The sequence below is a fragment of the Aegilops tauschii genome, chromosome 6 (genome assembly GCF_002575655.3).
Source record: "Aegilops tauschii subsp. strangulata cultivar AL8/78 chromosome 6, Aet v6.0, whole genome shotgun sequence".
NCBI classification, from domain to species: domain Eukaryota; kingdom Viridiplantae; phylum Streptophyta; class Magnoliopsida; order Poales; family Poaceae; genus Aegilops; species Aegilops tauschii.
In genome coordinates this window covers 30,895,631-30,967,719 of record NC_053040.3, presented here as the reverse complement: position 1 = coordinate 30,967,719, position 72,089 = coordinate 30,895,631, and the positions used below count along the sequence as shown (strand labels likewise).

At 45.9% G+C, this 72,089-nt stretch overlaps 1 long non-coding RNA gene across 1 annotated transcript; it reads right to left on the bottom strand.

Moving 5' to 3' along the window:
- Window positions 1-26,084: 26,084 nt before the first annotated feature.
- On the bottom strand, window positions 26,085-28,094 carry LOC120966100 (uncharacterized). The gene is made up of 3 exons (XR_006665802.2): window positions 27,828-28,094; window positions 27,564-27,687; window positions 26,085-26,165 (listed from the first exon to the last, which is right to left on the bottom strand). It is a non-coding gene; the product is annotated as an uncharacterized lncRNA (long non-coding RNA).
- Window positions 28,095-72,089: the final 43,995 nt, after the last annotated feature.

Here is a 72,089-nt window from a genome sequence, read left to right as displayed (position 1 = left end):
AGCCTCCCCGTCTCAAGGTTTTTCTTGAACGTTGCCGAGGGTGATTCCTGGCATCGGAATGTTGAATGGGTGTGTACTAGTTAGATGTGTTTCTCCTAAAACACCGTAAACGGAACTAGTCCTTGTGACTACTGAAATCCGTTGGCTGTGGTTAAAGTACAAACTCTACAGAGTCAAATCCTTCCGAGTCATCGTGTCCGTGATCAAGGACCATGGCCAGTATATCCATATCTATGTCAGTCCTCGTGGTAAATCCCCGGTGAACAAGCTTAAGTGTATACCCGTTTGAATTGTTATTTCTGTGGATGGACTAACCTTTATTTTATGTCGTACTAGAATGTTCCCGTGAAATGAATTAAATTCGTGAGCTACTGAATTATTAAGTTGTGAAATATAAGCCCTTTATGTGATGTCGCTCAGACGTCCGACTGTGGCACTCTTGTTATTTACTTTTGATATAAGCCCTTTATGTGATGTCGCTCAGACGAACGACTGTGGCACTCCTGTCATTTACTTTCAATATAAGCCCTTTATGTGATGTCGCTCAGACGTCCGACTGTGGCATGTCCGTTATTTACTTTCGATATAAGCCCTTTATGTGATGTCGCTCAGACGTCCGACTGTGGCACTCTTGTCATTTACTTTCAATATAAGCCCTGTATGTGATGTCGCTTCAGACGTCCGACTATGGCACGCACTGTCATTTATTTTCCTTTATAAGCCCTTTATGTGGTGTCGCCTTGACGCCCGACTGCGGCATTGTTATTTCATTTTTGCCCTTTTGAGGAGTCTTTCAGACACTCAATTGGCCTTCAGTATTACTTTGGGATTTCGGGAGGACTACCGCCCGACTTCCCTTTTATTTCCCATGCATTGCCATCTCGTTGTTTGAGTGCGCTCTATTAATCTGTTCATATGCATCATGTTTACATTTGTTATATCTTATGTCCGAACTGTCTTGCGAGTACTTTCATAGTACTCACCTGGCTTGTTGATTTGGCCAGATGTTGACGAAGGCGATCTCATGGATGAAGAGTTTGATAGTGAGTCCGACGCCTAGAGGAGTCCCAGTCAGTCCCGTGCGATCCTGGATTTTGGTCACTTGTATTATATTCGCTTCCGCCACCCACAATAACTATCCTCGAGCCTCACTCCGACGCTCGAAGAGCTGTTAGTTTCAGGAGTCATGTCACCCACTTCACTGTGTTTTATCCACCACCGCTTGTTATTGTGAGTTAGTAGTTATGCCACCCTATCCGCCTTTAAGTATTATTGGCGTGCTTGTAATAAATTATTGAGCAGTCTCCGCTCAACCTTGTATTATATTTAGTACTCCTGGTTTCTCTTCTGTGATCAAGATATTGTCTGCCAGTGAGAAGGATTCTTCTCTATTGGTCCGTAAAAGGGATCGGTCTCAATAAATATTTTTATTGGAAAACCGGTCGTGACAATATGTTAATATTCAATTGACATTTAATTGGTTTGACCTGATCAGCAGGTTTAACTTGCTTTAACATGCATGAAACCAGTATCAATGGATAGATTGGATTTTTCTCATAATATTTCATATATAACTTATTTCATTTGGAGTTACGGTTTAATTTCTATGATTTTTCAAAGTTTTGAACATTTTCTGAAAATAAATAAATCATTTAGATTTATTCAAATTCCAGAAAAGACTTTATGACGTTAGAGTGACATCACCACTATGTCAGCAGGTCAAAGGCGCCAGCCCAGGTCAAACCTGACGGTTAGGACCCACATGTTAGTGGTTGTGGCTAATCCTAATATAAATTAAACCTAACCTAGTTTAATTAGTCGGGCGGGGCCCACATGTCAGTGAAACAGTGGCTTAACTAAAATTAGTTACTAATTTAACCAAAAGTTAGTAGGGGCCGGGCCCACACGTCAGTGACCCTCTGGGGGTCAAACGGTGGTCAAACCCAGGTCAACTGGGTCAAAACCTACCGGCGACTCGATGCCGGCGAGGCTAGATGCGGCGGAGAGCTGCGGGTTTCGCGCTCCGGCGACCAAAACAGCGGCCGAGGGCATCTACGCGTAGCTGGTGTGTGCGCGCATCGAACCATGGCATCAGTTCGTGCTGGGGAGGCCGGACTTGGCGATGGTGGCGCGCGAGGCGGCGGCCGGAGCTCAGCTTCGTGCGAGCGTGGTGCTAGAGCAAGCAGGTGAGCCCGTATAGGGGCTAGGCGGTCTCCTGGAGGCACCAGGAGCGCGGTGCGGTGCAAGGGCGCAGGTGGTTTGAGCTCAGGCCACAACGGCGACAAAGCCGGGCGGCGGTGAGCTCCGGTCACGGCGGGAACGGCGCTACGGCATGCAAACGACAACGGGAGCAGGGGTGGAAGGGGGAGTGGCTCACGGCGCTTGCAACGGAAGGCTCGGCATGGTCAGGGCAGCTCTAGGGGCGGTGCATCGACGACGGCGATCTCCGGCGATCCGAGGACGAAGACGACGATGTGAAGGCGATGTAGAGCTTCCGGCGAAGCGTGGCTCGGTGAGGATGAAGACGGGAATGAGGCGGTCCTTCTGGACACGACGGTGAGCCGGGGCAGTGGCTTTGTCCGTGGCGAACGGCGTTGGTGGCGGTGGGCACGCTCGGCCATGGGAAGAGAAAGCGAGGGGGAGGTGACCGGGCGAGAGAGGGTCGAGGCGGTTCCACGGTGGGTGAGTGGTGCTTGGGGCCGTCTCCAGCTGCGGTAAGCAGGTAGGAGGTGGCCGGGTGCGTGCTCGCACGCGTCGGCCACGCGCGGTGTCCGACTGGCGCGGGGAGGAAGACGATAGAGGGAGAAGCGGTGGTAGGCTGGGCACTTCTGCCAGGTAAGGACCAGGTGACGTTTCTCTCCGCTCTGTCTTTTCCTATTTCTGTTTTGTTTTCTAATTTGTTCTGTTTTGTTTTCTAATTTGTTCTGTTTGTTTTCATTTAGTTCCAGAACTAAATCATTTTCTTTACTTCTAGAAATTCTTGTGGGTGTAAGATGAAATAATCCAAAGCCCCACATTATTTTTCAGAATTATTGGAGTTATAGATATATTTATAGGAATTTATAACCCCAATTCAAATATTTAGCAGTTAACTCAAAGTCCACAAATGTCATGGAAAAATGTACAATATTTCTGGAGGAGCTTTTAATCACTTCCCATAATCATGAACATTTTTGAAGGGCACTTTGGAATCATTGAGAATTATTTTAGGTTGATCTTGTTTGAATTAAATTGGTGCTAGGGTTTGGTCATCCCCATTTCAAGTTTCTGTGACGAATACCATGATGCATGATGCGTCTAATGCAACTATTAGCAAGCAAATTCTAGGGTTGTGACAATTACTCTTTAAAAGTGATAATGGCAAATTTATTTATGTCATCTTTGATCTTACCATGTCATAAATGGTTTGGTTACATCTTCACAGACATTCCACTCATATTGGTGTTCCGGGAGTTGTAAATTGTGAAACTCTTTTCACAACTCATCAGACATTCGCTAAACTTGTAACTCACATATTCCTTTCTGCAATCAAATTGCAGAAACATAATTTTCTTGTTACAATAACTTCTACTTCATTTTTGAAAACCTTTCGAATGCTTTCAAAAGATGCAGACTTACGTCTCATCAATCAAATATCATATATCTGCTTGATTCATTTCTGAAGATAGATAAATCCACTACTTGCAACAACATTTATTGAACTACACACATCAAAATGTATGATCACCAATAAGTTTGTTGCTCATTCCTTATGGCCTGTGAACGGTATTTCAGTCACTTCACTTTTCGGAGGAAAGTTGCAAGTGTCAGATGATTCAAAATCAAACGACTTCAAAATTCCATCATAATGGAATTTTCCATGCGGGTTTCTCCAATGTGACCAAATGCAGTGCCACACTTGTGTGGTATTCTTTTAGTCTTGCGACATTTAGCGTTAGTGTTATGGATGTATCATATAACCATCAATATTCATAATATACATCCCATCTTCGATGGAAGCATGGTCCTTCATGTTTTTTTTAATACTGAACAACAATTGTTCTTTTATGAACAACTTCCTTGCAAAACTTTATGCAAGGGGCTAGAGTGTAAAACTCTAAAATGAATTATGAAAGTAAATATAGAGGTAATGTACTAATATCATTATTCATAACATACATCTCATTCATAATGAAAGTATGGCCTTATGTTATTCATAACACCGAACATCAAAAGTTCTCTTATGGTTAACCTTCTTGCAAGATACCTTATGCAAAGGGCTAGAGTGTGAAACTCTAAAATGAATTATGAAAGTAAATACATAGGGAATGCACCGATGGAGGGTATAGTAATATTTACTATGTTCCCTGCATGTATCTAAACCTCATTCCTGGCTAGCCTTTTAGGCCATAGTAGTTCTTACATCGAGTTGCAAAAGAATGCAATGGAGCGGGTACCTTTGTGATTGACTCACAATACCCAAGAATTAGTGATTAACATGTTTAACCATAATCCCCAAGAACTATATCTTTGACCAGCCTTCTATACATAAAAAACTTGTATGACATTCATACATGAGCTGGATATTCCCGTCTTCTTCTCTTCTGCCTTTATACTTCTAACAGTTTAACTTTCAGTATTTCTCCTACTCTAAGAAGAAGCACCCAACTTAAGAGTGGCGTTAGCCCCGGACTTCCTAGGAGTGAAAGTATCATTAACACCCTTCGGACACTTCCTTTCTCTTTAAGTTGTTGTTTTATTCACCTTCATATCATAATAGTCAAATGCATAGTAAACACTTTTACTAATAGTTTGCAAACAAGAAAATGATTTTCAGTTCCATGAATATGACATAACTATCCCAAACTTTTGAAGTTTGGCTCTCATGGAAGCAAACATATTGCATTTGACCGTAACAGAATTCTAGATTTTGGATCGAAGGACGAGAGTCACATCATCCATAGCATTTGCGGGAGGATACCGAAAGTATACGATAGGACAAAGTCCTTCTCGACACTCTTGAGGACAATCCCACATTACGTTACCAACCGTAAAGATTTAACCAGATATTTAACAGCTAATTCAATTTTAATAGGGAGGGTGGAAACGCGAGCCATTATTCTACAACTATTTTGCAAATCACACTTAGACAGTGTTCATATTTAGTTGCACCAAGAATTAAAAAATTGAATTCTATAGTGCGCTCCCACTCAAATCAATATCTCTCATAATTGATTTTGAGTGATACAAGATCCAGACTTCAATTCATCGCCATAGGATCATCATCTCATAAAGGGAATTTTAACCGGTAGGCCAACTTGCCGATCACATCTCTATGTGACTCTTGCTCATCTTTCGATGCGTGTGTTCCGAGCTCAGGACGATCCTGCCATGAATGTCAAGACAACCAAGTGATCTTGCTGCGAGGTCTGACCTCACCCGCCTCACACTTCTCTAATCGTTCGTACCCAGTCATCCATGGCGCACCCCGAAAAGATAGGTTCCGTGATGGTGCTACACTTGGGAGAACACTAACTACTTGATATTTTAGTGAGAGATCACCCTAATAAATAGCGACTACTGCGCAATCGCAAAGGGTGCACCAAAAGGGATAAACATCTCAGGTAATTCATAATAGTACGATATGGTATATATAGCCCTTTTTGACGGAGAAGTCTTGTATTTCTTCGTCTCCGGCATTTGCGTCAGTGTTAACCTTCGCGAAGATTGCCACCACCTTGTCGATGCACCAGATAATATTGCTATCTCTATAGCTAATAAAGTAAGTGCATTACTTAAGGTTGACACGCAAGTCATTAAAGTGATAATCATATGGCTCCAGCCATCATGCCGAATCATGACACGCAGGTTATGTTAATCAAATTACATCATATAGTCATCTCATACATAATCGAATTAACATGAGCAATGCTATACCACATTACATGCACATGCAAAACCCTCCTGCAAAACCAAGTTAGACGCCTCTAATCGGTTCATGCAAAGACTTGTTTTTCGTGGCTTCTAAGGTTTCAAAACAAACCGAAGCTACCAACGTCCATCATCAAGTATGATAATTCAAGTCGCTTGATTAACTTTGCGGGGTGTATGAAGCACGAGATAATAAAATCTCGAACCCCATACTAAACTTCGTCATACGTATGTCCCCCGTGAAGATCATATCTGCATTGCCCTTTCGTCTACGAAACATCCATCTTTCTTTAACTATGGTGGAACCCAAAGAACTGTTAGCACTTTGTTGATCTGTGAATTAGCATACTAAGGAGCAGCATGAAAGGATTGCGGATTGTCAGAACTTTGTGAGATTCCACCATGACGTCAAGATCAGGATTATGCAAATTCAGGGGAAGCAACAAGAACATCGGGTAATAGATTTCATCTGCTACCCGCACAAATAATTTTTAGTAATAGAACTTGCTACCTCGTGAGCACTGCGTTGGTTTTCCCTTGAAGAGGAAAGGGTGATGCAGTAAAGTAGCATAAGTATTTCCCTCAGTTTTTGAGAACCAAGGTATCGATCCAGTAGGAGGCCACGCCCAAGTCGCTCGCACCTACACAAACAAATATAAACCTCGCAACCAACGCAATAAAGGGGTTGTCAATCCCTTCACGGTCACTTACGAAAGTGAGATCTGATAGATATGATAAGATAATATTTTTGGTATTTTTATGATAAAGACTAAAAGTAAAGAAAGCAAAATAAACGGCGCCAGAAATCGGGAGATTAATATGATGGAAACTAGACCCGGGGCCCATAGGTTTCACTAGTGGCTTCTCTCAAGAGCATAAGTATTACGGTGGGTGAACAAATTACTGTTGAGCAATTGACAGAATTGAGCATAGTTATGAGAATATCTAGGTATGATCATGTATATAGGCATCACGTCCGCGACCAGTAGACCGACTCCTGCCTGCATCTACTACTATTACCCCACACATCGACCGCTATCCAGCATGCATCTAGAGTATTAAGTTCATAAGAACATAGTAATGCTTTAAGCAAGATGACATGATGTAGAGGGATAAACTCATGCAATATGATATAAACCCCATCTTGTTATCCTCGATGGCAACAATACAATACGTGCCTTGCTGCCCCTACTGTCACTGGGAAAGGATACCGCAAGATTGAACCCAAAGCTAAGCTCTTCTGCCATTGCAAGAAAGATCAATCTAGTAGGCCAAACCAAACTAATAATTCGAAGAGACTTGCAAAGATAACCAATCATACATAAAAGAATTCAGAGAAGATTCAAATATTGTTCATAGATAAACTTGATCATAAACCCACAATTCATCGGTCTCAACAAACACTCTGCAAAAGAAGATTACATCGAATAGATCTCCACGAGAATCATGGAGAACTTTGTATTGAGATCCAAAGAGAGAGAAGAAGCCATCTAGCTAATAACTATGGACCCGAAGGTCTGAGGTAAACTACTCACACGTGATCGGAGAGGCTATGGTGTTGATGTAGAAGCCCTCCATGATCAATGCCCCCTCCGCCAGGACACCGGAAAAGGCCCCAAGATGGGATCTCACGGGTACAGAAGGTTGCGGCGGTGGAATTAGGTTTTCGTGCATGCCTTTGTTGGTTTGGGGGTACGTAGGTATATATAGGAGGAAGAAGTACGTCGGTGGAGCAACGTGGGCCCCACGAGGGTGGAGGGCGCGCCCCCTACCTCGTGCCCTTCTGGTTGCTTTCTTGACGTAGGGTCGAAGTCCTCTGGATCACGTTCGTTCCAAAAATCACGTTCCCGAAGGTTTCATTCCGTTTGGACTCCGTTTGATATTCTTTTTCTGCGAAACTCTGAAATAGGCAAAAACAACAATTCTGGGTTGGGCCTCCGGTTAATAGGTTAGTCCCAAAAATAATATAAAAGTGTATAATAAAGCCCGTTAAACATCCAAAACAGAATATAATATAGCATGAAGCAATCAAAAATTATAGATACGTTGGAGACGTGTCAGAACTCATCTATTACCTAATCATATTGTGCAACACCCATCAGTCTCTATGTATTCTAGATCACAACCTGCATCTACGCATAGCACGGCTCATGATGCCACTGTAGGGTAACGCAGAAGAAAACAAAAAAATCCCGACTTACGCACCAGCCGAGGACCACTATGGAGACTGCATACAAGGTTTGATCTTTTCGTTACCGACTCGTAGCGCAGCGGAAGTAGAGTCGATGACGATCGGCGGTGCAGATCCCCGCAGCTAGGATTTACAACCTCACAACCGCGAGGATGTATACCCTCATCTGCCCCTCGGACAGCCCTCCGGGAGGTGGTCGGATAGTCCCCCGGACGGTGTCGCAGACAGCCCTTCGGGAGGACCTTCGAAACTCGGACAGTCCTTCGGGAGGACCCTCGAAACTCAGACGGTCACACGGACAGGCCTTCGGGAGGCACTCTTGAACTAAGACCGAAACTACAATCTCTCTACAGAGTTGCACACATACTCTGTCATCTATTCGGCAGGGCTTCGCCGTCCAGAACAAGTTCGGACTGGAACCCAGACAGCCTTTCGGCTCTACGAAACATTTTCACGGGGAGGGAGGGAGAAGCAAGATCATTGCAATGGCACTAGTATGTGAGAAAGAGTGAGTGTGGAGAGTGCCTCTCCACCACTGTTTCTAGGAAAACCCAAGGGGTAGGGGCACATGAAAAACCCAAAATGCCCACACTTTATGTCACACATAAAGGGCATAAAGGGCACAAAGGGATGACAAGTGGAGCCCCATGGAGGAGCTGCACCCTCTAACGTCCCACCTTCATGGGGGCCCCCCAAAGGGGGTTCCTTGATCCCCAAGTCCTTCTAGAAGCCTTTTGGGAAAAGCCCCAAAAGGTGGCTTTCCATAAATATCCCAAAAAGCACTTTCACTACTCAGGACGACATTTTTCAGCGTCCGTTCAAACTAAAAATATTTATGTGGCTTAGAACATTTCAAGTACCCACTAAAATAATTTTCAACGCATTCCGAAACAATTCCGAATTAGTGATTTTCATCTGCGAAAAGCATCTGAAGTGGTTCCCGTAGCTCCGAAGCATTTCCAGCTTTTATCCCGGTAAATTCCAGAAAGTTTCTAGAACGACTCTGGCACCCTCCAAGAATTATCAGGAATGTGCCGAAACGAATTTGACTTAATAGTATATCCCGAAACCGATGACCTCTCTCTGCGGAACTTTTCCGCTGTCCGAAACTTTTCCAGTGTCAGAAACTTTTTTTGGTGATTTTCTCTCAGACTCCCTGTCTAATATTCAGCAGATAGATGACCCTTAAGCGTGTGACCCTATAGGTTCGGTGAAGTAAAGACATGACCCGGAACCCCGTCCGATCAATGATCAACATCGGAGCCGTGGACACCCATATTGACCCGTATACCCACACGAATAAATATTCGAGTGAACATCCAGTTGTAGTGAGCTATTCATGTTGCTTCGCGATATGTCACAAACACCCGAGGTGAGATTTATTGCATCCCCGTGGACGAATAATTTGTCCACCATGCAAGTTACGTCGTTACCGGTTTTTTTCTCTTTTTCCGTTTCCGTGTTCCGGCATCCCAGTGATCAAATCACAAGGTGTCTGGCTAGAGGATTATGGATACCGTAACACCGAGAGGGCCCGAGAATATCTCTCCAACGTCGGAGGAGCAAATCCCAATCTTGAGCTATCTTGTTACTTGCCATACTTTTCCATGAACCCGTAAGCCGCCGTAATAGCCACCCAGTTACGGATGACGTTTAACAAACCCAAAGTTCACGAAGCAAGCACGAAGGAACTCGATACTCTCATGGTCTAAGGAATTGTGCAAACATTAACTATCTCTGTGATATTAACCATAAACTTGTGACGAAAAGAATCTCATAGCATAACATCAATTTGGGTCGATTCAACACAAGTGTTCTACCAACATCGTGCCCTCAAAATTGCCAGCATAGACATGCCCATGATCAGGAAAACAGGATCGTCATGCAATACATGAGCCAGTCTTAGAGGCAAGACTAGGAATACATTTTACCGTTTAGTATACCAAACGTGCACATGAGTTTCCCTCCGAGCCTCAGGGATATTGCAGACTCGTGAATCATTGCAGTTATAGCATGGAACATAAACATAATTATGAACTTGGAGATAAATAATATCATTTATTATTGCCTCTCAGGCATATCTCCTACAGATGGTATCCCCCATGCTCGAATATGTGCTTTGTTCTTGTGATTTGTACCTTTTCCCCTTTGATGTATCCATATTTATTTAGTTGATTTGTTAGTCACTATCTAGTTAGGAAGCTATGTAGCTATCTCTTTTCTTCTTCTTTTTCTAGCTAGAGATCTTTGGATTTCTCATATTCATTTGTCCTGTGAGTAAATCCACAAATCTGCCTCTTTCTCATGTGAATTGGACCCAATTCTAGTTGTTTGGCCCTAAATCTGTAAGATTGTTGTCGTGGTAGTCAGTATTTATATCTTTAAATGTTAAATCTTTTGGTTTTCCGGTGTAAACCTGATGAGACCCGACTAGACGGCGAGTCGCTCGTTGGCCCAATCTTTCACGGTACACGAAAAACAGCGACAAACCACGACGATTCTCGTAATAGCAGCAAACAGACGAAGAAATAGACAAACGGCTCTTTGGATCAAGCAGAACGCTAGAAGACCAAAGTGCACAAAAACCAGCGTATAATCCATCACAGATCAATTCCATGCCAAGCAACTCTCAGATCCCTCGTGGATCAGCAAGCACATATCTTTGGCGCAACCATAACGCTGCCTTTTCTATATATTGTTCAACTCTGAAAAACTCCCGTACAAAAGCTGAAACCTACCCATTATATAGGCGACACCCACGCTGACCAAACACTTCTCCTAATTGGACTCGTACAGATCCAAACAAACCAGACAAAATCTAGCAACCGACCTATACTCCTTTCCCGATTTAAAAGCTCACGTACAGACTCCAAAGACTACGTACTAGGACACTAATAAAATATTCCGGCCACGTTGATCACATAGTATCTAATCAAAAGATAAATGAGTTATTTCTTTGGCACACTCTGGACTACCATCTTGGAGGTGTTCTGAAGTTTGGCATCACCGAATCTTTCTTTGGACTAGGTGGTGGCACCTCCACGCAAATAGAACCAACATAAAACGCAGCTGGAATTTGCGCATTTGCATGTACAGAGGCCTTCATGTAACATCCGTCTCTCTTCTCTCGACTAATGTGTGGCATAGCTCCTATAACACATGTAAAATCCTTCATTACGCTATTAAAGGTCACATCATCCCTCCCTCTTCAAAGGAAACCGTCCTCGGTTTCGGATCAGCCTTTGAAATCTTCTTCTTCAATGGAGCATGTTCATCCACCTTGATTGTATTTCCAAACATTGGTCGTAGCACACATCGCTTTTCAGCATCCCAAAACGAATATGTGTTGGTTCGACCTTCATGTGTTGCGTTATGGTCATATTGCCATGACCTTCCCAATAATAAGTGGCATGCTTTCATTGGTATGACATCACATATCACCATATCAGTATAATCACCAACAGAGAATTTGATGCGCACCTTATGAGTAACCTTCAACTTCCCAGTATGATACAACCACTCGACACGGTGGGGTTGCGGGTGGTTCCATGCAGGCAACCCCAAAGCATCAACCAACCCTTTGCTGACTGCATTGGTGTAGCTTCCACCATCTATTATCAGCTTGCAATTGGTGTTGTTGATCTTACATTCAGACTGGAAAATATTCCATCGCTGCCCCTTATCCTCAATTCGATCTTCTTGCACTCGCTGCACCATTAATTATGGGTATGCTTCTACAGCTTCAAAACTCATCGCATTCACTTCTTCCTCATCTTCAGATTTCTCACTAGACGGGTCAGCATTTTTCTCTCCATCACTCGCAGACATGTATCCTTCTTCTGTGAGGAGAACTCTCCTCTCATTAGGACACTCAAACTTCTTATGCCCCCTGCCACCACACTTAAAGCACACAATATCACTAGTACGAGAGTTAGAAGAACGAGATGATTCAACCTTGGATGGAGATACTTCCTTGGTAGCCGACTTAGAATCAGATTTGAAACCACTATTACCACCACCCTCTCTCTGAAAATTACGTCGCATCGAGTTTGATGAATTATCATGACCAGCACGACGATTTACTTGCTGCTCCGCTCGAATGGCATGGTGTAATAATCCTTGTAATCCATTATATTCTACCATACCAACACGATCTCGTACCTCTGATTTCATACCATGCATGAATCGTGCCATTGTAGCCTCTTCTTGCTCCTCTACCCCTGTACGAATCAATAATATTTCCATCTCCTTATAATACTCCTCAACACTAGAGTTACCTTGTCGAAGCTGCCGCAAGCGTGTGTACAAGGTCCTAGTGAAGTGCTCCGGAACGAAGTGTCTCTTCATGATACTCTTCATCTGATTCCAAGACTCCGGACGCCCTCCCGCGCGACATAGTTGGTTCCACCATATTAAAGCATAGACCGTGAACTCAATAGATGCAGCACGAACCTTTTTCTCCTTGGTGTACCGTTGTCCATAAAAAATCTGATCCACGCGCATCTCCCACTCCAAATAATCATCCGGGTTGTCTTTGCCGCTAAACGACGGTATGGAAATTTGTATTCTTCCAATACCATCATCTTCGTAGGCGCGGCGCGGACGCTCATGTCCTCCCCCATGGTGTAGGCCACCTCCACGCTGGTTATAAGCACGCCGCACAGGCTCATAATAGCTACCAGCCCCCTCAGACTGATGGTCTTGATGCTCACCATTGTTGCGAACTTGTTCGCCTACCCACTGTCCAAATAATTGCCAATTACGACGCACTGCAGCAGACCCATCACTAGGTGGTGAACATGGTCTCAATTGATGAACGGGCACAGTCAAATCAGCAATCTTTTTTGCTAGACTTTCCCCAACCTTGTCGATGCGCCTCCCCACTAGATTCAGCACATAGTCACGAGTTGCCTCCAATCCTAGCACGATAGCCGGCGCAACACTCGGATCATAGGTGGGCAAGGGCAGCTCGTCTTCCGCATCTCCTTCATGTGCACCATGCACACTTGAATTTGATTTCTGTGAATTCACCATTGTAGCAACTCAAGTAGATCAACTCAAGAACCAGAGAGAGAAAAAAATTGTACCGTGATCAAGCTTGCTCTGAATACCACTTGATGAGACCCGACTAGACGGCGAGTCATTCGTTGGCCCAATCTTTCACGGTACACGAAAAACAGCGACAAACTACGACGATTCTCGTAATAGCAGCAAACAGACGAAGAAATAGACGAACGGCTCTTTGGATCAAGCAGAACGCCAGAAGACCAATGTACACAAAAACCAGCGTATAATCAATCACAGATCAATTCCACGCCAAGCAACTCTCAGATCCCTCGTGGATCAGCAAGCAAATATCTTTGGCGCAACCATAACGCTGCCTTTTCTATATATTGTTCAACTCTAAAAAACTCCCGTACAAAAGCTTAAACCTGCACATTATATAGGCGACACCCACGCTGACCAAATAGTTCTCCTAATTGGACTCGTACAGATCCAAACAAACCAGACAAAATCTAGCAACCGACCTATACTCCTATTCCGATTTAAAAGCTCACGTACAGACTCCAAAGACTACGTACTAGGACTCTAATTAATATTCCAGCCACATTGATCACATAGTATCTAATCAAAAGATAAATGAGATATTTCTTTGGCACACTCTGGACTACCATCTTGGAGGTGTTCTGAAGTTTGGCATCACCGTATCTTTCTTTGGACTAGCTGGTGGCACCTCCACGCAAATAGAACCAACATAAAACGCAGCTGGAGTTTGCGTATTTGCATGTACAGAGGCCTTCATGTAACATGCGTCTCTCTTCTCTCGACTAATGTGTGGCATAGCTCCTATAACACATGTAAAATCCTTCATTACGCTATTAAAGGTCACATGAAAACCCTAGAAGGCCGTTCTTTTTAATGGCCATTTTAATTTGTGTTTTGTAACAAGTGTTCTAACAAGTGATGTCAACACTGATGACTTCCCGATTAAGGTAGGACTGGATCAGAGGTCAGCTTTGAGCCCTTATCTTTTTGATTTGGTGATGGATGAGGTCACAAGGGATATACAAGGAGATATCCCATGGTGTATGCTCTTTGCAGATGATGTGGTGCTGGTTGACGGTAGTCAGACGGGGGTAAATAGGAAGTTAGAGTTATGGAGACAAATCTTGGAATCAAAAGGGTTTAGGCTTAGTAGAACTAAAACCGAGTACATGATGTTCGGTTTTAGTACTACTAGGTGTGAGGAGGAGGAGGTTAGCCTTGATGGGTAGGTGTTGCCTCAGAAGGACACCTTTCGATATTTGGGGTCAATGCTGCAGGAGGATGGGGGTATTGATGAAGATGTGAACCATCGAATCAAAGTCGGATGGATGAAGTGGCGCCAAGCTTCTGGCATTCTCTTTGATATGAGAGTGCCACAAAATCTAAAAGGCAAGTTCTACAGGATGGCGGTTCGACCCACAATGTTGTCTGGCGCTGAGTGTTAGCCGACTAAAAGACGACATGTTCAACAGTTAGGTGTGGCGGAGATGCGTATGTTGAGATGGATGTGTGGCCATACGAGGAAGAATTGAGTACGGAATGATGATATACAAGATATAGTTGGGGTAGCACAAATTAAAGATAAGCTTGTCCAACATCGTCTGAGATTGTTTGGGCATATTCAGCGCAGGCCTCCAGAAACTCCAATGCATGGCAGACGGCTAAAACTTGCGGAGAATATCAAGAAAGGTCGGGGTAGACCGACTTTGACATGGGAGGAGTCTATTAAGAGAGACCTGAAGGATTGGAGTATCACCCAAGAACTAGCTATGGACAGGGGTGCATGGAAGCTTGCTATCCATGTGCCAAAGCCATGAGTTGGTCGCGAGATCTTATGGGTTTCATCTCTAGCATACCCCAACTTGTTTGGGACTAAAGGCTTTGTTGTTGTTGTTGTTGTTGTTGTTGTTGTTGTTGTTGTTGTTGTTGTTGTTGTTGTTCTTGTTGTTGTTGTTGTTGTTCTTGTTCTTGTTCTTGTTGTTGTTGTTGTTGTTGTAGATTCATTTCTGTGTGATCTTTTATGCCATAGTAACTTTTAGGCCTTTAATTCCAATCTTTCTTGGATTTCTTGGTGAGTAAACCCTAAAGGCCCTTCCGTGTATCATCTACTAATTTTAATCTATGTGTTGTGTCTTTTTTAAGTTTGTTTATTATAACCAGGTATGTGTCGTTGGCTGCTACTGATTCTAGACCTTTTTTATATCCTTTGTTCATGAGTTCACCCTAAAGTCGTGTCTATGAAATTGAGTATGCAGATTGTTGTATTTGTTCTTAAGCTATTGTAGTGAAATCACTGTTTATTTGTATGCGTTGGTAGAGCTAGCCCAAGAGACCAAACTTTTTGCAAGTTTGAAGTGTTGAGCTTGTTTAAGTTGTTTTTTTAGGCATGCAGCAGTGTAGTAATTTCAGGTTATTGGTTTAAATTTTCCATGTGTGACATTCTGATTGGCTTCTTCTCTTGTCGTTTTAGTTTAAGCTAGTTGTTATGTTGATGTTAGTGTCTTCTGCTTATTTAATTTAAGTATCTATTTTGTTATTGCCTATTCCTTTTGCTTCCACGTATGGTTTGCCCTACTTGCCGCAGGCCAAACAGGCCATGCACACCTAGTGATGATGCTCCGTACCAAGGAGTTTATATTATTCTTGATGAGAGTGGACAGAGGCGTAAACTGGTCATGTTCTACTCCATGCGATCAATGAAACTAAGTTTCTAATTTCCCAAGTTATAATTGACAAACTAATGTGATACTAAGACAAACATCTGATGTAATCATCATTACAGAAAATAAGTATGCTTGGAGCACGGATTATAAGGGGTACCTTATATGCGCTGGTTGCTTGATAGAACGTTCGTTCCAAAGTAATATAGTATAAGATGCAAAAGATTAGCCAAATCATCCGCTGAAAGGTAATGGAAAAGAAGAACAAATCCGCAGCTAGAAATAAATGCAAATCTTACATATTGGTTGTCCGGATGCAAACTGCAGTAAGGCATATTGGCTGCAATGCCTTGATAAAGAATTGAGCAATTATTTTAGAAAATTATCGGAGTCGTCCGTGATTGTATGAAAAGCACAACATAATCAGTCACAAATGTAGTTTGAGACACAGTACATGAAAGTCTTAGTTCCGCATTAGTGACAAATAGATTATGTAGCCATTTTTTTTGAACGTTTTAAACAGAAAGAGAGGTTCCTACTGTAGCTCAATTAAGGAAAGAATATTTACATAGTATTTACATGCCCCTTAATGGCCCCTCCATAGAGTAAACAAAAGTATTAGAAGCTAAGTATTCTAAAATACAAGAGAGGCTACCAGCCCTTCCAGGAAGGAAGAGTCTTCAGGTGACATCCTGAATCGAACCTCCAGGTCAGCCTGAAGTATCCCCGGCCAATCCAAATGATATGCATCCGCACCATCAAAATAGCATTAATGACATTGCTTCGTTTACTTTATATTCTTCAAGAATATGTCATTTATAATTTCAAATATTTAGTAGAAAAAAAGTGAAGTTAAAATATATAGTTAGTCAAGCATAGTCACATTGAAGAGCAACCATATTGTCCATTACAGAAGGTGAATGTACAAAGAGAGTACTTAGCTGAGGAACAGTTTACTGACCAAGACTTTCTGCTGAATAATGCCTGAAAATAAAATGGTACACTCCATCCAATTATAAATTTAGTAGAACAAAAAAGAGAGATAAGTTAAAATACGCAATATTTGTGGAAATTATATCTCAAATTCCCAATGGTTATCCCATGTTGTATACATCAAACCGGCCGATATCATCTAGCCTTAGGACATATTATAGCGAGCATCAAAGGATCTTACTTTTCAAAAGGTACTACTACTACTACTACTACTACTACTACTACTACTACTACTACTACTACTACTACTACATGTAATATGTCCTTTCCACTGTAAATGTCTTCTAAACATGATACAGAGTAGGAATGATATCCCCGCTACTTTCTTTTGCGCGGTTCTCTCAATCTTTCCAGGACAATTGATCTATATACTACCAAAAAAATATGCACACATGAATAAACAATGGTACACACCGGCTGATTATTGGGAAGAACACAATTAGATTTCTAATGACATGCTAACGTACAAATAACTTCAAAGTTTCTTCACTTACTGAAAGAAACATATTTGGAAGGATTATTCTGTAAGTCCAAAGAAGTTTCTAAATTGAACTTTTTGATATATATATACTGATCTCCAAGGATATCAATTCTATAAGTTCTTGATAGGAATGCAGCAGGGAATTTATCTATACATCTATTTTATTACATGTATTCCATTGCTATTTGTTTCGCCTAATTAGTGCTTCAAATATGCAGATCACTTAATTACATAATCGCACTCAATATTTCATTACACTTACAACCAAGGTTTTGGATTTCGAATGGACGGATTTTCTCGTGGGGGGGCGAGATTCTCGGTTACCACGGTTACCGAGAAATACCGAATATATTTCGGACGAAATTTATTATTAAATTTTGAATTCAAATTCTTTTAGCCTCGATATAGATAGTACTTGAACTGGTATTGATACAAAAGTGATATTTTCTCAGTCGAACGTCTATACGCCCTAGGCAAAGAGGTCGCGACTCCTCTTTTCACGTACATATTTTAAAAAATATAAGCAAAAAATGGTTATTGTATGCAACAATGAGGAATCGAACCTGCGTCGACCTGATGAAGGAAGTACATGGTTACCAGCACGCCACACTTTACTATGGTTATATTGTTGAGATGTTAATATATACTAGTGTATGTTGGAGGTAAAGATTCAAAAAATTCGGGATTTTTTGCTCGGTAACCTTTTTCTCGGGCGGTACCCAAAACCGTGCTTACAACTAATTTCAGTAATTCTGATAAATATGTTACCTGTCAAGGTACACTTTCCCATCTCTCATAGTATGATCCGATCTTGCAGGAATTGTACACAATGCTCAGCTTGACAAATAGATCAAGTAATAATTATGGAAAATAAATCGATAATTTTCTCCACGAAGAACACACTTTCGTTGCTCTCTTGCAAATATGCATGAAGACTCGCAGCACAGAACATCCCCGCTGGCTTTGCCACAAGACCATGTGGTACGTACCATTTGCCTTCCAACCTGCTGCAGGCCTGCAACTGCACTGTGCTGCTATTTAGCAAGGGTGATATGCATAAGCAGTTGCAGGGCGACCTCTCCATGAAGTACATGCCCTCAAATCCACGGAGCTGCCTTATATTGACAGCGTGCGCATACCTCAAGAGATGGAGGACGATGTTGGCAGCTGGCTGAACGGCCGGGAGAGAAACGCGAGGTTACCGCCGGAGACTCGATGATGTCCATCGATTTAGGTTGTCTTTGAGAGAGAAGCCAGAAGATACTTTCCAATATAAATATGAAACACTGGAAGGGAATTCGTGGGAGACAGTGTGCCCTCTACGTTGCACGTACATGCCATCCAATGATGAGACATCATTAATAAGCAGATCGGATGGATCCGAGTACAACATCCTGGTAATTTTCCTCGGATTAACGTGCAGCATCCAATGGTGCCTCCAATTAGTTTTTGTCTTAAAAAAAGCACAAGTTGAGATGAATGCTGATCAAAACTGCAAATCTACGGTAATGGACAATTTGCTGACTGCCGTGCCAGTTGCTCCAGGCTGGCTGCCATATTTCCATTACATAAGTGTAACTATGAAATCAATCTCCAAGCCACACCATATTATCCGTTTATTGGTTCATCAAGGAATTTTTTTTTTGTATATACATGTACTGCATCATCACTGAAGAACCTATTTATTATTAGGGGCTGGCTAAAACTCAGTCGACTAAGATTTAACCAAGTCAGTTGACCTTGCAGCATTTTATCCCATCGTTTGCAACATTTCTTCCTACCGGTTGCAGCATCTGTCTTGCTCACTGTAGTACCACAACTACGCTGGTATCACTCAACTGAGACTTCGTTAAGCCTCAGTCGGCTGAGTTCTAGACATAAGTTGTTGGTAATCCAGATATCTGATATCAAATTAACCAGAAAGGGAAACCACACGATGAACGTAGTAATCTGGCTGGCAATTATGAACTTCATGATCCACAAAGCAACGTGAGCAATAAATACATATACATTCAAAGTAAGCGAGGATGGAAATGCATCAAAATAACGAAGAACCTTGTCCTAAAATGTATGAGGAACTCACATGATCTAATATACGTATGCTAAATTTACCTGATAGAAGATGATCAAGCTACCTGATAGAAGACTTTCCCCTTATTATTCTTTCTGTCCAGCCAAGCCTCGGTTTGGTTGTTATTTCCCTCCGACACAATCTCCCCTTCCAGCATAATCTTCTTCCTTGGCTCACTAACATCAGCAATATCCATATCCTCCCCCCATCTTTTTTCAACCACAACCCCTCCACCACTAGGCACATCTGCAGACCTCTTCACTCATTTGGACTTTCTTTTGAAACTCTTCCCGATCCTCACCTTACTTCCATTCTCAACCCCTTTAGCTTTCTCCGGAATCACACGTTCCCCCTCTTTCTTGCTGGGATCTGTCACTTCTCCCTTGTTAATCTCCGCAATCGATACGTCTCCGCTTTTCTCAATTTCTATTACAGTACCTAGACTCTTTCCATGCTTCAGGACTTCTCTAGGCTTCTGGTACTGGTTATTGGAATCACCTTGTACCCTTACCACGTGATCATGCATGGACGAAAACTGCATGGCATGGGAATCCATGTCCCCCTCATTTTCTATCTCGGCTACATGCACTGGACCACCATCCAAGTTTACAACAGCATGTGTGCTATTGTTCCCTGACACACAAGTAGCTAAACTATTATGTAGTCCAGAGACACCTGCATGTATGGGATCACAATGGACATTCTCAGGAAAAGTTGCCATCCCATTTTTAACTCTACCTTGCCTCCCTTCATCTATTTTTGCACCAGTATTCACATCACGCGGGAATTGAAGCTGTTTTGGGGAACATCCGACTACTTGCTCAAACCTCTTTCTTCTCCAAACGACCCGTGACTTGCTGTCCTTGCTCTTCTTCATCAACTAAATCAGCCCAACTCTTACGCTCTTTCCGCCATGATGGTCCATCACTTCCCCATGAGGTGTTACCTTTCCAACTAATCTGTCTTGTTCTTCCTGAAGTGCGTGTGCACCTGAGACCGAACTGCCCTCCCCCCCATTTGTTCCTACCATGTCCTCCCTTTCACCTCTCCATATAAGCCCGTAGCCATGGCCCAAATTGTTTCTTTTCCCCTTTCTTGAGTTTGATAGCACACAACTCAAGAAAGGGGATGGCTAGACACACTCAAGAAAGGGGATGGCCCAATCATACAACCTGTCACTATGGCCTAACACACCAAAAATGTAACAGAACTCAGGCAGAAATTCATATACAAAAGGCACCAGTTTTTGTCCTCCTCCTCCGGTGTCTTTGAAGGCCCCTGGAGGATTATTTGTCCTTCCTCCTCCTCCTCCTCATCAAGTCTGAAACCTCTCATCAGTGGTACCTTGATGTTTATTCTGACCATAATTCTCAAGTATTTACCCATTGCTCTTCCATCTGGTCTTGCCTCTACTTCAGTAACCCCTCCCAATTCTGATCCAATGGTTACCCCGGCATCCCTATTCATTAAACCAAGTGGTAGCCGGAGCACTCTCACCCATATCGGGATCAGTAGTATCGAAAGAATAGTCCTCGATCCGCTTTCCTGGTACATAATCTTCTAAGACTAGCAGATCGTTCCCGAAGTCCAAGGGCCCATTGTCTATAGCCATCTTCTTCCCCGACTCCTGTCCAAATGTAAACAAAAATGTATTGCAATGAAAACCTCTTATCGGGCACCAGATACGCCCCAGTGTTTCTGCCATCGCTTCAACGAAAACCGGCTTCTCCTAGAAGAGTTTAGGCAGCGCCTGTGGTTCTATGATTCCCGCCTTCCCAGATCCAGACCAGCCGATTTTGATTCCTTTCTTCTCCTTCTCCGACAGCCTCAACCCCTGCAGCAGTCCCTCGATTCTCTCCATCTCCGTCAACGAACAGTTGCATAACGTCAATGGGTTACTCGCCGGCGAAGAATAAATCGCCGAAACGCCGCGAGACCACCACCTCCACGATGGTGACCGCCGAGGCCGCGATGGCGGTCATGAGGGCCACGCGCCCCTTCTTCCGCGGTGCCCACGACAGCCTCGCGTTCGCCGCAAACGCCACGTTACTCGCTGACGGATACTCCCTCTGCACCGTCGGTCGTTCCGCGCTCTTCGCCTCCCTGCCCGCAGGTGCGTTCCGCCTTTTGTCCTTAGCCGTAAGAGTTATGTTATGTACGTATATATGTCCTTAGCCGTAAGAGTTATGTTATGTAAGTATATATGTGTTTTCTAGGATTGTTAAACATCATAGAGTCACGATACATTGTATGTGCGCCATATATCTTGTATGACAAGTCAGGTAGTTAGGGATAGAGTTGATTTATTATTTTAACTTTCTATCTCTTCTCCCTATCCCACATGTATCTCTTGAGTTCGTTCCAACGATCTCTCTCCCTGTAACGTCACGAGATGTCTCTCGTCAGATATCAATATATACATTCGGCTCTCCCTGTTTGGAGAGTAGGAACGCTTCCATATTTCACATGGTAATCAGAGCCACCTTCTTCCATCTCGTCTAGCCATCCCCTTCCTCAAACTCGGCCATGTCGACCTCTTCATCCGTCGTTTCCTCCGGTCTCAACAACAATGTTTCCGAACCACTTACCCGATCCAACTACATACTCTGGCGTGCTCAAGCCCGCTCCCAGATCATGGGGGTCAGACTCTTTGGGTACATCAACAAAACCATAGCCGAACCATCAAGAACCCCAACTAGCCAAAACTCCGAGGGCAAAGATCAGGTTGTTCCAAATCCTGCCTATGCGCCTTGGTTGATCCAAGATCAGCAGATCATTGCCTACCTACTCCGCAACCTTTCCAAGGAAGTGTTAGTTCAGGTAGCATCCCTAGAAACCTCTGCCGCCATATGGTCAGCTCTTGCCAACATGTTCTCTGCCCAATCCAGATCCAAAGCCAATCACGTTCGCATATCTCTCACCACTGCCCAAAAGGGAACTCAATCCGCCGCTGTGAACTTCGGGCATATGCGCAGTCTCGCTGATGAGCTAGCTCCAGCGGGAGAACCCATCACAGAGAACGATTTCGTCTCCCACATCATATCTGGTCTTGACATGGACTATCAGCCAATCATCTCTGCACTTAATGTGCGTCCTGACGATGTCACCGTCGACGAGCTCTTCGGCATGGTGGCCACCTTCGATCAGAGGGTAGAGATGTTCCAGGGCACGGGTGCTAGTGCCTTCAAATCATCAGCCAACGTGGCACCACACGGTCGTGGAGGCGGCTCGTCCAAGAGCTATCGCGGCGGCGGCGGCGGCGGTCCTCGTCGTGGCTCTGGAAACGGCGGCGGCGGCCAGTACCCCAACAACAGCAGTGCCGGGGGCTACCCCAACAACGGCGGCGGCGGGGGCTACTATGGCGACCAGAGCAACCACTATGGTGGCGGCGGTGGCAGCCACTACTCCAACAACAATCATTAGGGAGGAGGCCGACCCTTCTACACCAACAATAGGGGCGGCCAAAACCACTACAACAACAACAATTTTCGTGGGTATGATGAGTATGAAGGCAAGTGTCAGATTTGTAAGAAAACTAATCACATAGCTACAGAATGCAAGTGGAGGTATGCTGAAGACAACTCACAGAAGAAGAAGGTTGCTGCGGCAGCCAACACATCCTATGGTGTAGACACCAATTGGTATGTGGACTCCGGAGCAACTGATCACATCACCCACGAGCTCGAGAAGGTCACAATGCTTGAGAGATATCATGGGCAAGATCAAGTTCATAATGCTGATGGAACAGGTATGGAGATAGGCAATTTTGGTCATTCAATTATTCATTCCCCTCATAGACATATTCATCTTAATAATATTCATCACTGCCCTAGTTCATCAAAGAATCTCTTATCTGTTCATCGCATTGCTCTTGACAATCATGTGTTTTTAGAATTTCACCCCTTCTTTTTCTTTATCAAGGATCAGGTCACGAGGCAAATCCTCTACCGAGGTAGATGCGTGGATGGACTCTACCCTTTGATTCCCAAAGTTAGCAGATTCAATAAAACAAGTTTGTATCGCCATTAGACTCTCCTTAGAGCGATGGCATGCCCGTTTAGGTCATCCTTCTTTTACTATTGTCAAGCAAGTACTTAGCAAGAATAAACTCCCAGTTGCTGGAGAGTATAATTCTGAAACAATTTGTGATTCGTGCAGAAGAGCCAAAAGTCATCAGTTACCATATCCTGTCTCAACTAGTGTTTCTACCAAACCATTACAACTCATTTTTTTATGTGTGGCGACCTGTTCCTATCTCTGTTGGTAAACATGCATATTATGTTAGCTTCATTGATGACTTTAGCAAATATACGTGGATTTATCTTCTCAAGAAAAGATCCGATGTATTTCAAGTTTTCCACAACTTTCAAGCACTTGTTGAAAGAAAGTTTGATAGCAAAATCATCGCTGTCCAGTCTGACTGGGGCGGCGAATATGAGAAACTCAACTCGTTTTTTCAGAAGTTGGGAATATCTCATCATGTTTCATGTCCTCACGCTCATCAGCAAAATGGGTCTGCTGAACGCAAAAACAGACACATTGTTGAAGTAGGCCTCGCATTACTCGCTGCCGCATCTATATGCCGCTGAAATTTTGGAACGAAGCTTTTCTCACCGCCGTACACATTATCAATATTCTGCCTAGTCGTGTTATCAAGAATGAAACTCCTATCAAACGCCTTTTGCATGTCAAACCTGACTATGCACCACTTCGTGTGTTTGGGTGCGCTTGTTGGCCCAATCTTCGTCCCTATAACAATCGGAAACTTATGTTCCGATCAAAACAATGCGTTTTCCTTGGCTATAGTGCACAACACAAAGGAGTCAAGTGTTTAGATGTCTCCACCGGACGAGTGTATATCTCTCGCGATGTGGTTTTTGATGAAACACAATTTCCTTTCTCCACTCTTCATCCTAATGCCGGAGCTCTCCTTAGAAAATAAATCCTTCTCTTGCCCTCACATCTCTCCGGTGCAGCTAGTGGGGAAGAAAATAATTGCAATGATCAATATTTGTCTAACTCTCCTAATGGTGTGCCTGAGTTTACTGTTTCAGCCAGACCCATCGAAGAAAATGATGAAAACCCAGCAGAAAATCAAGATGAAACTTATGCTACAGTGTAACATTTTATGTGCACGGGTTCCCCTGGCGTATCTGCTTCGGGATCGCCGCCTCCTGCAGCGCGATCGCCCTCGGGATCCTCCCAGGAGGCTGCGCCAAGCGCGTCAGGTGCAGCGCACCCAGCTGCCGCGGGATCCTTGCAGTTGGCGGGCCCTCCACCAGGCTTTCCCAGCCCGCTGCATGCACGCCGGCCCACCCAGCCAGAGGCCTCCGCGTGTCGGTTGCCCATGCCCGGGCCCTCCACTCACGCTGTCTCGCCTGACCACCAGCGCGTGCTCGTCGCTCCGCTCTTTCCCGAGGCGGGTTCGTCTGACGCCTTGGCTGGTGCGGCCCACGACGCGCCCTCGGGATCCGACGCTGTCAGCACCCCTGGATCGCCTTCGGGATCCATTGTGGCTGACCCGATCCGGTCGCCTGGATCTCCTGTGGCTGCGCCCTCTGCAGCACCTCCTATGCCACCACACACCAGGTTACAAAAGGGAGTCACTACAAGAATTAATTATAAGAATATTTCCAAATATGGCTCACATGTTTAACAGGAGAATCTAGCGAGCCTAAAACTTTAGCTGTAGCTCTTGGTGGCTCGCGCTGGAAACATGCAATGGAAGAAGAATTCTCTGCTTTGCAATGTGACAAGACATGGCATCTCGTCCCTCGCCGAGAAGGTACAAATCTCATTGACTGCAAATGGGTTTACAGAACTAAGAGGAAATCTGATGGTTCCATTGATCGCTACAAAGCTCGCCTAGTTGCAAAGGGTTTTAAACAACGCTATGGCATTGACTATGAGGAAACCTTCAGACCTTTCGTCAAAGCCGCTACTATTCGCCTTGTGCTCTCTGTTGCTGTTTCCAGGGGATGGTGTCTCACACAGCTAGACGTACAGAATGTGTTTTTTCATGGTGTTCTGGAAGAAGAGGTTGACATGAAACAACCTCCTGGCTTTGAGGATAAAAATGCACCGTTCCATGTCTGCAAGCTTGATAAGGCCATGTACGGACTCAAGCAAGCCCCTCGAGCATGGTACTCTTGGTTGAGTATGAAACTGCAAGCACTTGGTTTTGCTCCTTCCAAGTCTGACACATCTTGGTTTTGGAAGTGTAGGCATGTGATGCCAGCTTTACATGGACCACATAAACCACAGTAAGTTGATGTTAGCTATCAGTGTAAATTTGACTCTCCCATGTCTGGATTGCAAGAATTTTCACGAGCTTACCTGAGTACAATGCCGCTGGTCCAGCTTCTTGGTGGAAACCAGATGTGGTCTTCTTGTTGGAGCTGGACTACTCACTGGGACATGATTCTTCGGATGACTTTCCGCTGTTGGATGCTCTCGCCGGGTTGGCACACCGAGTCGTCTGGCACTCTGGCCTCATGACGATAGCACTTGTCGTTGAGCCTGGAGCATCATACCATATGCTTATGTTAACATCCCCAAAACTAAGATAAGATACATAGAAATCCTAAGAGTATGTGTCAAAACGACATGATGATGAATTACAAAATCTGCCGAGGGAAAAATAAATAAGAATGCACTATTGTGCTAATTAGTTCCTCGCATCAATTTAAATTGCTAACTGTTGCAGCTAGTGGCACAAAGGAAAGAAGATGCCACCTTGCTCTGCTGAATCTGCTTGAGGCTGTCATTGGTGCTCCGCGAGGTCTGCAGCCAGGCTCTGAAGTCCTCGATTTGCTGTTCGATTCACCACAGTGAGCAGGGAACAATGTCAGGAGAACAATGCCGCTTTCCGATCAAGACGGTAGAATAAATCGAGATTATTTCGAAATAAAACGAACAACAAACTTCATGCATCTATGTGAACAAAATTATAATCAGCAGGGAACATAATTATATTTGACAGAAGCCTCTCTAACCCGATTGAAATCACAAGCAGTACAATTTTCTAAATTTGGTCTTCACAACTATAAAAAGAAGAAGAATAAATGTACACCATCATTTCAAATTCAAGACAATATTATCAAGGTTAAGAAAAATCGAATCACAACATAGTCCAGTGCAATGAATTCTCAAAATATCTTGGAATTACTCTGCTTCGTGTTATTTTGTATGCTTGTTCACCTTCCCATAGAGTGTCCTTTGATTCAGCTAGCTGGTGATTATTTTTAGTCCATAGTAGCAAATTCTTGTATATGCTTCATGCATGTAAAAAACAATGCACGGTGTTGTTTTTTTGTCTGTGAATCGTGGGCACAGCCCATGATAACATAACTGAAGTTATTGCGTTCTGGTTAACTCTTCAAATGACTAACCAATACGGTAAGTCCTCACTACCTCTGTTGGTAAGAACCGAATATCCTGGTCTGTTTTCTCTACCAGTTCAGATCTCACAAAAGTAGTGAGTACGAAAAATATAGCAGAAGGGATAACCTGAAGTAGCTATTATCAACCGTGCATCATGTATATCAGCTGCCCATTAATTAATGGGAAGTTCGTACAATGTGTACAATTTCTATTGAAGTAATAAAAGTGATGGAAGACTTCAATTAGGTTCAACCCAGATTACTTACACATGCAATGCACTGGCCATCAATCGGGCTTAAAATTGGTTCACATGAGATGGAGATATGATTCTAGGGTGGATGCAATAGTAGGGCTCTCTTGAATCTGGATGATGTGCCGGTCAGGTGTGGCGGTGAAGGAGATATGTGAGTTCTTAATATAATCATGAATTATAGGAAGCTCTTAATATAATCATGAAAAATAGGAAGCTTTAGTTCACAGGACCAAATTGGATCTTATAGGCCGATCGATCGGCACAACCAAGAGAGTTGTTAAATTAACAACAAAATTGAAGGTCATGGCTTTGTTGGAGCAAAGAGCTAATCTCCACATCTTGAATATGTGGGAACCAGATTAGGATGACAATGTTGACAACATCCTACAAATTCAATACTTCATTTTTCTGTGATCAATGCAGATGTCTTCTATCACTCTATAGGCTTCTGGCTACTTATTGGCAGCAATAGTAGGTTCGTGAGCAACTGAGCCTGCTTCCTTGTTTAAATATTCGGACCAGCAATGGAAACGCTGAACAAGTATACTTATATAATACTAACAACCTGTCAGTACCAGGGTAATATTTGTTGGTGAAGATGCCTGAAAACCAAAGTTGTGAGTCTAGCTTGTTTCCACTTGCATCATCTGTGTGGAGGTCATGGCTTTCCTTACAGCGGAACAGGACTAAACTCCACACCTTCAACCAACCAGAGAGAGGTAGTTAGGAAAGGTGGTTATAATGGCGTACTGGAAGCTCATACAAAAATTCAAGAGGAAAGGTTAGGCAGATGCAAATGAGGTTGTAGTACATTAGGAAAATTGACTGCTACAACGGACCTGCTATTTTGAAACTTATGTTCAGGACTGTATATGCCAATATTTTCAGATCATGTGCAGCCTCTTCAAATTGCTAATCTCGTTGACATGATCTGTGAAAGAGTCCTGCAGGCACAAATTATTGATGCAGTAGTAAGCTAATCAAGTTTTGTCCAGCCCGTGGATGCGTCATCGACGTTGCCGCTGCTATTGCCGGCTTCCGAAGTATAGCAAAAGAATCTGCGTCATGTAAGTTGTGACTCGCACAATCTCGTCTCGCACAATCTTTGCCGGGAAGCTTGGGAGCAGCATCGTGAACCGCAATGCGATGATAGTCTGCCTGATGGATAACCTCAGGGTGCAGTCGGGGTGCTTGTGACGTGCTCCATCTCCTACTCGTCAAAATCGCCGCACTGCTCCTACGCAGACTGAGCGGAGGCAGAGGGGGAGGAGGAACACGTCAACGAGCAGCAATAAATTGAAATCGAAGCAGGCCGAATTGGCGGAGGGAGGCGGGCAGGCGCAGATCTCGCGGCCCAGCGGCTCACCTTGTCCTGCGTTGCCGCCGCATCGTCGTCCGGCTATCCGGGGTGTCCGACGCGGCCGCCTTGGATCTCGCCGAGCGAGCGAGGGATTGGGTGTAGCTCTGGGGGCGATGAAGAGTGCAGGGGAGGAGACAGAGGATTGCAAAAGTTCCGCCACGGTGAACTCCCAGAACAGGCCCATTAGCCCTCGATGTGGCCCAGGGTGCCTGGCGGGCAGGCGAGCAGGTGCGACGTTCGATGCAGAGGACGTGCTTCCTCAAATTAGTACCACCTTGCGTATAGGTTTTAGATTCAAACTGAAAGCGTAAATTTACGGGAAAAAACGTATTGTGACGGTGAACCCACAGAGTCAATCCGTGCTTTATTATTATTAGAAAAAAAAATTAGAAAAGAAGAGAAAAGATATAGGGTGGATCTATTGATAACACCCCTTAAGAGTCTTATTCTGCTAACAGTTTCTTATTCTGCTAACACCCCCCGACGACCGCACCCCCAATTCCCACTACCTTCGTCAACCCACCCCCACCTTCTTCCCCTCGCGGCCCGCAGTGTGCCCCCGCTCCCCCACCCCACCTTCTTCCCCCGCAACCGGCAGAGGCACGCGCCGCTGCTCCCCCACCACGCGCACCTCTTCCTCCTGGCCGGGGCCGCCGCGCCTCTTCTTCACCACCCTGACCACAAACCTCCCCCCGCCGTGCGCCCCACATCTCCCCTCCTCGCCTTCGCGGAAACACGCCACCTACCGCCGCCGAGCCGAGGATCGCCTTGCCACCGACAGATCCGGCCAGGGGCTTGACCTCCCTCGTGTCAGATCCAGCTGACCGCGACGGCTGTGGACCCCCTCCCCTGCCCTGCCTTTCTCCTTCATCGTCGAGCCGCGAAGGCCATGGATCCGACTCACCGCGACGGAACTCCCCTCCCCCTGGCCGATCCACCCATTCCCGTGGTGTGGGCGTTGTTCCCCCAACGCCGACGAGCTCCATCGCCCACCACTGCTCATCGTGACGCGTGCGTGGAATCCTGGGGAGGCGGTTCGGGATCTGCCCCCGACAAGCACGCCCAAGCACGGCGGTTGGCCCCTGACGCTGCGGCCACCCTCTGCCGTCTCTAGTTCTCCTCCTTCCCCAGCGGCCCCTATTGCGTCTTCAACAGCCGGATCCGGCCTCCACCAGCCCAAGGCGTGCCTTTCAACCGCTGGAACCGGCGGCGACGGCCATCGGTGTGGCAACCAGCTCCCGTCACCACTCCCCACCCCGCCTCACCCCGCAACGCGGGATCAACGCCGCCCCGTCCCAGCGACCTTCTGAGATCCACCATTGCCTGGCTCTGCGCACCCAAGTCCTCGGCGACCTCCTACTGGCCACCGCCGCCTGGAACAGCGCAGCCTCACCCCCTGCGACCTCCCGTGAGACCCCCGTTGCTTGGATCCTCCTAATTGTATAGCCCAGCATCCAATTTCTCCTTCCTGACCCATGTGCCATTCGCGAGGTGAAGCCGACTCCCATTTTGCAGGGGTGTGTGCGTGCAGTACAACAGCCGCGATGGTGCAGTCCAGCGGGGTAGCGTGTGCAGTGCTCACATGCCACAGCAGCGCCACCTCCGCCCCCGCACAGCGTGGGTGTGTTCCTGTAGGTCGCCCCGTCCTCAATGGCCGCGAAGACGACCGTGCAGCTCAGAAAAAAGTTTCTTTGTTGCTTTTCTTTACAAGTCACCTCGTGCGATAACAGTGCAGTCCGTCCGTTTCTAGCGCGGTACACTAATTTTTCAGTTCCAGCGACATGGTGGATTAGGTGCTCACCCGATGCGATTCAGCTTTTTCTCGTGTGTTTAGCTTTACAGTGTGGTGCAGCTCACTCTTTTTGTTTTGCAGCTCACTCTTTTTTTCTTCTGGAAATCATTTGCAGTGCACTCAGTAAGAATGAGAAGAGAACACGATGTTCATTTGAAGTGTGTTTTGTTGTTTATGGGAAACGCACAGCGAAAAGGTAGTAAGAATGGATGGTCATTTTGTTTAAGCAAGTATTTGCCTAGTGCAGTTCTGTTGGGTACTGCATCGCTGATTCTGCTCTGTCCTAGATGGTCGTGTGGCTGTGTAAAAATAATTAATGGATACGTATGTTTTTAAGCTCACTTTGTTCTCTCACGCAGTTCACTATAAAACTCCTTTGTGGTTCATTTGGTAATCCGAAAACAAAAACACCTCAGAAAGCAGCTCACTTCTCATTACATGTGGTTCACTTTCTCAGTCCCTGCGGTCCACTCGTCCGGTCTATGCACGTAAAAAAATTGAGTTTGGAAAAAAGTCACGCGGTTCACTTACGGTAGTCTCGAGGTTCACTTTTCATAGTATTGCAGTTCACCAACGCTCGAGATGAAGTGCACTGCACCTCATTTGGAAAAATTTACGTCCCACAAAAAAGAAATCATGCATTACACTTGTCCGTCTGATGAAGTGCGGGTTTTAGTGTAAAGAAGTGCGGTTTGCTACCTCGTTTGGGAAAATTTACGTCCCACAAAAAAATCATGCAGTGCACTTGTCCGCGTGATGAAGTGCGGGTTTTAGTCTAAAGAAGTGTGGTTTGCTACCTCGTTTGGGAAAATTTACGTCCCACAAAAAAGAAATCATGGAGTTGTATGGGCATATTTATCCCTTAGTTGTTTCGGTGATTGATGACAATGCTTTTGCGGACTAATCGTGTGCATTGAGTATTTCAGACATTTCATCACTAGGCACAAGACGATTTGGTGCCCCTCGAAGACTATTGAAGACGGCGTTTCTCTACGTTTCTTTTCGGTGGAATTGAGTCGTAGGAAAGCCGTACTATTAAGAGGGGGTCCGCTTTGGAAAGGTTTGGGTGGAATCATCACGTACACGTCTACTTCATTTGCACCGCCTTTCTGTTGGCTCTTTGGAGCATCCTCCGTCTTTTCATGTCTTTGCAAAATGTCGTGTTTGCTGAGCTGGGGCATGCGGTAGTACTGCTCCTAGGAGCGGTAGTACCGCAGGCCCTTGCAGTAGTACCGGCCTCTGGCGCGGTAGTACCGCAAGTGCCCCTGGTAGTACCGCTTCCTTGGAGAGGTAGTATTGTGGCCTCAGGCCAGGCGCTGTGGCGGTTGCGGTAGTAGGGGCGGATGTAACTTTTTACATCCGCGCCCTACGCGTTAGTACCGCGCCAGCGGTGCGGTAGTACCGTGCGCTCTGGCCAGGCTCAGCAGTATGCACGGCAATAGGGGCGGATGTAATTTTTTACATCCGCACCCCGCGCGGTAGTACCGCTCCTTGCTTACGGTACTACCGTGTCGGATTTTTGCACAGACTCCAACTCAGCGGAAGTTGCCACGGATGTATTTTTATATGTCTGTGCCTTCACAAAATCTGGACCATCCCTGCCTTGCGGTAATACCGCAAGGGGGAGCGGTAGTACCGCGCCAGCGGTTCTACCGCCCTCTGCTTCTGCGCATTTGGGATGTCTAGGTTTCTGCTGCTCGGGCGGTAGTACGACGTGGCCCTGCGGTAGTACCGTGTGCCCGTGCGGTAGTACTGCGTCCCCGGTGCGGTAGTACCGTGCTACACAGGCTGAGTTGGTGGATAACGGTTGGATTTGTCCCTCCACTATATAAGGGGTGTCTTCTTCTCCGAGTTGACGACCTCTTCCATTTCTAAGCTCCATTGTTGCTCCAAGCTCCATTTTCGCCCGATCTCTCTCCCTAAACAATCAAACTTGTTGATTTTCTAGGGATTGGTTGAGAAGGCGCCGATCTACACTTCCACCAAGAGAAATTTGATTCCCCCCACTAATCCCTTGCGGATCTTGTTACTCCAGGGTGTTTGAGCACCCTAGACGGTTGAGGTCACCGCGGAGCCATATTCCATTGTGGTGAAGCTTCATGGTGTCGTTGGGAGCCTCAAATTAAGTTGTGGAGATTGCCCCAACCTTGTTTGTAAAGGTCTGGTCGCCGCCTCCACGGGCACTAATAGTAGAATCACGGCATCTCGAATTATGTGAGGGCGCGAGGAGAATACGGTGGCCCTAGTGGCTTCTTGGGGAGCATTGTGCCTCCACACCGCTCCAACGGAGACGTACTTCCCTTCAAAAGGAAGGAACTTCGGTAACACATCCTCGTCTTCACCGGCTCCACTCTTGGTTATCTCATGCCTTTACTTGTGCAAGCTTATTTGTGTTATATCCCTTGCTTGCTTGTGTGCTTGTTGTTGTTGCATCATATAGGTTGCTCACCTAGTTGCATATCTAGACAACCTACTTTGATGCAAAGTTTAAATTGGTGAAGAAAAGCTAAAAATTGTTAGTTGCCTATTCACCCTCCCTCTAGTCAACTATATCAATCCTTCCAATTGGTATCAGAGCCTCGTCTCTTTATTAAGGACTTTGCCCTCCGAAGAGTATGGTTGACACAGTAGACGGCGGTGAGGAGCACTCCAGTGTGAATCCAATCTCGTCTACGGCCGATGGGAGAACCGCGGTCTCTTGTGTGGAATTCGATGTGGCTTTGGACACATTGGAAACCTCCATGACGACCGAGGTTGAAAGCATGTTTAACAAATTCTTGGAAGGGCTTAACCTATCCACCGCACCGATGAAAGTGGGTGAACCCACTAACAAGGTGACGGATGCTAACTCCGACAAGGGGGAAGCTACTAGTGAAAAGGCTCCTTCTACTAGTGGTAAAAACGGCAACGGCATCTTTGCCCATGTGGAACCTCCACTTACTTATGGTGGACCGATTCCTTCCACTCATTTGAATCATGCCGGTCCTCCCCCTAAGATTGTGAAAAATGAGGACTTTGATTCTTGGGTTTATCGTTTTAAGCGTCATTTGAACCATGTTAATACTAACCTTTAGAGAATCATTGAAGAAGGTTTTTATCCGCATGACCGAAGAAACTTCACACCTAGAGAAGCCGCGGAAAATCAATTCAATGAGAATGCTCTCTTCATCATCCAAGATGCAATTCCACCTGAAGATCTTGCTCACCTCCGGCCATTCACCGTGGCCAAGGATGCATGGCGCCACGTTGTGTCCCTCTACCGGGGAAGCGCAAGCATTCAACGCTCCAACTATGAAGTGGTGCAAGTTGAAGCCGATGAGTTTGCAATGAAAGTACATGAAGAACCTCATGAGCTTTATCGGAGATTGACTACTCTCGCGGTCTCACTCTGAGATCATGGGAGCAAGGATACAGATGACAATTGGATCAAGCGCAAATTCCTCAAGGCCATGATGCCTTACCACAAAGCCATGTCCTCCGTCATTCGTCAAAGGCCAGACTTCCACACCTTGTCCTCAAGTGAAGTGTTGGATGAGTTTGTGGCTATGAGCATCCTGGACAAGACCGCCGACAATGCGGTGTTACGCTCCACAAGAGCAAAGAAGCCCAATCTTGCCTTGAAGGCCAAGGTTAGTGTGGAAGAAGAGGAAGAAGAGGAGAACAACCCCGAAGATACAAAGTATGCTTATCATGAACACATGGCTCTTGCTTCAAGGCAATTTCGGGGTAAGAAGAACACAAGGCCCAACTTCAACAAGAACAACTCAAGTGGCGTGAAGGTCAAGCAACGAGTGAGGACTTGCTATAATGGTGGCAATGTGAGCCATTTTGTTGTGGAATGTCCTTATGAGAAGAGGGAAGACAATGGTGGCAAGCTCATCCGAAAGGACAAGGCCAAGTCTTTCCCCAACAAGAGCAACTTCACCAAGAAGACTCCTCCCAGGGGGTTGGTGGCACAAGAAGAGTACAATGAGGATGATGAAGACGGTGAGTCGGTTGCCGTGGCCTCCATTGCCATTGTGACAACTCCACGGTTGTCTCTCTTCGACTCACCCAATGAGAACATCACCGCCAAGTGCCTCATGGCTAAAGCCACCAACAAGGTAACCCCCAACATCAAAACTACCATCATTAATAATCCTTCTTTGACGGATTGAATTGATGAGCATGAGGGGTCTAGTGTGGAGGAGAATGAATTTGAATCTTTTATGTGTAAGCTCAAGGGTAAATCCAAGAAGCACTTCGTTGCTCTCTTGGAACAACTTGGTGAAGCCAATGACATGATCGAGGCTCACGAAGATACCATCTCTAAGATGGAAGGGCATAGTCGTGACTATGCTGATGAGATTTCGGATCTTTCCAATGCTCTTGAGGAAGAGCGAGGTCTTCGTTTGGCTCTTGAGGAGTCATACAACGATGACCATGCTAAATTAAAGAAAGATCTTGATCATGCACTTGTTGTTTCTCGTGTGCTAAACTCCGAGAAGGCCAAGCTTGGGCTTGATCTTGCTAGACTCAAGGAGGAGTTTGATATACTTGACAAGGCTCACAAGGCCTTGAAAGGTGTTCATGCTAGCCTCAAGGAGTCTCATGATCAACTCCAAGTGAAGCTAACCAAGGAGAAAGCCACATTTCCTCACATGGTTTTAATGATAATGCAAATGCTACTAACCCATGTTGTGAGCATGTGCACCTTGTTGAGGAGAATGCTAAGTTGAAGAAGCAACTTGAGAAAGGCCTTGTGTCGTGCATACAAGGTGAGAAGAACCTCAACAATCTTTTGAGCAATCAAAAGGAAGTTGTGGCCAAAGAAGGGATTGGGTTCGCACCCGTGTCCCAGAACAAGAAGAAGAATGACAAGACCAAATGACCTCCCCCTCTCAAGCAAACTTTCGTGAAGGAGGGAGAGGGTACTTCCAAGGAGAAGAAGAACAATGTGAAGGGTGGTGGTGTCAAGAAGGGCAATCCCACCCCTTCCAACAAAGCCGGCGACTTTAACCCTTCTTATGTGTTGTGCCGTGCTAGTGATGGGCATGTTTATGCCAAATTTGTTGGTTTTCCTTATGAGTACATTGAATGGTCTACTTGGGTTCCTAAGACCCTTGTCACTAACATCAAAGGACCCATTACAAAATGGGTACCTAAAACCAAGCATTGATCTCTTGTAGGTGTTTGCTTCCGGTGGGGGATCATGGTTGCTCGATAGTGGAGCTACAAATCATATGACCGGAAGCAAGGACTTGGTGGTGGATGTTCACAAGATTCCATCTATGCCCACCAATGTCGAGTGGGGTGATGCCTCGTCTTTAAGGTATTGGGACTTGGCAAGGTTGTCATTTCTCATGATCTCACGATCGAGAAGGTCATGCTTGTTGAGTCCCTTGCATAAAATTTACTTTCTGTTCGTCAACTTGCACTCATGAGCTTTGCCACTTTCTTTGATATTGATACCATGGCCCTCTTGTGGAGCAAGACTCTTAAAGTAGCCTTTGTTGGGCATGTTGAGAACGGTCTCTATGTGATTAACTTTTCGGAGCGACCTACTAAGACCGCGACATGCCTAATGGCTAAAGTTGACGTGGGATGGCTTTGGCATCGCCATTTAGCCCATGTCAATATGAGATCTTTGCAAAGTCTTCTCAAGGGGGACCATGTCCGTGGACTAACAAATGTTAGTTTTGCTAAAGATCGTGCTTGCAGTGCTTGTATCGAAGGAAAGCTACATGAAAAGGCTCACCCTCCCACGACTATCTTTTACTTGAAGAGGCCTTTGGAGCTCCTTCACTTTGATCTCTTTGGGCCTCCATCCTTTGATAGCCTTGGGGGTAGAAAGTATTGCTTGGTGATTGTGGATGATTATTCAAGATACACTTGGGTATATTTCTTCAAGAGGAAGAGCGAGACCCAACAAACCGTCATTGACTTTGCAAATGAAGCCCAACGTCAACACAATGCAAAGATCTTGACAATAAGAAGTGACAACGGCACCGAGTTCAAGAACTACACCTTGGATGAGTTTCTTAGTGATGAGGGGATCAAGCATCAATATTCCGCACCATACACCCCTCAACAAAATGGTGTAGCGGAGAGGAAGAACCGGACGTTGATGGATGCGGCAAGGACCATGATGGCGGAGTTCAAGTCTCCATACAACTTTTGGGCCGAAGCCATCAACACCGCTTGTCATGCATCCAATCAGATCTACCTCCGCAAGGGCTTGAACAAGACTCCATATGAGATACTCACCGGTAACAAGCCCAACCTCAAGTACTTTCGGGTGTTCGGGTGTAAGTGTCTCATTCTCAAGAAAGGTGTTCGTTTGTCTAAATTTGAGAGCTTATGAGGGCATATTTTTTGGTTATGCTACAAACTCTCATGCTTACCGTGTCCTCAATAATTCCACGGGACTTATTGAGGAGACGTGTAACGTGGAGTTTGATGAGAATAACGGCTCTCAAGTGGAGCAAAGTGGCACTTGTGATGTAGGTGATGAAATTCCTCCCCAAGCCATAATAAGAATGGGAGTTGGTTTTATCCTACCCATTGTGGCCGAAGGATAAGGACAATGCTCCACTCAAGTGGAGCCATCGCCAACCCAAGGCCCACACGCTTCCTAAGAACAAAGTGAAGGCCCTCAACCTCATGAACAAGACCAAGGGCAAGATCAATCTCAAGACGGTGTTGAATCACCAAGTGATGCCCAAGGTCAAGTTCTCTCCTCCGAGCAAGTTCAAGATCAAGAGCAACCTCAAGATCAAGAACAAGCTCAAGACGGCGCTCAAGATGATCAAGTAACCGCTCCTCGACTCACACCTGAGGAGTAATTGGAGCGTCGTGCCGCCAAGATTGCATCCAAGCTCTCCACCAAGGGTCATCTCATGAAGAATGTGCTTGGAAGCATTCAAAAGGGGGTAAGCACTCATAGACATTGGCAAACTATTGTGAACATCACGCGTTTGTCTCTTGTGTTGAACCCCAAAAGGTCTATGAGGCGCTCAAAGATCCGGATTGGCTCAATGCCATGCATTAAGAACTCAGCAACTTTGAGTACAACAAGGTGTGGAGATTGGTGCCAGCCAACGGGGAACCACAATGTCATTGGAACCAAGTGGATATTCAAGAACAAGCAAGATGCTCATGGGACAATAGTTCGTAACAAGGCAAGATTGGTAGCACAAGGCTACTCCCAAGTCGAGGGTATCGACTACGGTGAAACCTTTGCTCCCGTTGCTTGCCTTGAATCTATTCGTTTGTTGATTGCTTATGCTTCTCATCATAACTTTAAGTTGCAACATATGGATGTGAAGAGTGCTTTTCTTAATGGTCCTATTAATGAGTTGGTATATGTCAAACAACCCCCCGGGTTCGAGGATCCCTACTTCCCGGATCATGTGTATCAACTTGATAAGGAACTCTATGGCCTTAAACAAGCCCCACGTGCGTGGTATGACCACCTTACCAAGTTGTTGCAAGATCGTGGATTTGAAGTTGGGAAAATCGACCCCACTCCTTTTACTAAGAAGGTCAAAGGGGAGTTGTTTGTGTGCCAACTATATGTTGATGTATCTTTGGTTCCCCTAACAAAGCTTCCATTGAGGAATTTGCCGCTCTCATGACCTCTAAGTTCAAGATGTCTTCGATGGGATAGTTGAAGTTCTTCCTTGGATTCGAAGTCAAACAAAGAAGAGAAGGAACCTTAATCAATCAAGCCAAATACACTCAAGACATGCTAAAGAGATTCAAGCTAAGTGATGTCAAGCCGGCTTCCACTCCAATGCCCACCAAGTGCCAACTTGACATTGATCCCAATGGTAAAGCGGTGGATCAAAAGGTATATCGCTCCATGATTGGCTATTTGCTTTACCTTTGTGCATCTAGACCGGATATCATGTTTAGTGTGGGAATTTGTGCACGGTTTCAAGCCGCACCTAAGGAAAGCCACTTTGTGGCGGTCAAGCGAATCTTTTGATATTTGGCTCATACCCCAAACTTTGGCTTATGGTACCCAAGAGGAGAAAACTTCAAGCTTGTAGGTTATTCGGACTCGGATTGGGCGGGAGACAAAGTGGATAGGAAGTCCACTTCCGGAGGGTGCCAATTCCTTGGTTGCTCTTTGGTAAGTTGGTTTTCTAAGAAGCAAAGTTGTGTGTCTCTCTCGTCCACCGAAGCGGAGTATGTGGCGGCCGGTAGTTGTTGTGCACAATTTCTATGGATGAGGCAAACTTTAAAGGATTACGGTGTCATTTGTGACAAAGTGCCTCTTTGTTGTGACAATGAAAGTGCCATCAAGATTTCTCTCAACCCGGTGCAACACTTCAAGACGAAGCATATTGAGGTTCGGTATCACTTCATCCGGGATCACATTAGGCGAGGGGAGATCGAGCTCAACTACGTCAACACTCATGATAACCTTGCAGATATTTTCATGAAGCCCTTGGATGAAGCAAGATTTCGCGAGTTAAGGCATGATCTAAATATCATTGATTCGAGCAATGTTGCTTGAACCCTTGCACACCCCACCATACTCAACTTGTTATCTTGTTTAGGTGTAGGGATGGACATAGGGGGAGTGTTGTTCTCTCAATGAACTCTCCCTCCCCCATTATGCATAAATTGATTAACTCTTTCACATTAACAATTGTTGATGGTACTTGTGCTTCAAAGACGAGTTTTGGTCATGGGCCCAAGGATAATTCTTCGCGATGCCATACCAATTGACTCAAACATAGGTGGCTCCGGCCACCGCTCTCTCTTTGGAGAGGTTGTGTTGCGTGTCTAGTGTTTGTTGTCTCTTGTCTCTCTTTCTTCGTGCCGAGCGTGTGTGTATCGTCTCTTGTGTCAGCGTTTTGGTCCGTCCGTTTGCTTGAAGGTTGCTTTGCAAAGGCCCCTTGTTCTTCTCTGTTTTGAAACTTGCATTGTCTCGGGCACACGGTACTACCGCGGCTTGCCACGGCACTACCGCGAGAGCTGCGCGTTGTACTACCGCACCCAGCACGACAGTAATTTTTTTACTGCCGCTGGGGGAGCGGTACTACCGCCCTGGGTGCGGTACTTCCGCCCAGGCGGTACTACCGCGATGACATGCGATACTACCACGTAGTCGAGAGCAGGTGGGGTTAAGAGCGGGCAGGGGGAGTTCCAACTCCCCCATACCCATTCACTCTTCCTCCCTACGCCGTCTCTCTCTCTCCTGCCCAAGAACGGCGTCGGAGACCCTCGCCGGATCTCCGTCTCCGGCCGCTCTCCTCGGATTCCGACCGGTGGGTGAAGGAAATATGCCCTAGAGGCAATAATAAAGTTATTATTTATTTCCTTATATCATGATAAATGTTTATTATTCATGCTAGAATTGTATTAACCGGAAACATGATACATGTGTGAATACATAGACAAAACAGAGTGTCACTAGTATGCCTCTACTTGACTAGCTCGTTAATCAAAGATGGTTATGTTTCCTGGCCATAGACAAAGAGTTGTCATTTTATTAACGGGATCACATCATTAGGAGAATGATGTGATTGACTTGACCCATTCCATTAGCTTAGCACTTGATCGTTTAGTATGTTTCTATTGCTTTCTTCATGACTTATACATGTTCCTGTGACTATGAGATTATGCAACTCCCGTTTACCGGCGGAACACTTTGTGTGCTACCAAAGGTCACAACGTAACTGGGTGATTATAAAGGTGCTCTACAGGTGTCTCCGAAGGTACTTGTTGGGTTGGCGTATTTCGAGATTAGGATTTGTCACTCCGATTGTCGGAGAGGTATCTCTGGGCCCACTCGGTAATGCACATCATTATAAGCCTTGCAAGCATTGCAACTAATGAGTTAGTTGCGGGATGATGTATTACGGAACGAGTAAAGAGACTTGCCGGTAACGAGATTGAACTAGGTATTGAGATACCGACGATCGAATCTCGGGCAAGTAACATACCGGTGACAAAGGGAACAACGTATGTTGTTATGCGGTTTGACCGATAAAGATCTTTGTAGAATATGTGGGAGCCAATATGAGCATCCAGGTTCCGCTATTGGTTATTGACCGGAGACGTGTCTCGGTCATGTCTACATACTTCTCGAACCCGTAGGGTCCGCACGCTTAAAGTTCGATGACGGTTATATTATGAGTTTATGTGTTTTGATGTACTGAAGGTAGTTCGGAGTCCCGGATGTGATCACAGACCTGACGAGGAGTCTCGAAATGGTCGAGACATAACGATCGTTATATTGGACGACTATATTCGGACACCAGAATGGGTTCGGGGAGTTTCGGGCATATACCGGAGTACCGGGGGGTTACCGGAACCCCTCGGGGAGACTAATGGGCCTATTGGGCCCTAGTGGAGAAGAGGAGGGGCGGCCAAGGGCAGCCACGCGCCCCCTTCCCCCCAGTCCAAATTGGATAAGGAGGGGGCCGACGCCCCCCTTTCCTTTCCCCCTCTCTCTCCTTCCCTCTCCTCTCCTACTCCCACTTGGAAGGGGGGAGTCCTACTCCCAACCCGTTGGGAGTAGGACTCCTCATGGGGCGCGCCTAGGGTGGCCGGCCCCCTCCCCCTCCTCCACTCATTTATATACGGGGAGGGAGGCGCCCCTTGGAGACACAACAATTGATCCCTTGGATCTCTTAGCCGTGTGCGGTGCCCCCCTCCACCATAATCCACATCAATAATATCATAGCGGTGCTTAGGCAAAGCCCTGCGTCGGTAGAACATCATCATCGTCTCCACGCCGTCGTGCTGATGGAACTCTCCCTCAAAGCTCGGCTGGATCGGAGTTCGAGGGACATCATCGAGTTGAACGTGTGCTGAACTCGGAGGTGCCGTGCGTTCGGTACTTGATCGGTCGGATCGTGAAGACGTACGACTACATCAACCGCGTTGTGCTAACGCTTCCGCTTTCGGTCTACGAGGGTACGTGGACGCACTCTCCGCTCTCGTTGCTATGCATCACCATGATCTTGCATGTGCGTAGAATTTTTTTTGAAATTACTACGTTCCCCAACAGTGGTATCCGAGCCAGGTTTTATGCGTTGATGTTATATGCACGAGTAGAACAAAAGTGAGTTGTGGGCGATACAAGTAATACTGCTTACCAGCATGTCACACTTTGGTTCGGCGGTATTGTTGGATGAAGCGGCCCGGACTGACATTACGCGAACGCTTATGCGAGACTGGTTCTACCGACGCGCTTTGCACACAGGTGGCTGGCGGGTGTCAGTTTCTCCAACTTTAGTTGAACCGACTGTGGCTACGCCCGGTCCTTGAGAAGGTTCAAACAACACTAACTTGACGAACTATCGTTGTGGTTTTGATGCGTAGGTAAGAACGGTTCTTGCTCAGCCCGTAGCAGCCACGTAAAACTTGCAACAACAAAGTAGAGGACGTCTAACTTGTTTTTGCAGGGCATGTTGTGATGTGATATGGTCAAGGCATGATGCTATATTCTATTGTATGAGATGATCATGTTTTGTAACCGAGTTATCGGCAACTGGCAGGAGCCATATGGTTGTAGCTTTATTGTATGCAATGCAATCGCCCTGTAATTGCTTTACTTTATCACTAAGCGGTAGTGATAGTCGTAGAAGCAATAGTTGGCGAGACGACAACGATGCTACGATGGAGATCAAGGTGTCGCGCCGGTGACGATGGTGATCATGACGGTGCTTTGGAGATGGAGATCACAAGCACAAGATGAGGATGGCCATATCATATCACTTATATTGATTGCATGTGATGTTTATCTTTTATGTATCTTATTTTGCTTTGATTGACGGTAGCTTTATAAGATGATCTCTCACTAAATTTCAAGATAAAAGTGTTCTCCCTGAGTATGCACCGTTGCCAAAGTTCGTCGTGCCAAGACACCACGTGATGATCGGGTGTGATAAGCTCTACGTCCATCTACAACGGGAGCAAGCCCGTTTTGCACACGCAGAATACTCAGGTTAAACTTGACGAGCCTAGCATATGAAGATATGGCCTCGGAACACTGAGACCGAAAGGTCGAGCGTGAATCATATAGTAGATATGATCAACATAATGATGTTCACCATTGAAAACTACTCCATTTCACGTGATGATCGGTTATGGTTTAGTTGATTTGGATCACGTGATCAATTAGATGATTAGAGGGATGTCTATCTAAGTGGGAGTTCTTAAGTAATCTGATTAATTGAACTTAAATTTATCATGAACTTAGTACCTGATAGTATTTTGCATGTCTATGTTTATTGTAGATAGATGGCTCGTGCTGTTGTCTTGTTGAATTTTAATGCGTTCCTTGAGAAAGCAAAGTTGAAAGATGATGGTAGCAATTACACGGACTGGGTCCATAACTTGAGGATTATCGTCATTGCTGCACAGAAGAATTACGTCTTGGAAGCACCGCTGGGTGCCAAACCTACTGCGGGAGCAACACCAGATGTTATGAACGTCTGGCAGATCAAAGCTGGTGACTACTCGATAGTTCAGTGTGCCATGCTTTACGGCTTAGAACCGGGACTTCAACGACGTTTTGAACGTCATGGAGCATATGAGATGTTCCAGGAGTTGAAGTTAATATTTCAAGCAAATGCCCGGATTGAGAGATATGAAGTCTCTAATAAGTTCTACAGCTGTAAGATGGAGGAGAATAGTTCTGTCAGTGAGCATATACTCAGAATGTCTGGGCATAACAATCACTTGATTCAACTGGGAGTTAATCTTCCGAATGATAGTGTCATTGACAGAATTCTTCAATCACTGCCACCAAGCTATAAGAGCTTCGTGATGAACTATAACATGAAAGGGATGGATAAGACGATTCCCGAGCTCTTCGCAATGCTAAAGGCTGCGGAGGTAGAAATCAAGAAGGAGCATCAAGTGTTGATGGTCAATAAGACCACCAGTTTCAAGAAAAAGGGCAAAGGGAAGAAGAAGGGGAACTTCAAGAAGAACATACAACAAGTTGCTGCTCAAGAGAAGAAACCAAAGTCTGGACCTAAGCCTGAGATTGAGTGCTTCTACTGCAACCAGACTGGTCACTGGAAGCGGAACTGCCCCAAGTATTTGGCGGATAAGAAGGATGGCAAGGTGAACAAAGGTATATGTGATATACATGTTATTGATGTGTACCTTACCAGAGCTCGCAGTAGCACCTGGGTATTTGATACTGGTTCTGTTGCTAATATTTGCAACTCAAAACAGGGACTACGGATTAAGCGAACACTGGCTAAGGACGAGGTGACGATGCGCGTGGGAAATGGTTCCAAAGTCGATGTGATCGCCGTCGGCACGCTACCTCTACATCTACCTTCGGGATTAGTTTTAGACCTAAATAACTGTTATTTGGTGCCAGCGTTGAGCATGAACATTATATCTGGATCTTGTTTGATGCGAGACGGTTATTCATTTAAATCTGAGAATAATGGTTGTTCTATTTATATGAGTAATATCTTTTATGGTCATGCACCCTTGAAGAGTGGTCTATTTTTGATGAATCTCGATAGTAGTGATACACATATTCATAATGTTGAAGCCAAAAGATGCAGAGTTGATCATGATAAGTGCAACTTATTTGTGGCACTGCCGTTTGGGTCATATTGGTGTAAAGCGCATGAAGAAACTCCATGCTGATGGACTTTTGGAATCACTTGATTATGAATCACTTGGTACTTGCGAACCATGCCTCATCGGCAAGATGACTAAAACGCCGTTCTCCGGAACTATGGAGCGAGCAACTGATTTGTTGGAGATCATACATACTGATGTATGTGGTCCAATGAATGTCGAAGCTCGCGGTCGGTATCGTTATTTTCTCACCTTCACAGATGATTTAAGCAGATATGGGTATCTCTACTTAATGAAACATAAGTCTGAAACAATTGAAAAGTTCAAAGAATTTCTAAGTGAAGTTGGAAATCATCGTAACAAGAAAATAAAGTTTCTACGATCTGATCGTGGAGGAGAATATTTGAGTTACGAGTTTGGTCTACATTTGAAACAATGCGGAATAGTTTCGCAACTCACGCCACCCGGAACACCACAGCGTAATGGTGTGTCCGAACATCGTAATGGTACTTTACTAAATATGGTGCGATCTATCATGTCTCTTACTGATTTACCGCTATCGTTTTGGGGTTATGCTTTAGAGACGGCCGCATTCATTTTAAATAGGGCACCATCAAATTCCGTTGAGACGACGCCTTATGAACTGTGGTTTGGCAAGAAACCAAAGTTGTCGTTTCTTAAAGTTTGGGGCTGCGATGCTTATGTGAAAAAGCATCAACCTGATAAGCTCGAACCCATATCGGAGAAATGTGTCTGTAGCGACCAGACCTCAAACAGTCTGATCTCTGTGCATAAGTGTCATCCCTGGATCGGTAATGCTAACACGCACAGTACTTGAAGGATTTATAACAGAGTAGCAATCACACACTTATTACAACGAATGTCTCAAAAGAGAACTTATTACAATAAATATGGCTTAAGGCCATCTAATATGATAACATTGGAAGGCTTGGAAGATAAAGTGAGTCCATCAACTCCAACGGCATCACTGAGTGAAAGACCACGACCTAAGGCTCCTTCCTCGTCGTCTGAAAAGTCTGCAACATAATACGTTGTAGCCCGAAAACGGGTCAGCACATGGAATATGCTGGCAATGTAACACAAGAGAGTAATGAACAGAATAATGTCATCACTACATGCATATATGGCTGGTGGAGGCTGTATGGTTAATATGTTTTGCGGAAAGCCAATTTTTTTCCTACTGCAAAGGAATAAATTTTATTTAACTATCATGGTGGTTGTTAAACATTGAGAATGGTAAACCCCATCTCCATCCCAATTAAAAAGGTAAATAATAACCCAATCAAAATTTATAATTAAGAGTGATGAGATCCACATGATAATCCAAGAACCAGATACTCAAGATGTCCATAACCGGGGACACGGCTAACCATGATTAGTTTGTACACTCTGCAGAGGTTTGCGCACTTTTCCCCACAAGACCCGATCTCCTCCGTTGGATTTCTCGCACTACATGGTGTTTGAGAAACGAATGACCGAGACACAATCTTTCAGAAGCGTTAGCACCTTACGATGAGTAGACAGTACCACCTACATCCCCTACATCTGCTAGTCTACCACTATAAGAGTTCACACGACTTAATCAACTATGCCAGAGCCCATAATAGCTTGTGTCTGCACACGGAAGTTTCTAGCATGAATAATCTTATGATCCCTTTGAGCCTGGGTGGCAGTCCATAGGAGAATCACACGGTACCCCGGGATCTCCAAAAAAACAGGCAATCACTGGATTCCCCAGGTGGCTCAATCCACCCAGATGTGTATTAAAGTAGCCACCTTAAGTTAACCATTAATTTACAATACTCACATCTGTCATGGATACTCTCAAACCCAATCCACGTCTACGAGCATAGCACAGCAGTATAAGCAACATAGAAGTAACTCCCAAGGTTTGATAGTAAACAGGTGAATAGGTACTACCTCATCTACTTCCCAAAACCCACAATTTAATTAGATCCTAACCATGCAATGTTTTGAGGATTTATCTAATGCAATAAAACTGGGTATGAAAGAGGTATGATCAAAGTGTTACTTGCCTTGCTGATGATCCGCGAAACCTAGAGACTCGTAGTAGCACGCCTCACACTCCGGGTACTCTATCACAAACAAACAAGCATACAATAAGCAATCAAGCAAGGGCACGGGTAAAACTCAAATAAGAGATCTAACCAGAAAGTTGAACTTAAGAACTCCGGTTTGCAAAATAAAATCAAATCAAACGAAGCAACAAAACTCAAACGGCGAAAAAAACAAGCTTCGTTTAATAATCTGGACTAAAGTCAAATTTTAAAGTAGCAAAATCTTGTTTAAGTTGGTTAAACAGAAAGAGGGCTTCAAGACGAAACTCTAGGCGCTTGAATCTCCTTATTCCGATAAACGAGCGAAATGTTACGCTAAAAAGAAAATCGGATCAGAAATCGCAATCGAAAATAATCGCGGAAAATCCGAGAAAAAGAAAAACTGATGAACAGGCTAACAAATGAACGTTCGCTGTCTGCGGCTAAACAGTGAAAACCGTTTGCTAAAACGAACGTACGGACGAACGTCCGCTAAATAACTAAACCGGAAAAATAAAACTGATCTAATGAAATAAACCGGAAAATAAAAAACCCGGGGTTTACCGAAGAAAACCGACCGGTCAAACGAAGGTCAACGGCGGCTAGATCCGGCGGCGGGCGGCGGCAGCGGCGGCCGGCGGCTAGGGTTGGCGCGGGGTGGGCTGGGGCAGCGGCTTATAAAGGGGGGGCCTGGGAGGAGTCCGGGTCGGATACGGCCCGTAGGTGGGTTCCCTTTTTTTTAAGTAATTCCACTCGGAAAAACGAATAAAAGAAATACTAAACAAACTCCAAAAGTCCAGAAATAAATTTTCCCCGTCCTCTATAAATAGGCCGGACAAGGTGAACATTTATTTGGGCCTAAATGCAATTATGAAAAACGCATATTTTTCCTAATTCAAATAAAATAGCGACAAAACTCCGAATAAAAACCTTATTTGATTTTAACATTAAATCTCCAATACTTCTTTATTTTGAGGAAGTTAGTTTATCCTCTCTCTTTTTATGTTTATAAAAGAAATACTCAAGAGAAAAATAATTAAAATCAAACGATCCTCTTTTCAAAATTCAAGAAAAATTCAAATAAGAAAATAATGAAATCCCCAACTCTCTCCGCGGGTCCTTGAGTTGCGTAGAATTTCTAGGATCAAACAAAAATGCAATAAAATATGATATGCAATGATGATCTAATGTATAACATTCCAAATTGAAAATTTGGGATGTTACAAACCTACCCCCCTTAAGATGAATCTCGCCCTCGAGATTCGGGTTGGCTAGAAAATAGGTGAGAGTGATCCTTCCGTAGGTCTTCCTCTCGTTCCCAGGTGGCTTCATCTTCGGTATGGTGAGTCCACTGAACTTTGTAGAACTTGATTACTTTGTTTCGTGTGACTCGGCTGGCAAACTCGAGAATTCTGACTAGCTTCTCCTCGTAGGTCAAATCGCTATCCAACTGTATCGCTTCCAGCGGCACTGTATCTCTCAGAGGAATATCAGCCATCTCTGCGTGGCACTTCTTCAACTGAGAAACGTGGAACACATCGTGAACTCCTAACAATCCTTCGGGTAATTCCAACTTGTAAGCAACTTCTCCCATACGTTCCAAAACTTTGTATGGTCCCACAAAACGTGGCGCTAACTTTCCCTTAACTCCAAAGCGCTACTCCTCGAAGTGGGGATACACGAAGATACACTCTATCTCCAACTTCGTAAACTGTCTCCTTGCGTTTTGAATCCGCATAACTCTTCTGTCTGGATTGGGCTACCTTGAGTCTATCGCGAATCAGCTTAACCTTCTCTTCAGACTCCTTAATCAAATCTGGTCCAAACAACTGTCGGTCTCCAACTTTGTCCCACAACAACGGTGTTCTGCACCTCCTTCCGTACAGTGCTTCGAAAGGGGCCATCTTCAAACTGGCTTGATAGCTGTTGTTGTAAGAGAACTCTGCGTAAGGCAGATTTTCATCCCAACTAGATCCATAGTCTAGTGCACAAGCTCTCAACATGTCCTCCAGAATCTGATTGACTCTCTCAGTCTGTCCATCCCTCTGCGGGTGAAAAGCTGTACTGAACTCTAGCCTGGTTCCCAAAGTTTCATGCAACTGATTCCAAAATTTTGAGGTGAACTGGGTTCCTCTGTCTGATACAATGGTCCTCGGAACTCCATGCAAACATACGATTCTGTTCATGTATATCTTTGCCAACTTAGCACTGGTGTAAGTGGTCTTCACTGGGATGAAATGAGCTACTTTCGTCAAACGATCGACTACAACCCATATCGAGTTATAGCCTGAACGAGTCCTGGGTAATCCCGTAATAAAGTCCATGCCTACTTTATCCCACTTCCATTCGGGTATCGGCAATGGCTGTAGCAATCCTGCTGGCTTCTGATGTTCTGCCTTCACTCTCTGACATACATCACAAACTGCTACATACTCTGCAATATCCTTCTTCATTCCGGTCCACCAGAAACTATCCTTCAAATCCAGATACATCTTGGTATTTCCTGGGTGAATCGAATATGGCGAATCATGGGCCTCTTGCAGAATCAACTTCCTGATCTCCTGATCATTTGGCACATATACGCGGTCCTCAAACCATAAGGTATCGTGCTCATCCTCCCGAAATCCTTTAGCTTTTCCTTTGCTCATCCTTTCCTTTATCTCGGCAATCTCCTTGTCCGTCTTCTGAGCTTCTCTGATCTTATCCATCAAAGTAGACTGAATCTCCAAAGCTGCTACATAACCTCTCGGAACTATCTCCAAACATAGCTCGCGGAGGTCTTCTGCCAACTCCTTGGGTAATTCTTCGGTCATGAGTGTATTGACATGACTTTTTCGGCTCAACGCATCGGCTACTACGTTAGCCTTTCCGGGATGATAATGTAATCTCATATCATAATCCTTAATGAGTTCTAACCATCTCCTCTGCCTGAGATTTAACTCCTTCTGCGTGAAGATATACTTCAAACTCTTGTGATCCGTGTATACCTCACAATGGTTTCCGATGAGAAAATGTCTCCATGTCTTCAACGCATGCACTACGGCTGCTAACTCCAAATCATGCGTAGCATAATTTAACTCATGGGGTTTAAGCAGTTGTGAGGCATATGAAACAACTCTTCCCTCTTCCATAAGTACGACTCCAAGTCCTCGACGAGAAGCATCGCAATACACTTCATAATCCTTGCGTTGATCTGGCAGAATCAACACTGGTGATGTAACCAAGCGTCTCTTCAACTCCTGAAAACTAGCCTCACATTCCTCAGTCCATTTGAATTTGGTGTCCTTCTTCAGCAACTCCGTCATAGGCTTCGCAATCTTTGAGAAATTTTCAATGAACCTCCGGTAGTATCCTGCGAGTCCAAGAAAACTCCGGATCTCTCCAACTGACGTGGGTGACTCCTAATTTGTCACAGTGACAACCTTGGTGGGGTCTACCGCTATTCCTTCTCCGGATATGACATGTCCAAGAAATCCAACTTCCTTCAGCCAAAACTCACACTTGCTGAACTTGGCGTATAACTGATGTTCTCTGAGCTTCCCAAGTACCAACCGAAAATGCTCTTTATGTTCTTCTTCATTCTTCGAGTAGACCAGAATGTCATCAATGAACACCACGACGAACTTATCCAAAAACTCCATAAACACCTTGTTCATCATGTTCATAAAATAGGCAGGTGCGTTAGTCAGGCCAAATGACATAACGGTATACTCATATAGCCCATACCTCGTGGTAAAAGTTGTCTTAGGTATATCCTGCTCTCGAATCTTCAGCTCGTGGTACCCTGATCGCAGATCGATCTTTGAAAACGCCTTAGCTCCTTGCAGCTGGTCAAACAAATCATTGATCATCGGCAGTGGGTACTTGTTCTTGATCGTCACCTCATTCAATCCTCGATAATCAACAACCATCCTTAACGATAGATCCTTCTTCTCCACTAGAAGTACTGGGGATCCCCAAGGTGACGAACTTGGGCGGATATAACCTTTATCCACTAACTCCTTAATCTGCTTCTTAATTTCCTCCAAATCCTTTGTGGGCATTTTGTACGGTCTCTTAGATATTGACCCTGTGCCTGGCAAAAGCTCAATTAAAAACTCAATGTCTCTATCCGGTGGCATGCCTGGCAACTCTTCTGTAAATACATTCGGAAAATCCTTCACCACTAGTACTTCCTCCTGTACAACTCCTGATAAGGAATTTACTTGAGTCCTATTCGGCACATGCCGGGATACATACTTGATCCTTCTTCCTTCTGGGGTGGTGAGCAAAATCGACTTACTGGCGCAGTCAATGTTCCCTCCATACTTTGATAACCAATCCATGCCTAATATCACATCCAATCCTTGTGACTCCAATACTATTAGGTCTTAGGGAAACAAGTAGTTACCAATCCTTAATGGTAACCGATCACACCATAGGCTAGCCATATACTCTGCTCCTGGCGAGGTTACTAACATGGGTGACCTAAGGGCTTGGGTTGGCAGTTTAAACTTATCCACGAATCCCCTTGATATGTATGAATGCGATGCACCAGTATCAAAAAGTACGACTGCAGTAAATGACTTAACCAAAAACTTACCTATTACTGCATCTGGCTGGGCTTCAACCTCCTCCACGTTAACGTGGTTCACTTTTCCCCTGGTGAAAGGGTTGGGCTTCTTCCCAGAGTTTCCATTGCCATTTCCATTTTTAGCTTCAGGACATTCATTGGCGTAATGTTCGGTCTTCTGACACTTGTAGCAAGTAACGTGGCTTAAATCTTTCTTGGCGGGTGTTCCCGGGTTGGAACGGTTCTGTCCGCTACTTCCTCCATTACCATTTCCATTCTTGGGGACACTATGATTGTGGGAACTTCCTCCATTATGAGTGTGGCCTCCATGGTTATGAACAAGTCCTCCCGAGTTCGGGGTGAAACGGGGTCTCTGCTGAGCTCCAGAATTATACTTCCCTTGTCCATACTTCCCTTGCGGCTGTCAATCTACTGCTGCTTCCCTTCAAGCATGAGAGCTCTATCCACCAACTCCTGGTAGTTATTGAAATTTTCCACCATCAACTGCATGCTCAGCTCATCATTCAGTCCTTCCAGAAACTTCTCCTTCTTAGTTGCATCTGTAGCGATGTCATCTGGGGCATAATGTGCTAGCTTACTAAAGTCATCCACATACTGGCCAACAGTGCGCCCTCCTTGGCGTAAGTTGCGAAACTCACGCTTCTTCATGGCCATAGCTCCTGCTGATACATGGGCAGTGCGAAAAGCCTGCTGGAACTGATCCCATGTAACAGTGTCGATGGGGTAAGTGACTATGAAATTCTCCCACCATGATGCTACGGGTCCATCAAGCTGATGTGCGGCAAAATGCACTCTTTCTGCATCTGTGCATCCTGCAGTAGTCAACTCCCTTTCAATCTTGCGGAGCCAATCATCTGCAACAATCGGCTCGGTGCTACTGGAGAACACCGGCGGATTCAGCCTAAGAAAACGGGCTAAGTGATCAACTGGTGGTGGTGGTGGTTGTTGTTGTTGTTCCCCTGGTTCTGATTCTGGACTCGTATCTGCATCAATGCATTCTGCTGCTGGATCAACTGAGTGAGCTCCGGTGGGAAAGCAAATCCATTGTCGCGTCTCGGAGGCATCTGCTGGGTTTAGAAAAGATGAGAAAACAGATTAGAATGAGGTCTAGGGGGAAAACACTACCCATATGCACATGAGACAAACACAAACATATCACTCAATCAAATCAAACAAGGGCATACACTCGGTCTAGAACTATCGTTACAAAAGTTCTTGGACTATACTATATACATGGTGGAATACTACTACTGATATGGTGGTCGACTAGAAAAATCGATCGGTCGAAGACTCCATGATATCTGCTCCAGCTTCATCAACATAGTCATCATCGCTATCGCCGGGGTCCGAGTCGGTGTCGTCGATGATGATGTAGTTCTCCGGGCAAGTGGAATTGTCATCTTCTCCTCCTGGCGCGGGATCTCCCATGAAAACTCCTAGCTTCTTTGTCAGGTCGTCATTCTTCTCCACTAGTACGACAATTTCCTCCATATAATCTTCGCGTGTAGCCTTGAGTTCTTCCTCCAGTTCCGTGATCCTTGTCATCGCCTTCTTTAAATCTTTCATGCCTGCGCACATCTGGTTCTCCTGGCGTCGAATGTGCTGGTTTAACTCCTGGATGAAAGCTGCAATCGATCTATCCTTCCTGGTGCTGATCATCTCCCATTATTCATCTCGGCGCCCACAAATCTGGTAGATAGTATCCTTGAGATCCTGGTGGTAAACTTCTCCAATGCGTCACATGGTGATGTGAGCTGCCATACTTTTTCCTAGACTCCAGGTTGGTGCATCAAAGGAAAACTCTATGGGCTCAGTGACTGGCGTGAATGTCCTTCCTGGAACTTGAACTTGAATCATCCAGCGCTCCTCTTCTGGTAAAGTGGCATTGTAAGTCCCGGTGAAGCTTGGTATTCCGACGTTCAGGTACCTAGTGACTTCCTTCAAGTGGCGTCCAAATGGGGTGTCTTCATCCGGTTGCATGAACTTGATCCTTGCATCCGCCATCCTAAAGAGTAGAAAATGGAGAGGAGTTAGAAATTGAGAAGAGAGTAGTGATCTAGGGCTTTAGCTTAGTGGTCGTGTCCTACAGTCAGCGTGTGCTCTGATACCATCTTGTAGCGACCAGACCTCAAACAGTCTGATCTCTGTGCATAAGTGTCATCCCTGGATCGGTAATGCTGATACGCACAGTACTTGAAGGATTTATAACAGAGTAGCAATCACACACTTATTACAACAAATGTCTCAAAAGAGAACTTATTACAATAAATATGGCTTAAGGCCATCTAATATGATAACATTGGAAGGCTTGGAAGATAAAGTGAGTCCATCAACTCCAACGGCATCACTGAGTGAAAGACCACGACCTAAGGCTCCTTCCTCGTCGTCTGAAAAGTCTGCAACATAATACGTTGTAGCCCGAAAACGGGTCAGCACATGGAATATGTTGGCAATGTAACACAAGAGAGTAATGAATAGAATAATGTTATCACTACATGCATATATGGCTGGTGGAGGCTGTATGGTTAATATGTTTTGCGGAAAGCCAAATTTTTTCCTACTGCAAAGGAATAAATTTTATTTAACTATCATGGTGGTTGTTAAACATTGAGAATGGTAAACCCCATCTCAATCCCAATTAAAAAGGTAAATAATAACCCAATCAAATTTTATAATTAAGAGTGATGAGATCCACATGATAATCCAAGAACCAGATACTCAAGATGTCCATAACCGGGGACACGGCTAACCATGATTAGTCTGTACACTCTGCAGAGGTTTGCGCATGCTTCCCCACAAGACTCGATCTCCTCCGTTGGATTTCTCGCACTACATGGTGTTTGAGAAACGGATGACCGAGACACAGTCTTTCAGAAGCGTTAGGACCTTACGATGGGTAGACAGTACCACCTACATCCCCTACATCTGCTAGTCTACCACTGTAAGAGTTCACACAACTTAATCAACTATGCCAGAGCCCATAATGGCTTATGGCTTTACACGGAAGTTTCTAGCATGAATAATCTTATGATCCCTTTGAGCCTAGGTGGCAGTCCATAGGAGAATCACACGGTACCCCGGGATTTCCAAAAAAATGCAGGCAATCACTGGATTCCCCAGGTGCCTCAATCCACCCAGATGTGTATTAATGTAGCCACCTTAAGTTAACCATTAATTAACAATACTCACATCTGTCATGGATACTCTCATACCCAATCCATGTCTACGAGCATAGCACAGCAGTATAAGCAACGTAGAAGTAACTCCCAAGGTTTGATAGTAAACAGGTGAATAGGTACTACCTCATCAACTTCCCAAAACCCACAATTTAATTAGATCCTAACCATGCAATGTTTTGAGGATTGATCTAATGCAATAAAACTGGGTATGAAAGAGGTATGATCAAAGTGTTACTTGCCTTGCTGATGATCCGCGAAACCTAGAGACTCGTAGTAGCACGCTTCACACTTCGGGTACTCTATCGCAAACAAACAAGCATACAACAAGCAATCAAGAAAGGGCACGGGTAAAACTCAAATAAGAGATCTAACCAGAAAGTTCAACTTAAGAACTTCGGTTTGCAAAAAAATCAAATCAAACGAAGCAACAAAACTCAAACGACGAAAGAAACAAGCTTCGTTTACTAATCTGGACTAAAATAAAATTTTACAGTAGCAAAATCTTGTTTAAGTTTGTTAAATAGAAAGAGAGCTTCGAGGCGAAACTCTAGACGCTTGAATCGCCTGATTTCGATAAACGAGCGAAAAGTTACGCTAAAACGAAAATCGGATCAGAAATCACGATCGAAAATAATTGCGGAAAATCTGAGAAAAAGAAAAACTAACGAACAGGCTAACGAACGAGCATTCGCTTTCTGCGGCTAAACGGTGAAAACCGTTCGTTAAAACGAACGTACGGACGAACGTCCGCTATATAACTAAACCGGAAAAATAAAACCGATCTAACGAAATAAATCGGAAAATAAAAAAAACCGGGGTTTACCGAGGAAAACTGACCGGTCAAACGACGGTCAACGGCGGCTAGTCCGGCGGCGGACGGCGGCGGGTTGGGCGGCGGCGGTGGCAGCGGCGGCAGCAGGCGGCGGCAGAGGCAGCGGCGGCGGCTGCAGGCGGAGGCGGCTAGGGTTGGCGCGGGGTGGGCTGGGGCGGCGGCTTATAAAGGGGAGGGGCCTGGGAGGAGTCCGGGCCGGATACGGACCGTAGGTCGGTTCCCCTTTTTTGAAAAATAATTCCACTCGGAAAAACGAGTAAAACAAATACTAAACGGACTCCAAAAATCCCGAAATAAATTTTCCCCGTCCTCTAAAAATAGGCCGGACAATTTGGGATGTTACAGTGTCTTCATAGGATACCCAAAGGAAACTGTTGGGTACACCTTCTATCACAGATCCGAAGGCAAGACATTCGTTGCCAAGAATGGATCTTTTCTAGAGAAGGAGTTTCTCTCGAAAGAAATGAGAGGGAGGAAAGTAGAACTTGATGAGGTAACTGTGCCAGCTCTCTTATTGGAAAGTAGTTCATCACAGAAACCGGTTCCTGTGACGTCTACACCAATTAGTGAGGAAATTAATGATGATGATCATGAAACTTCAGATCAAGTTTTTACTAAACCTCGTAGGTCAACCAGAGTAAGATCCGCACCAGAGTGGTACGGTAATCCTGTTCTGGAGGTTATGTTACTAGACCATGACGAACCTACGAACTATGAAGAAGCGATGGTGAGCCCAGATTCCACAAAATGGCTTGAGGCCATGAAATCTGAGATGGGATCCATGTATGAGAACAAAGTATGCACTTTGGTTGACTTGCCCGATGATCGGCAAGCCGTCGAGAATAAATGGATCTTTAAGAAGAAGACTGACGCTGACGGTAATGTTACTGTCTATAAAGCTCGACTTGTTGCAAAAGGTTTTCGACAAGTTCAAGGGATTGACTACGATGAGACCTTCTCACACGTAGCGATGCTTAAGTCTGTCCGAATCATGTTAGCAATTGCTGCATTATATGATTGTGAAATTTGGCAAATGGATGTCAAAACTGCATTCCTGAATGGATTTCTGGAAGAAGAGTTGTATATGATGCAACCAGAAGGTTTTATCGATCCAAAGGGAGCTAACAAAGTGTGCAAGCTCCAGCGATCCATTTATGGACTGGTGCAAGCCTCTCGGAGTTGGAATAAACATTTTGATAGTGTGATCAAAGCATATGGTTTTATATAGACTTTTGGAGAACCCTGTATTTACAAGAAAGTGAGTCGGAGCTCTGTAGCATTTCTGATATTATATGTGGATGACAAATTGTTGATTGGAAATGATATAGAATTTCTGGATAGCATAAAAGGATATTTGAATAAGAGTTTTTCAATGAAGGACCTCAGTGAAGCTACTTATATGTTGGGCATCAAGATCTATAGAGATAGATCAAGACGCTTAATTGGACTTTCACAAAGCACATACCTTGACAAAGTTTTGAAGAAGTTCACAATGGATCAAGCAAAGAAAGGGTTCTTGCATGTGTTACAAGGTGTGAAGTTGAGTAAGACTCAATGCCCGAGCACTACAGATGATAGAGAGAAAATGAAAGATGTTCCCTATGCTTCAGCCATAGGCTCTATCATGTATGCAATGTTGTGTACCAGACCTGATGTGTGCCTTGCTATTAGTTTAGCAGGGAGGTACCAAGGTAATCCAGGAGTGGATCACTGGACAGCGGTCAAGAACATCCTGAAATACCTGAAAAGGACTAAGGATATGTTTCTCGTTTATGGAGGTGACAAATAGCTCGTCGTAAACGGTTACGTCGATGCAAGCTTTGACACTGATCCGGATGATTCTAAATCGCAAACCGGATACGTGTTTTTATTGAACGGTGGAGCTGTCAGTTGGTGCAGTTCTAAACAAAGCGTCGTAGCGGGATCTACATGTGAAGCGGAGTACATATCTACTTCGGAAGCAGCAAATGAAGCAGTATGGATGAAGGAGTTCATATCCGATCTAGGTGTCATACCTAGTGCATCGAGTCCAATGAAAATCTTTTGTGACAATACTGGTGCAATTGCTTTGGCAAAGGAATCCAGATTTCACAAGAGAACCAAGCACATCAAGAGACGCTTCAACTCCATCCAGGATCAAGTCCAGGTGGGAGACATAGAGATTTGCCAAATACATACGGATCTGAATATTGCAGACCCGTTGACTAAGCCTCTTCCACGAGCAAAACATGATCAGCACCAAGGCTCCATGGGTGTTAGAATCATTACTGTGTAATCTAGATTATTGACTCTAGTGCAAGTGGGATACTGAAGGAAATATGCCCTAGAGGCAATAATAAATTTATTATTTATTTCCTTATATCATGATAAATGTTTATTATGCATGCTAGAATTGTATTAACCGGAAACATGATACATGTGTGAATACATAGACAAAACAGAGTGTCACTAGTATTCCTCTACTTGACTAGCTTGTTAATCAAAGATGGTTATGTTTCCTAGCCATAGACAAAGAGTTATCATTTGATTAATGGGATCACACCATTATGAGAATGATGTGATTGACTTGACCCATTCCGTTAGCTTAGCACTTGATTGTTTAGTATGTTGCTATTGCTTTCTTCATGACTTATACATGTTCCTATGACTATGAGATTATGCAACTCCCGTTTACCGGAGGAACACTTTGTGTGCTACCAAACATCACAACGTAACTGGGTGATTATAATGGTGCTCTACAGGTGTCTCCGAAGGTACTTGTTGGGTTGGCGTATTTCGAGATTAGGATTTGTCACTCCGATTGTCGGAGAGGTATCTCTGGGCCCACTCAGTAATGCACATCATTATAAGACTTGCAAGCATTGCAACTAATGAGTTAGTTGCGGGATGATGTATTACGGAACGAGTAAAGAGACTTGCCGGTAACGAGATTGAACTAGGTATTGAGATACCGACGATCGAATCTCGGGAAAGTAACATACCGATGACAAAGGGAACAACGTATGTTGTTATGCGGTTTGACCGATAAAGATCTTCGTAGAATATGTGGGAGCCAATATGAGCATCCAGGTTCCGCTATTGGTTATTGACCAGAGACGTGTCTCGGTCATGTCTACATAGTTCTCGAACCCGTAGGGCCCGCACGCTTAAAGTTCGATGACGGTTATATTATGAGTTTATGTGTTTTGATGTACCGAAGGTAGTTCGGAGTCCCGGATGTGATCACGGGCATAACGAGGAGTCTCAAAATGGTCGAGACATGAATATTGATATTTTGGACGACTATATTCGGACACCAAAATTGTTCCGGGGGTTCTCGGATATATACCGGAGTACCGGGGGGTTACCGGAACCCCCCGGAGGTTATTGGGCCTCATGGGCCGAAGTGGTGGAAGAGGAGAGGCGGCCAAGGGGCAGCCGCCCCCTCCCCCCAAGTCCGAATTGGACAAGGAGGGGGGCGGCGCCCCCCCTTTCCTTTCCCCCTCTCTCTCCTTCCCTCTCCTCTCATACTCCAACATGGAAGGGGGGAGTCCTACTCCCGATGGGAGTAGGACTCCTCATGGGGCGCGCCAAGGGTGGTCGGCCCCCTCCCCCTCCTCCACTCCTTTATATACGGGGAGGGAGGCACCCCCTAGAGACACAACAATTGATCCCTTGGATCTCTTAGCCGTGTGCGGTGCCCCCCTCCACCATAATCCACCTCGGTCATATCGTAGCGGTGCTTAGGCGAAGCCCTGCGACGGTAGAACATCATCATCATCACCACGCCGTCCTGCTGACGGAACTCTCCCTCAAAGCTTGGCTGGATCAAAGTTCGAGGGACGTCATCGAGTTGAACGTGTGCTGAACTCGGAGGTGTCGTGCGTTCGGTACTTGATCGGTCGGATCGTGAAGATGTACGACTACATCAACCGCATTGTGCCAACGCTTCCTCTTTTGGTCTAAGAGGGTACGTGGACAAACTCTCCCTCTCGTTGCTATGCATCACCATGATCTTGCGTGTGCGTAGATTTTTTTTAAAATTACTACGTTCCCCAACAGTGGCATCCGAGCCAAGTTTTTTGCGTAGATGTTATATGCACGAGTAGAACACAAGTGAGTTGTGGGCAATACAAGTCATACTGCTTACCAGCATGTCATACTTTGGTTCGGCGGTATTGGTGGATGAAGCGGCCCGGACCGACATTACGCGTACGCTTACGCGAGACTGGTTCTACCGACGTGCTTTTTACACAGGTGGCTGGCGGGTGTCAGTTTCTCCAACTTTAGTTGAACCGAGTGTGGCTACGCCCGGTCCTTGAGAAGGTTAAAACAGCACTAACTTGACGAACTATCGTTGTGCTTTTGATGCGTAGGTAAGAACGGTTCTTGCTCAGCCCGTAGCAGCCACGTAAAACTTGCAACAACAAAGTAGAGGACGTCTAACTTGTTTTTGCAGGGCATGTTGTGATGTGATATGGTCAAGGCATGATGCTATATTTTATTGTATGAGATGATCATGTTTTGTAACCAAGTTATCGGCAACTGGCAGGAGCCATATGGTTGTCGCTTTATTGTATGCAATGCAATCGCCCTGTAATTGCTTTACTTTATCACTAAGCGGTAGCGATAGTCATAGAAGCAATAGTTGGCGAGACGACAACGATGCTACGATGGAGATCAAGGTGTCGCGCCGGTGACGATGATGATCATGATGGTGCTTCGGAGATGGAGATCACAAGCACAAGATGATGATGGCCACATCATATCACTTATATTGATTGCATGTGATAATTATCTTTTATGCATCTTATCTTGCTTTGATTGACGGTAGCATTATAAGATGATCTCTCACTAAATTTCAAGATAAATGTGTTCTCCCTGAGTGTCCACCGTTGCCAAAGTTCGTCGTGCCCAGACACCACGTGATGATCGGGTGTGATAAGCTCCACGTCCATCTACAATAGGTGCAAGCCAGTTTTGCACACGCAGAATACTCAGGTTAAACTTGACAAGCCTAGCATATGCAGATATGGCCTCGGAACACTGAGACCGAAAGGTCGAGCGTGAATCATATAGTAGATATGATCAACATAATGATGTTCACCATTGAAACTACTCCATTTCACGTGATGATCGGTTATGGTTTAGTTGATTTGGATCACGTGATCACTTAGATGATTAGAGGGATGTCTATCTAAGTGGGAGTTCTTAAGTAATATGATTAATTGAACTTAAATTTATCATGAACTTAGTACCTGATAGTATTTTGCATGTCTATGTTTGTTGTAGATAGATGGCTTGTGCTGTTGTTCCGTTGAATTTTAATGCCATCCTTGAGAAAGCAAAGTTGAAAGATGATGGTAGCAATTACACGGACTGGGTCCGTAACTTGAGGATTATCCTCATTGCTGCACAGAAGAATTACGTCCTGGAAGCACCGCTGGGTGCCAAACCTGCTGCAGGAGCAACACCAGATGTTATGAACGTCTGGCAGAGCAAAGCTGATGAGTACTCGATAGTTCAGTGTGCCATGCTTTACGGCATAGAACCGGGACTTCAACGACGTTTTGAACGTCATGGAGCATATGAGATGTTCCAGGAGTTGAAGTTAATATTTCAAGAAAATGCCCAGATTGAGAGCTATGAAGTCTCCAATAAGTTCTACAGCTGCAAGATGGAGGAGAATAGTTCTGTCAGTGAGCATATACTCAGAATGTCTGGGTATAACAATCACTTGATTCAACTGGGAGTTAATCTTCCGGATGATAGCGTCATTGACAGAATTCTTCAATCACTGCCACCAAGCTACAAGAGCTTTGTGATGAACTATACCATGCAAGGGATGGATAAGACGATTCCCGAGCTCTTCGCAATGCTAAAGGCTGCGGAGGTAGAAATCAAGAAAGAGCAGCAAGTGTTGATGGTCAATAAGACCACCAGTTTCAAGAAAAAGGGCAAAGGGAAGAAGAAGGGGAACTTCAAGAAGAACAGCAAACAAGTTGCTGCTCAGGAGAAGAAACCCAAGTCTGGATCTAAGCCTGAGACTGAGTGCTTCTCCTGCAAGCAGACTGGTCACTGGAAGCGGAACTGCCCCAAGTATTTGGCGGATAAGAAGGATGGCAAGGTGAACAAAGGTATATGTGATATACATGTTATTGATGTGTACCTTACCAGAGCTCGCAGTAGCACCTGGGTATTTGATACTGGTTCTGTTGCTAATATTTGCAACTCGAAACAGGGACTACGGATTAAGCGGACACTGGCTAAGGATGAGGTGACGATGCGCGTGGGAAATGGTTCCAAAGTCGATGTGATCGCCGTCGGCACGCTACCTCTACATCTACCTTTGGGATTAGTATTAGACCTAGATAATTGTTATTTGGTGCCAGCGTTGAGCATGGACATTGTATCTGGATCTTGTTTGATGCGAGACGGTTATTTATTTAAATCCGAGAATAATGGTTGTTCTATTTATATGAGTAATATCTTTTATGGTCATGCACCCTTGAAGAGTGGTCTATTTTTGATGAATCTCGATAGTAGTGATACACATATTCATAATGTTGATGCCAAAATATGCAGAGTTGATAATGCTAAGTGCAACTTATTTGTGGCACTGCCATTTGGGTCATATTGGTGTAAAGCGCATGAAGAAACTCCATACTGATGGACTTTTGGAATCACTTGATTATGAATCACTTGGTACTTGCGAACCATGCCGCATGGGCAAGATGACTGAAATGCCGTTCTCCGGAACTATGGAGCGAGCAACTGATACATACTGATGTATGTGGTCCAATGAATGTTGAGGCTCGTAGCGGGTATCATTATTTTCTCACCTTCACAGATGATTTAAGCGGATATGGGTATATCTACTTAATGAAACATAAGTCTGAAACATTTGAAAAGTTCAAAGAATTTCAAAGTGAAGTTGAAAATGATCGTAACAAGAAAATAAAGTTTCTACGATCTGATCGTGGAGCAGAATATTTGAGTTACGAGTTTGGTCTACATATGAAACAATGCGGAATAGTTTCGCAACTCACACCACCCGGAACACCACAGCGTAATGGTGTGTCCAAACGTCGTAATCGTACTTTACTAGATATGGTGCGATCTATGATGTCTCTTACTGATTTACCGCTATCGTTTTGGGGTTATGCTTTAGAGACGGCCGCATTCACGTTAAAAAGGGCACCATCAAAATCCGTTGAGACGACGCCTTATGAATTGTGGTTTCGCAAGAAACCAAAGTTGTCATTTCTTGAAGTTTGGGGCTGCGATGCTTATGTGAAGAAGCTTCAACCTAATAAGCTCGAACCCAAGTCGGAGAAATGTGTCTTCATAGGTGTAACACCCTGAGAATCATGCTACAGTAACCCCCTGTGATTAAGCTAATCATGTGCTAAACAGGGCTTGATCACATTTGGATCACCTTCCTTTTCAAACTCCTAGTTCAAACTTCAAATATAATTAAAGTGGAAAATAAAAGTTTTCAAAAATTCAAACAAAAATGTCCAGTGGGTTCTAAATAATACACTGGTAATTATGGTGGAGAAAACACATTTTTATAAAATGTCTAAATACTTTTAAATGAAATAAAACAGAAAACAGGAACAGTCAGAGAAAAAGAAAAAAAAGGGGAGCAGGCCTTTCCCCCCCCACTGGACCCGCGGCCCAAACCCCCCCCGGCCCAAGCTGGGCCGCCACCCGCGCCCCGGCCCAGCCCACCTCCCCCCCCCCCCGCGTCCCCTTCCTGTTCCCCCGACCGGGACGGAACAGTGGCCGTCCCCGCCGCACCCCCTCGCCGGCGACGGGAAGGATAAGGGCGCCAGCTCCCCCGCCTCCTCGGGCCTCTCTCCCACTCGCCCCCGCTCTCCCTCGGCCTCTGCGCCTTCTCCCCCGCCAGATCCCCCTCCCTCTCCCCTCCGTTCCCCTCTGCCCGAGAGCGCTCGCCGCCGTTCACCGTCGTTCACACGGCCACCGTGCCCGCCTCGCCGCCCCAAGGTGTCTCCAAGGACCGCCGTCGCCCGCTGCTGCATCTGGTGCAGCCCGTTGGAGACCGGAGCCCCTACAACGAACGCACCAAGCTCGCCTTCATCTTCGGACGCCGGCGACCCCCTTCTTCCCCGGCGACGACCTGCTGCTCCTAAGCACCCACGGGCCCTTCTTGCGCCGCGCGGTGAGCTCCTCTACCTCCTCCCTCTCTCCGCTAGCTCGCTCGCGCTCCGTAGCTACTTCCCCGCGCGCGCCCGAACGCCACGCCGCGGAGCTCGCCGCCGGCGTGTCTCCGGTGACCAAATGGTCACGGGCGTTGGCCCGCTAGCCCGACCGCACCGTGCCGCACCCACCTAGCTAGCTAGTTCGGCCGTTCGCGCGCTCTAGCGTAGCTCCCCTCGGGCACCCGTAGCTCCTCGCCGCCGGCGAGTTCGTAGCGCACGTCTCCGGCCGTTCCAGCCCCTCCGGCCACCGCCGTTGGACGCGCGACGTCGAGCCGCGTCGTACGCGCCCAGCCCCGCCCCCGCAAACCCACTGTGGGCGAAACCCGAAGCTCACCCGCGCATCGCCGCCGCGCTGGAGCTCGCCGGAGCCCCTCTCCGGTGCCCTGCCGACGTGGCCGGCCGGGCCCCACCCCTGGGTCACTGCCAGTGGCCCCCACGGGCCCAGTTGACTGGGTTGACCCAGTCAACTGCTGACTGGGCAGGCCCAGTCACTGACATGCGGGCCCCGCCGCAAAAACAAAAAAAGATAATTAAAAAGAAAATGTTTTATAAATAAAAATAATTATTTTAACTAATCACTCACTGACATATGGGGCCCACCCCTCTAATTATACTGTTAGATTAGTTTAAATAGATATTAGACTAACAGAGGCTGACATGTGGGTCCCACTGGACCCACCTGTCTGGTTTGACTGGTCAGCCGACCAGTTGACCTGCTGACGTCAGCATTACCTCATGCTGACGTCATAATTCATTTTTCTGAATATAAATAATTCCAGAAATTCAAATAAACTTTGAAAATTCATATCTTTTAAACCGTAACTCGGATGAAATTGTTTTCTATATGAAAGTTGCTCAGAACGACGAGACGAATCCGAATACGCAGTCCGTTCCTCCACCACACCTCCCTAACCTATCGAACTAGCAACTTTCCCCCTCCGGTCCGTCTGTCCGAAAACGCGAAACATCGGGAATACCTCCCGGATGTTCCCCCCCCCCTTCCCCGGTAACACCTACTGTCGCGTTAGGGCACCCCTAGCACCGCTCATTGTATTGTCACGCATCGTCTTGCTTATGTTTGCATTGTATTTACTGTTTCTTCCCCCTCTTCTCTCCGGTAGACTACGAGACCGACACTGCTGCTGCCCAGTTCGACTACGGAGTCGACGACCCCTCCTACTTGCCAGAGCAACCAGGCAAGCCCCCCCTTTGATCACCAGATATCGCCTACTCTAATCTCTACTGCTTGCATTAGAGTAGTGTAGCATGTTACTGCTTTTCGATATCCTATTCTGATGCATAGCCTATCCTTGCTACTACTGTTGACACCTTTACCTGCAATCCTACATGCTTAGTCTAGGATGCTAGATTTCCATCAGTGGCCCTACATTCTTGTCCGTCTGCTGTGCTATACTATCGGGCCGTGATCACCTGGGCGGTGATCACGGGCATATACTTATATACTATATACATGACACATGTGATGACTAAAGTCGGGTCGGCTCGTAGGAGTACCCGCAAGTGGATCTTTGTGGCGGAGCGACAGGGCAGGTTGAGACCGCCTAGGTAAGAGGTGGGCCTGGCCCTGGTCGGCGTTCGCGGATACTTAACACGCTTAACGAGATCTTGGTATTTGATCTGAGTCTGGCCATTTGGTCTATACGCACTAACCATCTACGTGGGAGTAGTTATGGGTATCCCGACGTCGTGGTATCAGCCGAAGCTCTTTTGACGTCAGCGACTGAGTGGCGCGCGCCGTGTTGGACCACTTTGACGTAACCGCCGTGATCGTGTGGGTTGCTAGGTCTGCTCGCGGCCGCGTTCGCAACGTGCAGGTGTGCATAGGGCGATGGGCCCAGACCCCTGCGCGCATAGGTTTAGACCGGCGTGCTGACCTCTCTGTTGAGCCTAGGTGGGGCTGCGACGTGTTGATCTTACGAGGCCGGGCATGACCCAGAAAAGTGTGTCCGGCCAATTGGGATCGAGCGTGTTGGGTTATGTGGTGCACCCCTGCAGGGAAGTTTATCTATTCGAATAGCCGTGTCCCTCGGTAAAAGGACGACCCGGAGTTGTACCTTGAGCTTATGACAACTAGAACTGGATACTGAATAAAATACACCCTTCCAAGTGCCAGATACAACCCGGTGATCGCTCTCTAACAGGGTGACGAGGAGGGGACCGCCGGGTAGGATTATGCTATGCGATGCTACTTGGAGGACTTCAATCTACTCTCTTCTACATGCTGCAAGATGGAGATGTCCAGAAGCTTAGTCTTCGACAGGACTAGCTATCCCCCTCTTATTCCGGCATTCTGCAGTTCAGTCCACTGATATGCCTCTTTACTCATATACCCATGCATATGTAGTGTAGCTCCTTGCTTGCGAGTACTTTGGATGAGTACTCACGGTTGCTTCTCTCCCTCTTTTTCCCCCTTTCCTCTCTATCTGGTTGTCGCAACCAGATGTTGGAGTCCAGGAGCCAGACGCCACCGTCGACGACGACTCCCACGGCACTGGAGGTGCCTACTACTACGTGCAGGCCGCTGACGACGACCAGGAGTAGTTAGGAGGTCCCAGGCAGGAGGCCTTGCCTTTTCGATCGTTGCTACTTTTGTGCTAGCCTTCTTAAGGCAAAACTTGTTTAACTTATGTCTGTACTCAGATATTGTTGCTTCCGCTGACTCGTCTATGATCGAGCACTTGTATTCGAGCCCTCGAGGCCCCTGGCTTGTATTATGATGCTTGTATGACTTATTTATGTTTTAGAGTTGTGTTGTGATATCTTCCCGTGAGTCCCTGATCTTGGTCGTACACATTTGCGTGCATGATTAGTGTACGGTCAAATCGGGGGCGTCACAAGTTGGTATCAGAGCCGACTGCCTGTAGGAACCCCCCTTCCACACTCCTTGGCCGAAGTCGAGTCTAGTCATTGCAAAACTTTTACTAACATGGCTGTGCGGCTTACGGGCCCACGTCGCCATTGGGTGGTACTAGGATCTTTTACTCCTCGACCTTTACTCTGGGACTCTGAACTCTCTTCTACTCGGGTTAAACGAATTTACTAACTCTAACACTAGGATCCCGTGACCACATTCACCCCAAAGTTGGATAAGCCATAGTTGTTTCTCAGAATAGTATTTTGATCAATTCACACACTGTCATTTGACTCCTTTGAAACGTCTTTGCTTTCAGATGGAACCCACGAGGCAGGTTGTTCGCCACACGATGGCCATTGGTGCCTCGGGATCACCTGCGGTGCTAGCTGAGATGATGACCTATCTGGGTTATCGCTGGCACCCTGAGTACACCATCTACGAGGAGTACCAGGACTTTAACCAGGAGCAGTACCGTGCCATCGTCCACCTCTACTCTCGGGAGTACGACTCCACTACTGTGCTGCACACCGCACATGGTGTTGGTGTGACCATCGATATGGCTGTCCACGATGCAGCCTATGCTGCTCTGACACGTCTTCGTGGAGAGTATCGGGAGTTGGACACCTCCCCTTTCAGGCACATTGCTATCGCCTCTGATGTTGGTGCAGAGGGATACTATACTGCTGCCTACTCCACTGTCACCCGAGAGCCCTTCTACCATCAGCACCTGGTTCTGCATGCTGATGGGCTGGATCGAGCTAACCGAGCTCTTCGCCACGAGATGTACACCACCCGTCAGCACCTTTACCGTGCTCTGACGCTGCTGCACCCCTTTGTCCGGTCTGGACAGGTACCGCGTTCTGCGATCTACCCAGCCAGGACCGTGATGCCCCACGGTGTCGGTTGGCCAGAGGTGGGAGGCTACTCTCCCGCACTTGGTCCTCTTCTGCCACCTGAGCGTCGGGCTCTACACCTGAGTATCCGCGGCCCCCAGTCTGCTGACGTGGAGAGCTATCCGTTGCCTCACTACCAGCTGTCGGGCTACGATTACCTCCACAGTACCTCTTGGGACTGATGTAGGCTTGTTTGTAGTGTTAAAGGCATTCGCCGCGAGCCTGTGTGCCGCCTATGATGTTTTAGTCTATGTACTGAACTCTGTGTACTGAACTCTATGCATGACCCCTTTTGTAAGCTATGCCGACTACTATGTAGTAGCTATCGTGCTCCTTTCATTATGCATGTTTCATCATGAATGATTGTTGTCATTGCCAATTTTCTCAATGCTGAACTACCCATGTTATATATTAGCAGGATGGTTAGACCAGGTGGTCGTGGTCGTGGTGGCGATGCCCCACCACCACCTGAGTACATGGCTGGTATGATCCAACAGTTTGAACTGAACCGCCAATTCATGGAAAATATGATGGCTCAGTTTCCTCGCCCCAATATGAACCAGCAGCCAGCCCAAGTGACTCTTCAAGATTTCATACGCCTCAACCCAACCATCTACCGCAGCTCAACTCAGCCCTTGGATGCTGATGACTGGCTCCGTGACATCACCTATGAGATGGAGTCTGCTGATGTAGCCCCTGCCAGCTATGTCAATTTTGCTTCCTTCTTCTTGAAGGGACCCGCAGCTCAATGGTGGGACAGCCACAGGCGTACTCTGCCAGCTGGAACAATCATCACCTGGCCAGACTTCCAAGCTGCTTTCCGTGCCCGCTTCATTCCTCAGGGAGTCATGGACCGGAAGAAGCGTGAGTTCCGCAACCTCACCCAAGGCAACAAAACTGTTGAAGCTTATCAGCGGGAGTTTCTGGACTTGTCCCGCTATGCTGAAGAAGACATTGCAACTGATGCACGCAGACAGGAGAAGTTCCGTGATGGACTACAAGCTGACATCAAGCTCGCACTTCTAGTGCATGACTTCGCCGATTTCGCCACCTTGGTGAATAAGGCCATCAATGTCGAGACTGGTCTGCAGGAATACCAGAGCTCTCAGAGGCGCAACCGTGACACGGGCTCATCTTCGGGCTCGCCCTCACAGAAGCGTAAGATATGGATCCCAAACAGCATGTATCGTCCAAATGCACCTGCTCCCAGGAAATCTTATGCTGCACCGCGTCTGCCTCCTCCACCATCTAAGCAGTCAAAGCTACCAGCTCCCCCACCTGGGGCTCCTGTTCCCACTCCCGATAATGGTCTGTGCTTCAAGTGTGGTCAACCGGGTCACTTTGCCAGGAACTGCTATCAGAATCAGAATCAACTGGCCCTTCCAGCAGCTGGCCGTGGTAACAACCAGCCCCGCAACAACAATGCTAAGTCTTATGGTCGTGCTCATGCCAACCACGTTGATCTCAGCGAAGCTCAAGACCAGCCTGCTACTGTGATGGGTACACTCCTCGTAAATTCAGTACCAGCATCCGTTTTATTTGATACAGGAGCATCCCATTCATTCATTTCAGCAGAATTTGCATTCCTGCATGGCATTAATCACGAAGAGATAAACACTCCGCTAGTGGTACACACCCCAGCGGGCCAATGTCAAACCTCTATGGTTAGTCGCGATGTTACTGTTGAAATTGAAGGACTGGAATTTCTTGTCTCTCCCATCGTACTGAAGTCCTGTAGCATTGATCTCATTCTGGGAATGAATTGGTTAACAGCGCATACTGCTTCAATCGTTTGCACCACTAAGACCGTCCATCTGCTACACCCTTCGGATGAGATAGTTACTTACCAAGCCCATCTGGTGCAAAACGCCGAGGCAAGGCTCTATGCATTGAATGCATTGAACGCTGCACCACTCGAGGGCATTGAAAACATTCCCGTCGTGCGTGAATTCCTCGACGTCTTTCCTGAAGAACTTCCGGGGATTCCCCCTGCTAGAGCTGTCGAATTCATCATCGACTTGAAACCAGGCACCACTCCAATAGCCAAGCGACCCTACAAAATGCCGCCGCATGAACTCCTTGAGCTTAAGGAGGAAATCGACAAGTCTCTTCGCAAAGGATTCATTCGCCCAAGTTGCTCTCCTTGGGGAGCACCTTCTCTCTTTGTCAAGAAGAAGGATGGGACAAACCGGTTAGTTCAAGACTACCGTCCTATAAACCAAGCTACCATTCAAAATAAATACCCTCTTCCTCGGATCAATGATCTGTATGATCAACTGGCGGGTTCGTCAGTGTTCTCTAAGCTCGACTTGAGGTTGGGCTACCACCAGATCCGTGTTCGCGAAGAGGATATCCCAAAGACCGCCTTCGTGACTCGCTATGGTTCATACGAGTACACCGTCATGTCTTTCGGTTTAACCAATGCTCCAGCCACCTTCTCTCGTCTGATGAACTACATATTCATGGATTACCTCGACAAGTTCGTCGTGGTTTATCTGGATGATATCCTGATATTTTCCAAGAACGAAGAAGAACATGCTGAACATCTTCGTCTTGTGCTGGAAAAGCTACGAGAACATCAACTTTATGCCAAGTTCTCCAAATGTGAATTCTGGCTACCCGAAGTAACCTATCTGGGGCATGTCATCTCTAAGGATGGTATTGCCGTCAACCCCGAGCGAGTTCAGGCTATTCTTGATTGGACCCCTCCCAAGAACGTTAAGCAAGTCAGAAGTTTTCTCGGTCTCGCCAGCTATTGCCGTCGATTTGTCGAGAACTTCTCCAAGATCGCCAGGCCTCTGACTAACCTGTTGCATAAGGGCGTCAAGTTCCAATGGACAGACAAATGTCAGGAAAGTTTCCAAGCACTCAAAGACAACTTGACTTCTGCTCCAGTTCTAGCTCCACCTGATACTAAGAAGGACTTTGTCATTTACTGCGACGCTTCCCGTCAAGGATTAGGCTGTGTCCTAATGCAAGACCGCAGAGTGATTGCTTATGCCTCTCGACAATTGCGCCCTCACGAAGAGAACTACCCAGTTCACGACCTCGAACTTGCTGCCGTCATTCATGCGCTGAAGCAGTGGCGACATTACCTTCTCGGTAATCGTTGCGAGATCTTCACTGACCACCAAAGTCTGAAGTATCTGTTTACTCAGCCAGATCTGAACCTCCGTCAACAGAGGTGGATGGAGCTTGTTGCAGACTTTGACTTGGGTATCTCCTATACGCCAGGCAAGGCTAATGTAATGGCTGATGCCTTGAGCCGCAAGTCTTACTGCAACCACCTCCAGGTTCATAAAGTTCAGCCCTCGCTTGTTGAAGAATTCAGGAAGCTGAACCTCCATATTGTTCCTCCGGGTGCACTCGCTCCCCCTCCTAAACAATTTGGCAAGGTGAACCTCCACGTTGTTACCCAGGGTTCCCTCAATACCCTAGTTGCTAAACCAGATCTCGAGGACAACATCAAAAGGCTACAGAAGTATGACTCTGAAGCCTACAAGATTAAGCGCTACCTCGCAGGAGGAAAGCCCTCATTCTTCACCATTGCTGAAGATGGCACCTTATACTTCAAGGGCCGCCTAGTGGTGCCTTGTACAGAGAAAAACTTGGATATGACACAGGAAGTTATGAAAGAAGCTCATGATACGCCTCTATGCATCCATCCTGGTAGTACAAAGATGTACCAAGACATCCGTCAGAGATTCTGGTGGACTAATATGAAGCAAGACATTGCTCGTTATGTTGCTGAGTGTGACGTTTGCCGTCGTATCAAAGCAGAACATCAAAGGCCTGCTGGAACTCTGCAACCTATCTCTATTCCTGAATGGAAATGGGACCATGTTGAGATGGACTTCGTCACTGGATTTCCCAAATCGCAGAAAGGTAATGATGCTATTCTTGTCGTCATTGACCGGCTTTCCAAAGTTGCACATTTCCTGGCAGTCAAAGAAACGATCACTGCTAGCCAGTTGGCAACGCTCTATATGTCCAGGATTGTTTCACTCCACGGTATTCCATTGGTTATCAGTTCAGACCGTGGCAGCTTATTCACTTCAAGATTCTGGGCAAGTTTCCAAGAAGCTATGGGCACTCATCTGTCATTTAGTACTGCGTTTCATCCTCAATCGCAAGGACAAGTTGAACGCGTCAATCAAGTTCTCGAAGACATGCTTCGAGCTTGCGTTATTTCCTTCGGCAAGAAATGGGAGGAATCTCTCCCGTATGCTGAGTTCTCTTATAATAATAGCTATCAAGCTAGTCTGAAGATGGCCCCCTTCGAAGTGTTATATGGACGAAAGTGCCGAACCCCCCTGAACTGGTCAGAAACTGGGGAACGTCCACTCTTCGGTCCGGATATTATCCAAGATGCCGAAGAACAAGTCCGCATTATTCGCGAGAATCTCAAGACTGCTCAGTCACGTCAGAAGAGTCAGTATGACCGTCATCATAAAGACATGGTCTATCAACCTGGCGAAAAGGCTTATCTTCGAGTCACACCTATGAAGGGTGCTCACCGCTTCGGGATCAAGGGCAAACTAGCTCCTCGCTATATTGGCCCATTCACTATTCTCGAAAGGCGTGGAAAAGTGGCATACCAACTGGAACTACCACCGAACCTTTCTCAGGTTCACGATGTGTTCCATGTGTCACAGCTCCGCCGTTGCTTCAAGGATCCAATCCGAGCAGTGGATCACGAAGTGCTCGAATTGCAGCAAGACCTCTCCTATAAGGAGCATCCGGTCCGCATTCTCGACCAAGCTGAACGCCGCACACGTCAGAAGGCGATCAAGTTTCTCAAAGTCCAGTGGTCGCACCATTCTGAAGATGAGGCCACTTGGGAACGAGGGGATCGTCTGCGCGAAGAATACCCCGCACTGTTTCCTTCTACCTCCTAAATCTCGGGACGAGATTTCTTGTAGTGGAGGAGATTTGTAACACCCTGAGAATCATGCTACAGTAACCCCCTGTGATTAAGCTAATCATGTGCTAAACAGGGCTTGATCACATTTGGATCACCTTCCTTTTCAAACTCCTAGTTCAAACTTCAAATATAATTAAAGTGGAAAATAAAAGTTTTCAAAAATTCAAACAAAAATGTCCAGTGGGTTCTAAATAATACACTGGTAATTATGGTGGAGAAAACACATTTTTATAAAATGTCTAAATACTTTTAAATGAAATAAAACAGAAAACAGGAACAGTCAGAGAAAAAGAAAAAAAAGGGGAGCAGGCCTTTCCCCCCCCACTGGACCCGCGGCCCAAACCCCCCCCCCCGGCCCAAGCTGGGCCGCCACCCGCGCCCCGGCCCAGCCCACCTCCCCCCCCCCCCCCCCGCGTCCCCTTCCTGTTCCCCCGACCGGGACGGAACAGTGGCCGTCCCCGCCGCACCCCCTCGCCGGCGACGGGAAGGATAAGGGCGCCAGCTCCCCCGCCTCCTCGGGCCTCTCTCCCACTCGCCCCCGCTCTCCCTCGGCCTCTGCGCCTTCTCCCCCGCCAGATCCCCCTCCCTCTCCCCTCCGTTCCCCTCTGCCCGAGAGCGCTCGCCGCCGTTCACCGTCGTTCACACGGCCACCGTGCCCGCCTCGCCGCCCCAAGGTGTCTCCAAGGACCGCCGTCGCCCGCTGCTGCATCTGGTGCAGCCCGTTGGAGACCGGAGCCCCTACAACGAACGCACCAAGCTCGCCTTCATCTTCGGACGCCGGCGACCCCCTTCTTCCCCGGCGACGACCTGCTGCTCCTAAGCACCCACGGGCCCTTCTTG